This window comes from Chanodichthys erythropterus, chromosome 14 (assembly GCF_024489055.1).
Source record: "Chanodichthys erythropterus isolate Z2021 chromosome 14, ASM2448905v1, whole genome shotgun sequence".
NCBI classification, from domain to species: domain Eukaryota; kingdom Metazoa; phylum Chordata; class Actinopteri; order Cypriniformes; family Xenocyprididae; genus Chanodichthys; species Chanodichthys erythropterus.
In genome coordinates this window covers 29,020,100-29,092,188 of record NC_090234.1, presented here as the reverse complement: position 1 = coordinate 29,092,188, position 72,089 = coordinate 29,020,100, and the positions used below count along the sequence as shown (strand labels likewise).

At 39.8% G+C, this 72,089-nt stretch overlaps 1 protein-coding gene across 1 annotated transcript; it reads left to right on the top strand.

Annotated features, from left to right (window-relative positions):
* Positions 1-29,513: 29,513 nt before the first annotated feature.
* Positions 29,514-70,269, top strand: klf7b (Kruppel like factor 7b). The gene is made up of 4 exons (XM_067408653.1): positions 29,514-29,967; positions 57,934-58,543; positions 63,254-63,377; positions 68,610-70,269. Exons 1-4 carry the CDS (start codon positions 29,866-29,868, stop codon positions 68,659-68,661), a joined length of 888 nt encoding a protein of 295 aa, XP_067264754.1. The 5' UTR covers positions 29,514-29,865; the 3' UTR covers positions 68,662-70,269.
* Positions 70,270-72,089: the final 1,820 nt, after the last annotated feature.

Genomic DNA, 72,089 nt, shown 5'->3' with positions numbered 1-72,089 from the left:
GCAGGACTTTTTCTTTTGTTGAACACAAAAAGAAATGTTTACAATTAATATTAAACTGCCATACATTTTCCATAATTCAATGGAAGTGAAGTGGGAAAAATGATGTTAAAGGGATAGTTCACCCAAAAATGAAAATTATTCCATGATTTACTCACCCTCAAGCCATCCTAGGTGTATATGGCTATCTTCATTCAGACGAACACAATAGGAGTTATTAAAAAATATCCTTGCTCTTCCAAGCTTTATAATGGTATGGCGCTCCTGATTTTGAAGTCCAAAAAAGTGCATCCATCCAAATAATCCATATGACTCCAGGGGCTTAATAAAGGCCTTCTGAAGCAAAGCGATGGGTTTTTGTAAAAAAATAAATAAATAAATAAACTAAATAAACTATATATATAAACAATATATATATATATATATATATATATATATATATATATATATATATATATATATATATATATACATATACAGTGTCCTCCACAAATATTGGCACCCTTAGTAAATATGAGCAAAGGTGGCTGTGAAAATAAATCTGCATTGTTTATCTTTTTGATCTTTCTTTCAAAAAAAAAAAAAAATCATGAAATTCTAACCTTTCATTTAAGTAAAACAATTGAAAATGGAAAAAGCTCATTATGAAATAAATGTTTTTCTTTTGTTCATGTTGGCCACAATTATTGGCACCCAATTATTGAAATGTCCTTGTAACAAAGTTCGTAAATATGGGAAGAAGGAGGCGGGAACCGGCGAACATTCAACAAAACTTTAATCTCAAAATAAACAAACAAAACGAAAGTAATGCCGGCAGACCCTCGCGGACGTCTGCCGGCCACACAAACACAATAAAACATAAAATAATATCCAGGCCTGGTCCTCTCTCATCCTTCACTGATGTCGCTCCTCCTTTTATGCCTCCGGAGCTCCTCCGTGAGAGACTCGAGGCCGGCACGCCTCGCAGGTGACGCTCATTATCACTCGCGTCACCGGCCTCGCGCCGTTCCCTCACGGCTCTCGCCCGCCCTGCTCGTCACATACCCCCAACGCCCCTCGCAGGCCGGGGGGTACCTCCGAGACTGCGCTTTACTCCCCCCCGGGGCCTGTCTCGGCGGCCGCAGCACCTGGGGGTAAGGACAGACGAGACGAGAGAAAGGAGACGGAAGCAAGGGGAGCGACAGGACGAGAGAGGGGAGAGAGGAGAAAAAAAAAAAAATGCTGGGTCCGGCTCCCAGACACACTGCCGCTCGGTCCTCAGCCTGCCAAGAGGCTCTTCTTCGCGGTGCCATGCGGTGGCACTGGACGCTCGGTGGACGGCCCGATCCTCGACCGCCTCCTGGCGGCCGGCGATGGCTCCTCCGACTGAGGGCAGCCGGCAGCGAGTCCCCCGTCCCCTGCTCCTCCCCTTCATGGCGGACGGCAGCAGGCTCCGGCCCACGGCAGACGGTGGCGACTCCTCCGCTCCCTCCAGGTCCAGGACGGCAGCCACCCCACCTCGTCCCAGGAGCACGGCATCCGGGTCTCCGTCCCACCTTTCACAAGGCTCCAGCACCACCGCCTCGGGCAGCCTTTCGCGGTCTTCACTTCCGCGCTGCCCGAACTCCGCAGCACCGCGATCCCCCTCAGCAGCGAGGGCTCTCCGACAGCATGTCCCTCCTTCCTCCCGGGTTTCGGCACCAATGTAACAAAGTTCGTAAATATGGGAAGACGGAGGCGGGAACCGGCGAACATTCAACAAAAATCTCAAAATAAACAAACAAAACGAAAGTAATGCCGGCAGACCCTCGCGGACGTCTGCCGGCCACACAAACACAATAAAACATAAAATAATATCCAGGCCTGGTCCTCTCTCGTCCTTCACTGATGTCGCTCCCCCTTTTATGCCTCCGGAGCTCCTCCGTGAGAGACTCGAGGCCGGCACGCCTCGCAGGTAACGCTCATTATCACTCGCGTCACCGGCCTCGCGCCGTTCCCTCACGGCTCTCGCCCGGCCTGCTCGTCACAGTCCTTTTCCCAAGATAACAGCTCTGAGTCTTCTTCTATAATGCCTGATGAGTTTGGAGAGTTATCAGAGACCATTCTTCCATACAGAATCTCTCCAGATCCTTCGGATTCCAGCTCCATGTTGGTGCTTCTTCTCTTCAGTTCACTCCACTCATTTTCTTTAGGTTTCAGGTCAGGGAACAGGGATGGCCATGGCAGAAGCTTCATTTCATGCTCAGTGACACATTTTTGTGTTGGTTTTGATGTTTGTTTTGGATCATTGTCCCGACGGATGATCCAACCACAGCCCATTATTGGATTTCTAGCAGAAGTGGTCAAGTTTTGATTTTTGATCTGTTAGTATTTGATAGAATCCATGATGCCATGTATCTGAACAAGATATCCAGGACCTCCAGCAGAAAAATAGGCTCACAGCATTAAAGATCCAGCAGTATACTTAACCGTGGGCATGGGGTACTTTTTATCCATGTGTGCACCAAACCCATCTGGTGGGTTTGCTGCCAAAAAGCTATTTTTTTTTTGTTTTGTTTGTTTCATCTTACCACAGAAGCTGGTCCCATTTGAAGTTCCAGTCTTGTCTGACAACTGAATATGCTGGAGTTTGTTTTTGGATGTGCAAAGACGGATTTTTCTTGAAACCCTCCCGAACAACTTGTGGGGATGTAGGTGCTGTTTGGTCATTTTTTTAGGCTTTCTGAGACTCAAGACTCAACAAATTTCTGCAATTCTCCAGTCTTTGGCCACTCAAACTTTCCTCCTCACCGCACATTATGACGATTTAGACACACATCCTCCTCCAGGCAGATTTGTAACATCTTTAGTTGAAACTTCTTAATTATTTCCCTGATGGTGGAAATGGGGATTTTCAATGCGTTAGCTTTTTTCTTATGCCCATTTTCTATTTTGTGAAGCTCAACAATCTTTTGCTGCACATCAGAACCATATTATTTGTTTTTTCTCATTATGATGAATGATTAAGGGAATTTCGCCTTTGTGTTTCCTCATGTTTATACTCCTGTGGAACAGGAAGTCATGGCTGCACAATTTCATGCTCCTAGTCACCCTGGTGTGCTAAAGAATGTAAATGTGAATGGGAATATTATACTTCAGAGATATTTTACTCAGAAGAATTTCTAGGGATGCCAATAATTGTGGCAAACATGTATTGGAGAAAAACATTTATTTCATAATGAGCTTTTCCCCCCATTTTCAATTCTTTTCCTTCAATGAAAGGTTAGAATTTTGTGAATTTTTTGAATGAAAGATCAAAAAGATAAACAATGCAGATTTTTTTCACACCTTTGCTCATATTTACTAAGGGTGCCAACATTTGTGGAGGGCACTGTATATATAGGGATTTATATTATAGGCCTGGGAGGCGATTAAAATTATTAATCTAATTAATTACATGATGTGGCGATTACTTAATCTAATTAATCGCAAATTTATCGTACATCAAATTTGGCTGAGAAACTATCCCACAAAGATAATTTGAAGTAATTTTTTATTTTTTTTGTAAAGAATTAATAGACATTGGAATAAGTAGATTAAGAAAGAAATATTTTATTTGATTCAACAGAATTTATTACACAAACATTTGGACCATGAGGTTGAGTAAATGAAGACCGAATTTTAATTTTGGGGTGTACTATATGTTGATTATTTTTATCAATATGAAAATATGAAATTGAAAGTGAACATAGTTTTATGAATTGTTTTCTTAGAGAAGTTAATTTAATGAAGGCTACCAAGAAAGCTAGGTTACTAAGTCAATTAATTTAATTCACAATATGTGCACATTTACTATTATTTATGTGGGGGGCGACGCGTCAAACAGGCACAAAGCGACGCGTCACACAGGTATGACAGATGTATCACTTTTATTTTGTTTTTCATTTTTTATTAAAAATATTCACAAACTTGTTAACCATAGCCTATCATGAACTATATAGGCGCTCAGCACCCAGGGAAAAATATGAGATATTCTCCATTCATTTTAACCAATAAAAAACGACTGCAGCTTTCAGACACAAACTTCTTTTGATTTTTTATAGTTCACTTGAGGCAGTTATTATGGCATTTTTTAACGACGCATGATGATGTAATACATTATAGCGAGAGCGCATCGATGTAATGTGCAGAACGAATCCACAAAACTCTCAAATATAGTGTCCTCATGCCTCTACTCTGGCACCAACTGACAGAAACATAATTCGGCACATAATATTTGAATGCGATTGTTGTTTAAATCATATCAGTTGATCTATAACGCGTGATGGGTGCAGCCAAAGCACGACCAACACAGCCAAAGCGCGAAAGCACGTTTGAATTTAGCAGTGAACGTTCTGATCTTACCGGTGTTGTTGTACGCTTCAAAGGGTTTTGCTTAACTTCAAGAAGGCCTTTATTAATCCATGTGGATATCATTTATGATTGATAGATGCACTTTTTGGTCTTCAAAATCAGGAGGGCCATTCACTATGATTATAAAGCTTGGAAGAGCCATGATATATATATATTTTTTAATATAACTCTGTTTGTCTGAAAGAAGATAGTCATATACACCTAGGATGGCTTTGAGGGTGAGAAAATCATGGGATAATTGACATTTTTGGGTGAACTATTCCTTTAAGGTCCAAAAATGTCAAATAAGCACCATAAAAGCACCCAAAAAGTAGGCCATATGACACATGCATCTATCTAGTGTGAGTATTTATAAAGTCTTATAAAGTATAGTAAATGATGACCTATTATTTTTGAGTGAACTACCCCTATAAAAAAAAAAAAAAAAATTATATATATATATTCTCAAATGTCTTTTGTTTTGAAAGGTTCTTCATGCTAAGCTAAAAGACAAAGCTGTTACCATTTTCTCATCATTTTGATCCAAACCTGTATGTATGATTCGGAGCCCCACACATGACATGCAAGGGAAAAAAAGTAAATTGTGCCCACGATTTACTAATTCACTCCCTTGATTTACTAAAATGTGCGCACAATTTACTATTTTGTTTGCTCAATTTGCTAAATCATGCGTACCATGTACTATTTAATTCCCTCGATTTATAAATTCATTCCCTTGATTTTCCCTTGATACATCTTGTGAACAGTTTTGGTTACAATTTACTTCCATTTTGGGTGGAGGGGGAATTACCACAGGCACCATATCTTCTTTTATATTCCACAGAAGAAAGTAAGTCATACAGATTTAAAACAACAAACAACGAGAGAGTGAGTAAATGATGATAGAATATAGATTTTTGGGTGAACTACCCTTTTAAACACGAGTTTGCAGTGATCTCTTATCTAGATATGGTCTATCACTCATCTCTCTGTAATAATTTAAAGGTAGAACGTATGGAGGTTTTGCCCTCTGGAGACTACGCTTATTCATATTCTCGTGCCATCCCTGAAGTACGCCTTGAGCAGGAAGTCACTGGATCCATCAGCCCAGCGTTAATTACAGCTGCCCCGCCACCCAACTCCCAACAGAACGGCAGCAAAATAATTACCACAGGCACCATGATTCCTCCAGTCCATCGCATTAAAGCGATACCTGAGACTCCATTGGTCTCCAAGCCATCCAATCACTCCTCTTCAAAACCTTCCCTTTGGATGGGGAAGAGGGATGGGACTTGGCAGCGCCTCAAGTGATGTTACCATTGCTTGCGCCAAATGGTTGTGTAATTAAATTTCCCATTTTGCTCAAATAGCAAGGACAGCCTCCTCCCAGCTCCATTTGAGGCACTAATGTATGTTTTATACTGAATATGCATCCCTAGCCCATTATTGTTGATGGACACACATTCCTTTTGTTTTCTAAGTGGCTGTAGGCACATTCAGGCTCCTCTTATCAGCAGTGATTGCCATTTAATATCCACATGATGGATAGGGAACATTAGCATAGATCCACACCCTCCCTTTTAGCATGATCATGAGGTATGGATGCAATAAGAGACACATATCACAGATCTTGGACAAGAAGTCTCCATTGTGAAAAAGACAGTGGCATCGTGCAGAGGCTCTTGAGGCAAATACCTCCATGAAGTCCATCTGTAAAAGGAGCTCCAGTGGAACACTTGCATCTGTACTAATCCAGCTTTGGCTGAGCGGCATTTTACAGTCATTGTTTTTCGTCTGCCCCCGTTCACAGAGGTTGTCAAGTGTATTGGGTTTCATCATACGAATCGGGCAGATTACAGGGAACACCAATTCTGTGGCACACTTGAAAAGGATTATGGCTTTAGGAGCGTGTGGTAGGGGGCTCTGGTGGCTCCTTGGATTCGATGGGACTTGCTAATCCCTTTAAATCAGTTCTGTTAATCCCTCTTCCACTCTCCTAGCCACTGCATCTGCACTAACACACACAGTCTTCCTTTGTACCCCCAGTGGTTGTCTAAGTGCAGCATTATTTGGTTCCCTAATTATCTCATTTTACCATCCTCCATTAGCACTACACTAAGGGAAGCACTGCCAAACCTCAACAACAAGTGTTGACAGCACAGCATCAGATTGCATTTGAGCTCATCAATATATGCACATGGTGGGACCCTCATGGACATTAGAAAGGGGAAAACACATTAAGAATTAGTTAGATTTGCTTGCTAATTTGCTAACAGCTTTTTCCGTATTGCAACCACAACATATCTATTATACCAGCTGTTATTACTTAAATTCTTCCCTGTTGCAAGTTGAGTCACTGCACTCTATAATTCATATCATTATCAGATCATTTTTTCATATGTAAGCAAAATATAGACATTATAAATGAAATTAACAAAATTAAAACTAATTTAAATCAGAATCAAATTGAATTGAGAGCTTTGGAATTGGAGTCGAAATTGTAAATCTGCATCACTACCCAACAGTACTGTGTATGTATTCATCACATAATAATAATAATAGTAATAATAATAATAATCATGACATTTTAAAATACAAAACCTACTGTTTGTTCTTCATCAACAACAAAAAATAAATAATTACTAGGTACAGCAAGCCCAATATACTGACTCACAATCTGCATGTTTCTTGGTTTTGAAGGCAGTTCTTGCACAGAGATAAAGTCTGATGACCCTCAAACCCTTTCCCAGAGGCATGCATTTATGCATTAAGTCATATCCAGAAGCATCATGTGCTTCATGAGCCTGGACAACTTGATGAATTTGCAAGAAAACATCTGTTTGCCGAGCTGTGAACAAAAAAGTTGAAACAGTCACACCATTTTCGTGCTAATGGAATCCCTTGGCCCAGCGGGCTCACTCAATGGAGCTCTTCCCACTCATTACACTGCTGGACCGAAGATAAACTGTGTACATGGCCGCAGATCATTAGGCCTCAGATGGCTTCTTGTGATGGCAAGAAAGATCCAGAAAATTCAATAGGCAAAAAAAAAAAAAAAAAAAATCAAGTACACTGAAGGTAAAGTTCAGTAATTTAAGGTAAAAAGTTGTCTACTGTAAGATTCTTATTATTGAAGTAAAAACAGTGACCAATATTGCACTACAAATATCAGGATGGTGTACTTAAACCAAAAGTGTGGAATATTGGAAACTATGCACTCAGCAGCAATAGCTTTTCCTATGTAGCAGAAAGGGAGGGGCTAAGTGCTAGTGCCAACCCATCATGAGCGTTTGAATCATCATTTCCTTTCTGAAATGTGAACACTCTAGTCAGGGGGCCTGTCTGTGGATAAGTATTTAACAGCCCATAATCCTTAATGTATACATCTATCAATAAGTAATCTAAACTAAGTCACACTTGCCAAAATTCAGTCTCTGAGCATGAAATAAACCACTACTTATTTATATATGGGGTCCAATATAAATTACCTGAAATTGAGAGTTTAAAGGGTTAGTTCACCCAAAAGTTAAATTTCTGTCATTAATTACTCACCCTCATGTCGTTCCACACCCGTAATATCTTAGTTTATCTTCGGAACACAAATTAAGATATTATTGATGAAATCCGAGAACTGTCTGACTCCATAGACAGCAATTTAACCACTGATTTCAAGAAAGGTACTAAAGACATTGTTAAAATAGTCTACGTGACTGCAGTAGTTCAACCTTAATTTTATTAAGCCACGAGAATACTGTTTACTGCATGTCAGAATGCCGACTCATTATTAGCTGGCTCCCGCTGAGGTAGAAGGTATACTGAGCCTGTGTTCTGACGTAGAACCTGGAAGCGCTAAATGTAAACACTATTCTCTTCGCTTCATTAAATGAAGTTTGAATCACTGCTGTCACGTGGACTATTTTAACGATGCCTTTAGTACCTTTCTGGACCTTGAAAGTGGTGTTTAAATTACTGTCTATGCAGAAGACAATATCTAAAAATATCTTAAAGGTGCCCTAGAAATTTTTTTAAAATGATAAGATGTAATATAAGTCTAAGGTGTCCCCTGCACGTGTCTGTGAAGTTTCAGCTCAAAATACCCCATAGATTTTTTTAAATTAATTTTTTTAACTGCCTATTTTGGGGCATAATTAGAAACGAGCCGATTTCAGGTTGCGGCCCCTTTAAATCACGTGCACTCCGCCCCCTCCCGAGCTCTCCACTCTATCACAGCATAAACAAAGTTTACACAGCTAATATAACCCTCAAAATGGATCTTTACAAAGTGTTCGTCATGCATACTGAATGCATGCGTCGGATTATGTGAGTATAGTATTTATTTGGGTGTTTACATTTGATATTGAATGAGTTTGAGGCTATGCTCTGTGGCTAACTGGCTAACACTACACTGTTGGAGAGATTTATAAAGAATGAAGTTGTGTTTATGCATTATACAGACTGCAAGTGTTTAATAATGAAAATAACGATGGGTCTTGTCTCCGTGAATGCAGTAAGAAACTATGGTAACTTTAACCACATTTAACAGTACATTAGCAACATGCTAATGAAACATTTAGAAAGACAGTTTACAAATATCACTAGAAATATCATGTTATCATGGATCATGTCAGTTATTATCACTCCATCTGCCATTTTTCGCTGTTTTCCTTGCTTGCTTACCTAGTCTGATTATTCAGCTGTGCACATCCAGACGTTCTGCCCTTGTGTAATACTAACTGCCCTTGTGTAATGCCTCAATCATGGGCTGGCATATGCAAATATTGGGGGCGTACACCCCGACTGTTCCGTAACAGTCGGTGTTATGTTGAGATTCGCCTGTTTTCCGGAGGTCTTTTAAACAAATGAGATTTATATAAGAAGGAGGAAACAATGGAGTTTGAAACTCACTGTATGTCATTTCCATGTACTGAACTCTTGTTATTTAACTATGCCAATATAAATTAATTTTTTAATTCTAGGGCACCTTTAATTTGTGTTCAGAAGATGAACGAAGGACTTAACGGTGTGGAATGACATGAGGGTGAGTAATTAATAAATTTCATTTTTGGGTGAACCCTTTAATTTTTAAAAATACACCAATTCAAGCAGTAAATACTATATACTAAGCATTAAAAATAATTAGAATGTAAAATAATAAAAGAATCATTTTACAGCCATAAATACATAATGGCTTATTTAGATACTGATCAGTAATATCTTATGAAGGTGATAAATATATAGTTCAGGCCAAATTAATTTCAATATACAGTACAATACATTATCATTCTGCTCACTGCATATTACACAAAGAAAAAAAATCATGCTATGCAACAAAAACAACATAATAGCATATATGTGACATATGTGATAACAGCATATATGTGTAGGTCATGCATGTTTTTATGCATCAGTATCATGTAAGAGCAGCACAAGTGTTGAATGCTGGGCACTCAATATAAATGTTAGGCACTGCGTGAACAAAATTACCCACTGAGTTCAGTACAGGTTACCAGCTGCATCAGCAGCACTTACTATTCGCCTTTTCATCTGCTCATGTCAGTCGTGATTAACCTCCGCCAAATAGGTCTAATTACCACAAATTTCCATGGCTACACAGAGGCGCTTTTAATTTAAGACAGGGTCAGATGGGACATTGAAGTGGCTCAAAGCACGACTCAATGCTAGCTCAATGCTAGCAGTAAGGTCTCACAGTATAAGTCTAAAGAAAATGTATTCCAGTCAATGACTTTGAATTTTGACAAATTCTGTTTTGCATTCTAGGATGACATATCTTTGTCTTTGGGAGCAAAATGACATGTGGAGGAGAGGAAATGCAGAGATTAAGCCAATAAATAATTCACATTATATTATCAAAATGCAGAAATCCTTCCAAATTGAAGAATAAATAACAGAGGGGCTAATCACATATTAGATTGCAATCTCACAGATCCCGTAAATAGTGGGGAGAAGAGCAACGCATCCTCATGCGTGTCCCTCTTGCACAGTTATTCATTATAAGCCTGTCACCTAATCATCTCTCATCAAGCTCTAAATCACTGCAAACACTGTGTATGGAAATCAGTGAGGCCACTTTATTACCAGGCCACTACAATACTCCAATATCAGAGCCACAGCTCAAGCCCCCACAGAAACACATACATTAGCACTATTCGGACAGTAATTCTCAGGGAGACATCTGTAAAAGAAAATTTGCATGGCTCTACTGTGATAAAACGCAATCGGATGACAATTAATCCACAGGGTACGAGGGAGTTGTCTTATGAACTGGAAATTTGTTTCTGATGTAGTCAGCCACACGGCCATGTTTAACATGGAGGCGAGTCAGACATTTCTGACTTGGAGAGCAATAAAATCACAGACTAATTCATTTAAATGCTGAAATTACCTTACATCCCCATGTGCAACAATACTCATTCAAATAGGGCTTGAAATTCACTTTCTACCTTTCTTAAACACAAAATACAGTAAAATACAGCCCTAAAATATAAATATGACCTGATGTTTTCATTCATCTATATGGATTTAGCAGAATTTAAACAACATGGAACCCAGTTGGGACTGCTAATAGAAAACGAAGGCCCAGATGTACAAAAAGTCAGCAGGGGGCTTTATCTAAATGAATAAACTCTCTGCTTGGGGGAGAGAGTGAAGGGGGTGAACGCAGAGCAAGGAGCCACTAAATGATCAGAACGAATGGCAACCCTTCCACGCAAGAACTACGATGATCTTTTTCCTTTCTTCCCCCTCTCTCTCTCTCTTTTTCCAGGGGATCTGTTTATCCAGGCAGGGTGGCTTTGAACCCTGGAGCCTTTGTAGTTCTAAAGCTTGCGGTGGCATCTGCTAATGTCAATGCTAATGAAATGAGCACCGTTCCCCTGCCTGTCGACACACTTTAAAAGAACAGCACAAAAAACAGGGGGGCACACAGGGAGCACAATTTTATTTTTGGGCAAGATCTGTGCATTTATTTATGAATGCATCCATACACAAGAGAAAACAAGGACCAAAAAAAACAGGCAAAAAGTACCACAAGAGTTGCCAAGTCTGGGACTGGTGCAGAAACCGCTTCAATTGACAGCACCACATTAGCACAGAAGCTAGGAGATGTGCGTCCCATGGGAGCGTACTGGAAAGCCTTTTTTCCTGAACACGGCTGCAAGGAACAAAATGATGAAATAAAGAATTAAAGAAATAAGCCTGGCTTTTGCTTTCATCCAAGAGCGGCTCAGAAGAGGGCCACATGTGACGCACACTTGCTAGGCCGTCTGGCTCTGAGGTGAAGTCCACTAAACGATTTTGTGGACCAGTAAGAACAAAGGTACAAGAGAGTCAAGCAGTGTCAGCAAAGCTTGTCATATGATCTCCTGCAGAATGGAGAGACAACAGTTCCCACTTGAGAATCATTATTTTTGTCATGCATTTGAAGCACTTTTCTTTGGATTGGAACAAAGCAAGGGCAATGAAACCCCACTCCCTCACCCCACAGGAGAAAGAAGCCTTTTGATTAAGCCTCCTTTCACCCAATCACACCTTGTTTCAGTTCTCGAGCACATCCGCTCTGCGTTGCTCTGAATTAGCAGCTGCCGCTAACTGGCTCTCATTTAGCAATTAGCACCAGTTTGCACAATGAAACTAACGGCAGGTCTCCCTCCCTAAAAATATAAACACATCAAAAGCGATTCAATTAGCTTGCCCACAAAACACAAATGGGAGATCATAGCATTAGGCAAATTAGAATGCGATGAAGGAGCAAAACAACACGCTGGAACATGTTAATTAGAAACTTTCAGGCATAACAGATATGGAGAGAGATGGAATTGACCTGAAAGGGGAGGATAATACCAGGCGATTAGATGCTATCTCTGATGCAAACACCAATAAGTCTACCCATTCTAGTGACTTAGTGAGGTTTGGTTAATTGATTGTTTATTATGATATGCATGTGTTAATCATTGAAAAACAAGAGAATTTGGTTTTGAGAACTGCAAATTAAAACCAGAAGACATCTGACATGGTCCTATTTTCCTACAATGCACAACTTGCTTAACCTTTTTATTCTACATACCTATTTTAAAATAATGTGGCATGTTGATGGAACAACATTTCTGACAACCAATTAGATTTGATGGTTACTGTATGGGCTTTTACACCAGTCCTTTAATTTAAGACTCTAATCTGCCCCAACACACCAGCCTGGACACTTCTAGTAATCTGGAAGACTTTGATTAGCTGGTTCAGGTATGTTTAATTAGGGTTGGAGTTAAACTCTTCAGAAAGTTGGTCCTCCAGGAGCAGGATAGGTCTTGGTTTAAGTGTTAGGTTAACATTAGGGTTTGGGTTATAGGTTAAAGATATATAGGGATTGGGTTAGAACTTATTACTTTTACAGGACTGATGTTCCAGGGCATACAAAACATGCTGACCATAGAACATTCTTTACTCTGCAAAATCAGGGCATGCTGAAGTGTTGATTTGGATGGTTTGCATCAGTCTGTCTTACAGCAATGTAATGAGTCAACCTTACTTAATCTTGTTTGAGAAAAACAGATCCACATTGTAAATGGCACCTAGGAAACATCCATTTATCGCCTTTAAACGACAATGCAAGAGTATTTTTCCTGAGAAGCAGCAGTAATGCATGAGAACCATTGTGCATGGAAGGAAACAAGCTCAGATTAACGCGGATGAGCAAAAGCGGATCTTTATCTGCCTCGTTTGTGCTGCTCCAGAGGCACTCAGCTGGACTGCAGTGGTTATCGATGTGTGCAGCAGCATTTGGTCGATACCTGAAGCAGTGCTCTGGCTGAGATCTCTACCGACTCATGTAACACCTATGTTCTGGGTGGGTGCAAGTCATGGTAGTCATTAAACAACAAGAGCTTTAAATCTAGTCTTGACTGTATACGTTGATCTGACCTTTAATTTTATAATTTGACCAAATGTAACTTGAACTTAAAGTCACTGTGAACCGGAAGTTGCAACTGACTTTACTTCAGCGCTGTGACTTATTTCCAAGTGAAACGGAATATTGAATAGAGGACAGGGTTTTATTTTAGCGCACCTCCTCTCCATCCCTCGCTCGTAGCAGACTGACGGTTGGAGAGTGGTTAAGGATATTCAACCCAAGCCATCAAACTGACGTCATCAGAGAAGGAATTCCATTTATTGCAAATTTTGATGAAAGATTACCATGACCATTACCAATTTTTTTTCTGTATTAACAGATTAATTGTTCACCACAAGACTAGTAATATTCACTAAAAGTAAATAGGGTCAATTTTGATTTCATGAATACTTTAAAGGGTTCAGAAAAATAAATCAAATGCAAAGTCAAAATTCTTAACCATTATGTGAAAATAGCATTCTGTGATCTTTGAAAATGTTGTTTTCCGTAGATCTCCACTCACTCATTCCTTCTCTATTTCTTTTGTCCACCTGGCTCTAAGTACCTCAGTGCTCTAGGGTGAAAAACAAAGGTGCGATGACAAATTAAAGTTGAATCAAATCCAAACTGACAGTGGTTTTGTCTCTGATCAACGGGTGAGATTGAGTGTGATGGTGAAGAGTTACCTGTGGGCTGACAGTCAAAAATGATATTGATGGACTGCTCCTTTGATCTGGGCTGCTTCTGGGCCAGGGCTCCGGCAGCTTTTAAAGGTTCTCTACCAGTTATTGAGGTCGATACCTGGCAGCTAACATGCTGTGTGTTGTTGCCATGGCTCCCTTATTGAAAGACCAATCCTTACGCTATTGACCCCAGTAACCTCAGTATAGTACCAACGTTACCCATATTAGAATGGGAAATGCTATCTTCTGTTTGGATGAACCAAAAAAGAAAAAAAATCACAAATGAGAAATTTTCAATGAGAATCAATGAGTAGAGCAAATAATGCTTAATATCCAGAAAAAGACCACAGTAATCTTACATGTCTCCACTAGAGTTTCATAAGGAAATCTCTACAATTTCGTACATTTGCCTCAAACACTTCTCATCAAATTCTTCCAAGACCAAATTATCTGAGGTATTCAATCAAAGTTCTAAGTTCTAATTTGGCTTCACACCAAAGGTCCAAACAATCATAACTTCATAATCAGGAACCAATATGTTTTGTGGTTAGGAAATTAAAGCTGCAGTCCGCAATTTTTCCTCTTTGTTGCAATCTCTGTTTGAAACATGCGATTGCAGTCATATGCGGAACAGTTATCTGTACGTGCGTTGTGCCTCGGCACAGCTCGTCAGCGCGGATGAATCTAATGTTTGCTGTCAGTCACCGCACCGGTGTGGATACTGCACTTCAGAATCACATATTCTATGTCTTGAAAGTATGACCAATATAAGAATTTTCACTGGAAAATATCACCTGAACAAGTAAGTAACATGTCTGCCACTTTTGTTCTGACCAACTGAGGAAAAAAGCATTAGGCCTACAATAAATCGCTCTGCCAATGATGATTAAATCTAATGATTGCTTAGCTCGGATCATGCCAAACTGTGCAAATTATTATTACTGTTATATTGTTTTCAAATTGTTATTGTTAACAACATCAGCATTGCGTGACTGTGTATTTAGTGTGTATTAGCGTTACCTGTAGATTTCTGTAGCCACTCCACAGTCCAAAGTCTTTTGCTTTTTGACTATGGGTGAATCTCCAATTGTCACTGATGATTGTCATTTGGATCTTTCTGGACTACAATCCGCCATCAAAATGATAAGTTTAATTATTTCAGCTGCTGTGAGAAAAGGCTATAAATGATCCGCTACCAGCAGCATCCTCACATGATATAACTGACTAGCATCTCGACGGGACTCCTTCCTTTCTGTTTACGGACATGATGTAATGACGCACAGAGGAAATGCTGCATGCTCAAATTTCCTGTGGAAATCCGCCATGTCGCTCTTATTATAAAACATTATTACAAGCTTACTGTTGTGAATCGAGACAAGATAATGAGTTTTGAACGCTGGCTGGTTATGTACTTGCTCAAAAATTGATTTTGGAGAATCTTTAACCAAAAAAGGTTGCGGACTGCAGGTTTAAACAAAACACATTCCAGGAAAATTAATTGTTGAAGTGATTACAGGGCACTGAATATTAATTGTAGGGGCGATTTCAGCAGTTGGGTGGGGAGTTCTCAATCAATTTTCAGTTTGCCAGACACAATACCAATCATTGTATTCTCCAAGACTGGGTGAAGGACACGATTATTTTATGTGATTCTACTATGTAATCGAAATGCTGCATCAAACATTAAAGGATTAGTTCATTTTAAAATTAAAATTACCCCAAGCTTTACTCAACCTCAAGCCATCCATGGTGTATATGACTTTCTTCTTTCAGACAAATACAGTCAGAGTTATAATAAAAAACACTCTGATGCTCCAAAGCTTTAGAATGGCAGTGCACAGAAACCACGTGTTTGAAGCTCAAAAAAGTGCATCCATCCATCATAAACGTAACCCACACGTCTCCAGGGGGTTAAATAAAATATAAAACAATTCATTTGAATTAGGTTTCATCATTTATAACCTAACAAGATTTTTTTTTTATTTGTTTGAGTGTGTTTGTGATACATTTCACACAATCCAAATCTAATATACTCTAATATTTTAAGCAATTTTCAGAGAAACATCTGAGACAGCATTTAACTGAGCGATCGGTTAATTAAAAAGAGCAACAAAATCTTTCTCTGGGGAAAATATGTACAAGTTAAAAATGATAAAATGAGATACATTCTGTATATGCTTTAAAGTCAAATTGTCTTGGTTTTGCAATTGACAAAATGTTTCTTAGAGCCCTTATTTTACCTCAATCATGAATGCACAGGTGTGTGTTTTCTTTCTTCGTGATTACTCTTACAAGACAGGTCACATTAGCATCAAATTCACATTCAAATGAAAAGAGGTTAGAGGAGAAATGGTCAAACTTCCAATCTTATCTATCTCTATCTGTCCTTCCCCTCCCTCCGTTCCTGTTTAATGCACTGTAAATGCATGCCCTTCTTGGCCCCCTGTGTGTACTCCATTGCCGTTTTTTCTACGTTCTTTCCTCTCTTTTTCTGCTGTTTATTCTTTTTCTTGGCACAAGAAACACCAACACAGCACTAATACTGACCCCGCTGAGAACGCACTTTCTGACTGTCTCTTTCTCACACTTTCTCTTCCCCCTCTTTCTTTCTTTCTCTCTCCATTTTTCTCAACTTCACCCTAAACCAGCCGGTGTTTTGCGATCTCGTCTAGGTTGTAGCCTGTGACCTTCGCTCTTACCCCTGGGGAGCAGTGAAAATGACTGGCTCCCAAATCCCTCCAGCTGAGAATCAGTGAGTGTATCTATAATGCTCTGATGAACTCCTCCTATGAATGATTTGTAGCCCTCTCTCCATCAGTAAATATAGGTCTTATCGACCCACACACACCCCGTCTGCACGGCTATTTGCTCAAAGACTCCCCCCGCTCTGCTCACATTAGAAATACATTTGAGTTTCTGGTTTCTGATGAAGAACAAGAGTGATCAGATTGGCCACTCTCATGAAGCCTGATCTCATTAGTATTCATAATGTTTGCACATATATTTTTGTACATTTGTATAAACAATGAAATGTACAATACTGTCAGCATCTTTGTAAATGTATTTATGTATACACATCTTAGGAAAACTAATAAAAAACACTTCAAATACAAAGTACAAAGACACTAATTTCAGTTGCATCATTGCATGGATAAGCTTTAAAATTAAAAGACTGAGTAATGATTAAATTGATTTCTTTTCTTGATTTCTTCGAGCATTTTCTTTTATTTTAACATTTTTAAGTTTAAACTAAGGAAAATACATTTTATATAATATTGATTAAATACAAAAAACCTATTAATTCTATAAAATCTTCTACAAACCTACAAGGATTCTTAAAGCAATAGTTCACCCAAAAAATTGCTGTTAATTTACACACCCTAAGGTCATCCAAGATGTAGGTGACTTTTCTTCAGTAGAACAGTAAAGAAGATTTTTTAGATGAAACCGAGGTCCTCTGTGATTCAAATAATGGAAGTCAATGGGTGCCATCAGTTTGAGATAAAAAAAAAAAAAAAACATGCAGACAAAACAAAATTAATACTCGCGGCTCCTGACGATACATTGAGGTCTTAAAAAGCAAAATGATCAGAACTGAACATTATATACAACATTTTTACCTCTAATCCACAGCCTTGGCAAACGGTCCTGAGCGAGTTCACGACAGTTTGGAGAGCAAGCTTCCTGTGTGTGATGATTCCTTAGTTTGTTTACAACAGCGAGAAAATACGCATATGTTGTATTGTTCATCAAAGCGGTACTTACTTGTGCTTATATGGATGCCACAACCTATATACATAAAATAAGATTACGTTAGCTTGCACTATCTCAGTCGGGAAGATTCACAGATTCCCAACGTTTGAGCTCATATGTCATTATGCGAGAGGAAACTTGTGCTCCAGACTGCCGTGAATGCACTCAGTACCGTTTGTCAAGGCTGTGGATTACAGGTAATAATGTTGTAAATAATTTTCAGTTTCTGATTGTTTCGCTTCTTACGACCTAGCCACGATATTAATTTTGTTATGTCTGCATATGTTTTTTGTTTTTTTTTATCTCAAACTGACGGCACACATTGACTTCCATTATAATGAATCACAGAGGACCACGGTTTCAGCTAAAAATTTTCTTTACTATTCTGCCGAAGAAAAAATTTCAACTACATCTTGGAAGGCCTATGGGTGAGTAAATTAACAGCAAATTTTCATTTTTGGGTGAACTATCCCTTTAAGCATATCTATCCCTAAACTAGCTTATATGTCAGATGATTACGTTATAGATATTTTCAAAACGTTTGTAACGTACATGTGTTAGAACCATTTATGTACAAATATCTGATTACTAATGAGATTACTGGCTTTATATTAAAGAAAGGTGGCCTGCATATAGCCTGCCATGCCTTAAGGTAAATGCACTGAATATTGTGTTTTGTTCTCCAGTGCTCAATGATATATAAAGAAAATGGCAATGCAGCCATTTGTTTTCCAGGTGTACAATTATCGACAGAGTAGACTTTAGGTTTAGGGGTTTGTCAAATTGTCAGGCAATTATCAGGACTCTTTCTCCAATGGACAACATAGTGAAAATGTCAAGCTGATGTGCTGATGGTCTCATTTGACATCAGTAATCAGTATTTAGAAGGGTGTTGAACACATCCCTGTATCCTCCCTCTATTAGTGAAGCTTTAAAACAGTCCATGATCACTGCAGAAACCTGCTAGGAAGCCCTCCCGCAGCCCCGGACATACCACACACAACCCCTGCTGTTATACACCAAAAACACACAGAAAAAAATGCTAGAGACAAATATACAGCCTAGCAGCTAGAGCAAACCACACAGGCTCAGTTGCTAATGAGAGACGAGCGTGCTAGAGCTACATGCAAAGTTTTCCCAAGGCAATTGGGACTTCCTACTGCAACACTTCAGCATCCTTCTCCATCAAAAAATACAACGCAGGGCACAGTACAGCATCACCACCACCACCAAGCAACAAACCCACAAAACTAAATTCAATCATTGGCGCAGAGCTTGTTTCCCAGCGTGAGCCCCGCGTCCAATTATGAATTCATTTATTTGCGATTTATTTTATGACAAACATGCACAGCGCTCTGAACGTAATGGTGCACGAGTCTGTCTTGTGGTGAACGCCTTGCTGAGTGACTGAAAAGAAGCAAAGCGTGATGGGATTGCTCCAACCTCTAATGGGAGTTTGGGGATGCTGGGTGAGTTAATGCTGCGGGCTAATCCTGGAAAAATCGCTAAAAAAACAGTCAAAAGAAACAAAAATGGCTTTACTGCAATGAGATTTCAAGGCTGAAAATAGACTGAATAACCATGACTAATAAGGGCCTGGTTAATGCTTCGTATAATCTCGCCAAATTAATACGTTAGACACAATTGGCACGTAATTAATTCCTGTGAGTACACCCAACAAGAAGATTTATTTTCAAATGTCAATCATGCTGTAAAACCCACCCCACCAGAGGGATTACACTACATGGCCACATAATTCTAATTATATGGTTATGTGAAATTACATGGTTATATTGACCATATACACCATGTATGTATAAACAGCCATTACCTGGGCTGTAAAAATCACCGCTGACAAGGGCCGATCATCAAAATGAAGGTCATTCTAATAGATGAACAGTCTGCCCGTATCTTTCGTTTTTATGACTTCATAAAGAACGTGTCTCAATGGGACCATCAGCATCCCGTCTATCTCACAGTACGATCTCTCGCCCTGTTTCTCCGAAGTGCCAGGCCGTGTGTCCGTGGTGGCGTGGTGGCTCAGCGTCTGGCTTGGAGTCAAGAGTCAAGGTTGGGGAGAGGATAGAGGCAAGGGGGACGAATGACCGGCTCTGAGGGGGGAGGGCTTTGATCAGGGAGCAGATTTAAGCTGGAGTGACAGTCCACCAGTGCACAGCTTTGTTCTGGCCCCAGCTCAAACGCCATCCGACTGCAAGCACAGGGTGCCAACGCAGGGCATGTGTGCGTGTGTACCAGTGTACCCAGACGACATGCTCCCACACGCTACCACTGACACACACACAAACACAAACATCTGTTGGTAAACAAGCACAAACAGTCAAGGCAAACAGAAACAGACTGAAAAATCTATACATACAAATATGATCATTCAATGTGTTTTCATACACAAGAGTTTGAGAACCTACTTAGAAACTGTAACTTGCAAATCTTAATTTAAAGTAGTTCACTACAATCAAACTAAAATGTAGTTTGATGTTACTGAAAAAGGATCAACATGGAAGTTATTTAAAGAGATTCACCCAAAAATTTATATTCTGTTATCACCTGTATGACTTACTTTCTTCTGCAGATCAAAAAAGACAATTTCGATACAATGAAAGTCAGTGTTGTTCAATAATGTTTAGGACCCGTTTGACTTTGTCATTGTATAAGGTTTGGAAGAACATGATGGTGTTTAAATAATGACAGAATTTTTATTTTAGGGTAAATTCTCTAGCACAAAAAAAGGCACTTAATGGGATGGCTCACCCAAAAATGAAAATTCTGTCATCATTTACTCCCCCTCAAGTTGTTCCAAACCTGTATACATTTATTTTTTCTGCTGTACACAAAGGAAAATATTTGGAAGAACGTTTGTGACCAAGCAGATCTTGCCCCCCGTTGACTACCATAATATTTTTTTCCTACTATGGTAATCATAGGGGGCAAGATCTGCTTGGTTACAAACATTCTTCCAAATATCTTCCTTTATGTACAGCAGAAAAAATAAATTTATACAGATTTGGAACAACTTGAAGGTGAGTAAATGATGATAAAACTTTTATTTTTGGGTGAAACATCCCTTTAAAATGAATCTCAACAGTACTTGAGAGAGAGAGAAAGAGAGCACATTCTGCAGTACACTTGTTTGTATGTGTGCATTACAATGTCACATACAAAACAGCAATCTAACATTTAAGCTACACTTCAACGATAACTGACAATGAAAACTTGTGTAGCTGCTCCATTAACAAACTATTTTCAAAGCTCCTGAGCTGCCACATGAATTTTCCTTCTTATCGACACCACCTTAAAGAAAATTGGAAATGTTCAAGACACAAATGCATCTCTGAGGAGTGTTTTAAGAGGTTCACAAACACACAGAAGTGAGAAGACACTTAATGCTTGCACATTCCCAGGACATTAGCCCTTCCTTTTAATTCTATGTAAATACCAGTCATAACAGCTACCATTATTATCACTATTCAGCCAAACGCGTCTCCCCGCATGCTATTTGCACTGCAGTGCCTCTATGACACTGGCTTATGCATCTTTTCTTTATTAAAATCTCAGTGTAGAATTAGCAAGAGAATATGCTTAACCTCATATACCTTCCACAGTAGAAGGATATATTGCCTCTTCTCTATTATTAATAAAATCACAAGCACATGGGGGCTGGGGTGTAATATCAGTGGCTGTAGGCTGGATGAGCACTATATTGCTTTAAAGAATGTTTATGTGTGTATTTGAGGCAAGTGTCAGGTCTCATATCTAGAGGCTCAGCGCAGTCCTCATTGGTAACAGCACAAAAGTGAGGGGGGGTAGTTATGACTGCTTTGAACAGCCTAAATCCCACCTCACTCTCCCTGAACAAAACACATGATGACGATGGCAAGACTCTGGTTCTCTATGGCTGCAAATTATGAGGTCTGACCCTCCTAATTAAAGCATGGACCCCCCCCCAAAGGAAGTAAAAACAAAAAGGTGGGAGGAAGGTCTTTATATAAGTACATGCTTAAACATGGTTTTTAAACTTTTCAATAAACAGAAAAGTTGAAGATTTGTGTTCGCCTGAGGTAACCATAGCAACAGCAGGCTGCTTGAGCACCTTAGGATCATTATTGGACTAAACCGTGACAAAACTATAAACACTGTCAGAATTTTTCATTAGCAACTATCACATAACATTTAAAGAAAACCCACACATTTAAAGGAATATTTCACCCTAAAAATCCAGTTTTTTACTCACCTTCATGTATGACTTTCTTCTGCAGAAAATGAAAAATGATATATATATATATATTTTTTTTTTTTTTTAAATGTGTTTTTTGTCCTTAAAGTGAAAGTCACTGGGGTCCAGTGTTGTTTTTGATCACAAATGACTTTCACTGTATGAATCAAAATCATTCTTTGGAGTAAATTAAGACAGCATTTTTATTTTAGGGTGAACTATCCCTTTAAAATGGTTAGCCAACATGCTAGGAGATGATTTAAATGAACCTAAACAGAAATTTCCTATAAAAATTTTCTTTAAAAAGTCGACCACCCTGAAAGTCATTGTTAAATTTGCACACAGGGCTCTCCATCATATCGCCTATGGATAGTGTGGGCAGTTGGGATGTGGGGGTCTGCAGAGATGCTACCAGCGCTGCTCCTGGAGCCTTCTTTAAATATTTACACTCAGCAGAGCAGAGATAAGGCACTGAGACGATGCGATGGAGAAGGCAGCAACCTCCACATGGTAAAGCGAACATGCATAGGGAGGCAATTCGCCGTCAGTGTGTTACTGTGTGTTTTTATCTTGATTCTCACACAGTAAGATTGAGTAAGAGAGACTGATCAGGATAAAAGGTGTGAGATAGAAAGCGCGAGAAAGAGGAGAGGTGAGAGACAGAGAGAAAGACAACATAGACGCGTTCAGTGACAAAGATGGAGTTAGTATAGCAATATGGGGGGATAAAAGAGGGAGAGATAAAAGTGAGATTAGATGCAAAAGAACAAATACCAAAAAAAAAAAAAAAAAAGCTTCTAGATGAGCAGTTTGAATGTGATTAAGGGCTTGATATAAAAGGAAAAAGGAGGAGAATGTTTGAGGGGACAGTGTGAGGGAGTTCTAAATGTGTCAAATGGATGGATGTGATGCCGGGCTGTGTGGCCCACTCTCCTCTCCCCCATAATGCCGTGAGCATGGCGAGCACTGCCGGGTCAGCCTCATAGCATACTAATGAGATTACAGCCCAGTGTGCCACATCAATAGAGCTGCACTGAATCCCCCTCACTCCGTAAATGCTAAACCAGAACACAGCTAGATGCTCCAGTGCGCTCTCTCTGTGTCGGATCCATTTGGAGGAATTCCAGACTACATTTGTATGGTCCCATTTTCCTAGTATAAGAAAAGACGACAGTAATGTTCAACAGGATTGTTTGGCCAATAATTCAGGTAATAAACACAAGTTTCTGGAAGACATGCACTCATTTTTTAATTTGCGACTGGATTTACGCAATACCTCAAGGTTTCCTAGGCTCTCCCGCACGCAGTCAGAGACAACGGGATGAAAGCGAAAAGATAAATGTATTCTCTTTATCATCCAAAGTATTATTCCTTGTGCTAAATTAATCATTCTGTTCTCAAGCGGTCTGAATCTGAAAACCTTCTTTTCAAAGAGGACCTTTTTTGTGCCATAGCAGACCCCCCTCAAAAAACCTGATAATGATATTGAGGGACCGGGCAATTCTCTTCATTTCTCATCTTCTCCTCTAGCTCCTTCCATCCAAAGCCACATAAAAGGTGTTCTCTCATGCAAGAGCAAAAGGTGCTATAGGTCAGGGTCATTTTGGTGTACTCGCCTAGAAAAGGAAGCGAGGCTGAATGAGACAAAACAACAGGGGCTGAGAGAAGGGGAATCTCAGCACGTCTACAAGAGGGCCAGTCTAATGCGAGTGGACGTTTTCATCTCTGTGGCAGAGCTCCAGTCCAACCTAATTGGGACAATTCCCACTAGTGATATAATTTCATTCCTACCTCAGTGTGACTCCTATGATCTCATGCTGCAACCTCTTACTTCTCCTCTGATTCCCCTTCCCGCACTCTGCCACGTAGGCGACCAATGCACTGCCAATTGGAGTTTGATCTATAACCGAAAGAAAGTCCGGCGTCTCGCATAAAATCAGCAATGACAAATTAATGTGCTCGTAAAACATTGCATGGCTTATGAAATACAACTTTTGGTATCGTCTTATCTTGGTAAACTTGTGTTGTCACAACTGAGCAAGCAGGATTCATCATAACTAAAAATGAGTCTGTTTGCCTTCCTGTTTCATCTCACTAACATTTATGTTATGCAGCGAGCAACTTCACTGTGTTGTGAGCTTGCAGCCGTAAGCGCCCGCTGTGCAAGAACACTTAAAAGGATGTCAGAAAGTCGAGTGTGATCACAGGTCACAGATGAGAGGGTGGAGGGCTGTGATGTAAGTGCTGGAGGCTGGGTGGGATGTCGTTGATGAGGGGTACTGGGTGAAGAGCGCCCCGGGGTCGGCTGGTAGGGGTCGCTCTGGGAGTTGGACCGGCTGAGCAGACAGGAGTGGCGCCAGGCTCTCCCCTGTGAGTGTGTGGAGCAGCGGGGTGCAGTAATGGTACAACCCTGTAGCTGCTAGGATCTGTGAGAATCCTAGTGACACGAGGGACCGCAGGGGAGGAGAGTCAGCCCTATGTGTTTATGCAAACAGATCAGTTGCCATGACTATCCAAGCAGCGGCAGATTCACATGATGTCACCTTGACGGCGAGGGAAAAACAATAACACTGAAACTAGGCTAATTTAGGACCATGCACAGCAGGATTAACAACATAACACCCACAAATCAGAGACACTGGTGATGTCTTGATCAGTGCTGGCCAGGCAGGGGCCAGCAACCAGTCTGGGGTGGCACAGAAATCTTTATTTTTTTTTCAACATAAAAATTACTATAAAGTACTGGACTGTTTCAGTGCCTACAACACACCAGAATACAATTGATTTGTACTTAATTGTAATGTAGATAGTGGTGGAATGACCAAATGAACTGTTTAAAAGAACAGTCTACTTTAAAAATACAATTCTAACATTGTTTGCTCACCATCATGTTGACTTTTTCTTTCCTTCTCTCTTTTATGTTCCAAGAATGTTCATGTTGCTCTTTTCCATACAACAAAGGCATACAGTAACCAGGGGCTGCCTAGATACAAAAAAGCACCATAAAAGTAATCCATATGACGAGTGTGTAGCATTCCAAGTCTTCTGAAGCCAGAAGATTGCTCTTAAATTATTTAAGGCTTAGCAATAACCTTGTTCATTGATCTTGTACATGCATTTTAATGCTTTGCAACCTTAAACGTTTGGTTTTCTACATTATTGTTGCAGATTCTGCCTGCAAATTCATCATGATCATAATGTAATCTAGATGGTCAACATAAATTAGGTTTTGCCAAAATTGCTTTAAAAACTTGTAATATTCTAGAATGCATCAGTTTGATTGTGATGAAAATCAGTTATGTTTCCATATGCCATTTTCCAACAACAGTGCATTTCTGAAATGATGCAGTTAGGCTACATTATAGCTGTGTAATTTTCAGCTTTCTTTTGCAAAGAAACAAAAATATATTTGTGATGAAAAAATAAAATAAAACTTAACATTTAACAACGAGAAATCTAATACAGCAAAAATACAACAAAAAAATGTGTTCCGTATATTTCTTAATTAATTCATTACATTATTGCTCTATAATGGGCCGGTCAACATTGCCACAGTAAGTAAAAACTGTGGGGGAAAATAAAGAGTATTTTCTGGGAATAGTTAAAGAGCAGTGTGAGCATTCTTTTGTGTTATACATAAGAAAGAAATCATACAGGATTAGAACAATAAGATTTTTTTTTTTTTTTTTTACAAAATTCCCATTTCAGTATAAACCATCCCTTTTCATTTCTGAGTGTATGAAGTCAAGAAGAATAATTTCTTATGCGTAGACACAGCTGCATGTAATATCATGCATCTTACATGTAGTTGTGTCTAAGCATAACAAATTATTCCCCTGTTGACGTCATACAGCCTTTAAAATTGAACACTTCAGACTTAACAGTAAATGTGTGAGGTAGGAACTGGGGCAGCCTGAGTGTGTTTTGTTCTGTGTCCATGGCCCAGTTTGGAAGGTGCAGGGTTTGCCCCGGTCAGAGCTAGGCTCAGTGGGAACCAGCTGTTTCAGACTTGGTGAAACAGCGGGTTAGCCATAGGAGGGAGTGATGAGCCAGTCATCAGGGCTTACCCTGCCCAGCTGTGCCACCGAGCCTGGCAGACTCACACCTGCCCTTAACCCACCGCGCAATAACACCAAAGCACACACCTGCCTTTTCTTTCCAGCATCCTTGGTCCCTCGGTAATGCACTCTGGCCAATGAGGAAGAGGCAGGACTCAGCCATGTCCCCTCGGCATCTGTAGCTCAGGAAATCATATGCACTTCGACATTCAGCTGCAAATCTTTCAGTGTATATTTTTGATAGAGACAGGCTAGCATGTCTTGTGGAGCAGCTTCCACCCCTCCATCCAACCCCCACTCTGGCTAATTCTCTCTGGCAGGGAGACCTGTAAAAATCAATAGGGAAAATGTCCTGAAACAGTCAATCTAGCAACCATCTGCCCCAGTACTCCACTGAGACAAAGACCAATGTCCCCTGGGAAAGTGACGGAAGAGACAGACAGCACAACGCACATACAAACTCAATTACTCACTGCAACTAAAACACTTTCGCATTGCAAAGTCAGGCTTACACTTTTCTACTGCCTGTCACTAATTTTAACTGAAGTAGTGTTTACAATTATCTAAACATTTGGTGTTTTTGCCGTTTCAAATTTCATGCATTTTTCTTACGAACGGTAGCAAACAAGAGCAGAATTAAGTTAAATTTTATGTGAACAATAAACCTGTATTGGTTGCTGTTATGCTATCAGAACTTAAGCTACTGAATGTAGCATTTGCTTTGTTCATCAAACATGTAATTAAATTATTCTTTATCATGGCATTTTTCTCTCAGTCAGTCCAGATTTTAGTAATTTAATTGCCACATGTTACTAATTAATTTTAAAAAGAAACTGTTTGATTTCCAATGTGATGATGGCGGCTTATTGTAAAACAAAAAAGCAAAGTCAGTACTATTGATTCATTACCTTCAAAACACACAAAAAATACCAGAAAAACAACATGCCAAAAATATGTGGTTTATTATAGACGACTACTGAAAGAAAATTAGATGAGTTTTCAGTGGGACACACGACTTGTATCTCTCTCTCTCTCTCTCTCTCTCTCTCTCTCTATATATATATATATGTGTGTATTTTATATAACATGCAAAAAAATAAATAAATAGGTAAACACTAAGCTTTTAATTGTCTTAACCACAAATTATTGGTCAGCACAATTAGCATAATTTAAGAAAATGCACTACTTGAAAAGCAATTGCTGTCTCAGAAAAACACCAAATACAAAAAGACAAAGTTTTTGGCAGAATATGGGAAGTGGTGTGTGGGGTGATAAACTATAATAAAACATGAGTTGCATGGTGAAGCTCCACACTGGTGTCTTTGAAAATATGGTCTCTTTGAAAATAAGTCACTGAATGCTTTGGAGTACAGAAGAACATTGCAAAATGGCTTGTTTCCCACAAATGAAAAGCTGTTAGAGGAATCATCAGATGTTATTTTTCAACAAGACAATGCTTCTGTCCAAACAGTAAATATACATATATACATATATACATATACATATATACATATATACATATATATATATACATATATACATATATACATATATATATATATATACATATATACATATATACATATATATATACACATATATACATATATATATATACACATATATACATATATATATATATACACATATATACATACACATATATATATATACACATATATACACATATATATATACACATATATACATATATATATATATACACATATATACATATATATATATATACACATATATACATATATATATATACATATATACATATATATATACATATATACATATATACATATACATATACATACATATACATATACATATATACATATACATATATACATATACATACATATACATATATACATATACATACATATATATATATACATATACATACATATATATATATACATATACATACATATATATATATATACATATACATACATATATATATATACATATACATACATATATATATATACATATACATACATATATATATATACATATACATACATATATATATATATACATATACATACATATATATATATATATACATACATATATATATATATATATATATATATATATATATATATATATATATATATATATATATATATATATATATATATATATATATATATATATATATATATATATATATATATATATATATATATATATATATATATATATATATATATATATATATATATATATATATATATATATATATATATATATATATATAGTATTGTATATAATCCGATTGTATATAAAGTTCTGACAGAATTATACATCACAAGTCTGTTCATAGTTATATATTTAAATATATGGCTTTATTCAGTCGACTTGATGGTTTGCTGGGTTTCACAATAATTGTCAAAATCTAGGATTCATCTATTAAAGACAGAAGTGTAAATAAGACTTCAGTGGGCAAAATAAATTTTACAAAACAACAAAATAGGAGAATTAGTCTCCATGTTCTTCATGTTGTCAATTTAAAATGGTTTATCCATATTTCACAATAAATTAAGGATAATATACAGTCACCCATTATAAGGAAAAAAAGGCCAGACAGCTGATCAAGAGACGGACGGACAGACAGACAGAGAGATAGATAGATAGAGAGATAGATAGTGGTCACTTATACAGGTTTGTCATGGGCACAGTCATTATTCAGAAATGAGTAGCTAATGTATTCATTGTATATGAATTTCAGGAACTAACTGCTTATAGAAGTGTTTCTGGCTTGACCACATGTGTGAAAAACATAATGATAAGTCAATTACCTTTTACACAACAATAACCAGATCAGTACTGCAAATCAATGCCATCAATTGCTGAAATAGTTGCAATTATAGATGCTCTTTGTGGTAATTTGTGCCATCAGAAGAGCTAAAACTCTCATTTCAAAGTGCTAAGCCTCTTATTTCAGAATTCAAATATTTATAAAGTATCCCTGATCTTGTCTGTGAACCTCTTAATCCTAGTGATTGTGAAACATCTGAGAGGATCTTCACAGACTTTTTTTTTCTTTTCAGCACTTGCCTGTGCCTCAATATTACATCACAACATCAATCTAATTTTCTGAACTACTGTTTCTAACTTTATCGGCAGCCCTGTGGTGTAAGTTACCCGTAATGTATAATTTCCAACTGATATGACTTCAGAAAGTCGTCGAATTGCCTCACGTTACAACTGCAACTTCTACTTCTGTTTGTTGCGTTCTCCCCGGCCGTATGAGCGACGCCAGCGAGCTGCCGCTGCTATATAGCACTCTAAAAATAGCTCACCTTTCACTGCCTTCTACGGCCCGATTGACAAGTGTCATGAGCCAATCGCGCTACATTATTCAAATTCTACTCCTCCTCTTTGGCCATTTTAGCACCGCCTTACTTGGACGCCAGTGAGATCATCATCCCTATTTACCGTATATGGTCACGCACGGAATTGATTGACAACAAACCACGCCCCCTCAGTTCCCTTGGCTTCCTCTCGCTCGCGAGACAGCGAGCCCAGCAACTTGCCTTGGTGATCCACGGCATTCAAGATAAAGGCTACCTGGAATTTATAGCGCAAAAGAGACAGAGGCAATGCGGAAATAGGTGGACAGTTCATGTCACCAATTTTGCATCCCACTCCAGGCTGAGGATCTGAGAGTTCGCGGGGATTGCAATTAAGTGACAAGAATTATTTTTTATTTTTTCTCCTTCCTTTTTCTCATAGCGCTTAAATTACTAGATTTAAACTACACTTCACGGAGGATTTGAAATATTCTTTTGCGTTTGACAGTGGGCTGAGAAGAAAACAAATTATACCCGAGGGTCAAAGCAACACTTTTTTCTTGTGAGCATCAACATGGACGTGTTGGCGAATTACAGTATTTTTCAGGAACTTCAGCTGGTGCACGACACGGGCTACTTCTCGGCGATGCCGTCGCTGGAGGAGAACTGGCAGCAGGTGAGAGTTTGCACGTAACTATTTGGACTGTTAGTTCGCATAAATAAGCCGTGCGTATGTGCGCACATGTATCTAATGGAAACACTCACAACTTTACAGTGCACGCTTTTGTCCAAACACGCTGCTTCCTTGTACAAGTTATTACGGGTATTGGGTTCTAGTGATGAAAGCGCTGTTTTGCTGCTTTCATACTAAAGCGTGGCTTGAACTCCGGTCTGTTTTATTTAGCCAAACGAAAGTGATTATTAGTCAGAATAATAACCTATAATATGCTTTAAGGAATGAGACGCATATTTAGTACACTTCTCTGTCGTATATTCAAAGCAAAATAGATGTCAATGACAGAATGAGACACGAGATGATTCATGTGCATTATCGTCTACTTCTGACTGGAACTGACTGAATGGCGTTTTGTTAAGGCGCACGTAATGTGGCCAGAGAAAAGAAGGGCTTGGCTAACAATAAGCGACTTGTTATTAAATAATGCATTCGTCTGTCAGATAACTTCGTGTTTTTTAGCCCGACGATATCAAGAGCAGTTCCCGATAGTCATGTATTATGTATTACCTCCGCCGCGAGGGTGCGCGCGTGAGTGGATGTGAGGAGAATGCATCCAAATCACCCACTCCTGAGAGCTGGTGTGCATCTGTATGACAATTTGCTGACTCTTGAAGGGGTAGAGGTTATCAATGATAATAGTGGTGTTTTACATTTTTTTGAAATCCCACTGGAAAATCTAGAGGTGATGCATATACATGCCATTTGAACATATCTGTCATAGTTATGTTTTTAAGTGACAAGGTCTTTATGTGATCAATGCAAATCAGCTGCGTTGTGTTGATGGTGTTCTTAGGCAATAATTGTTTTAGCAGCCAAATACAGTAATAATAGCACCAACATTTGGAAGTTTTGTAAATTAGAAGGCAGCGATTTAATGACAAGATTTATGATTCGAGGTAAGAAGGAATTCTGGTAATCAATGTGGCGGAGGACGCCTCTGCACGCATCCACCGGCTGTCTTCAGCTCATTGCAATTCCATGTGCTCAACTGCAGGGAAATGCAGAGAGTGGTTATTTATTGCTGGTGTGTGGACTTGAAACATATCTACCCCCACCAGCAATTCAACCAGCACTTCTAACACAAATATTTTCTGGTAGCAAATGCAAATACAGACAGATTGGCATGAGTATAGAAGGAAAATGCAGGTCTGGCAATCTCATCTCTTAGATTAGTCATGCAGGAAGACAGACAGGTCTGGTTAATCTGCTAATTCTGGCATTAATTAACTTAAAGCATCATGGTCATATCAAACAATGGCCTGTGTGCCTTGTGTCAATTTTTATATATATAATTAGTTTACTCTCACTGCTTTATGAAGTAAAACAAATAGACAGAGCTAAGATTATCTTGCTGGCCTAATGATAACTCAGAAAAAAAACAAGCTCATGTTGTGAACCTGCAGATGTGTTCACTGGAAAAGACAGTTTAGAGACAGCAGGGAGAGTATCAGCTCACATCAGAAGAGGAGGGGAACAACCACATGGAATCATAAAAAATGAAAGTTGATTCTGAATGCAAGAAAATGAGCATGAGGAGAAAAAAGGCCTAGCTTTGTAGATAGGCTTTTTTCCTTGAGTAACATCATAGTGAAAGTTTAATTCTTTTACAAGTTGAGATAGTTTTAAAGTGTAGCCCTAGATCTGCCAGTGCAAGGTAAACAGCACCCTTTGAGAGGGAGACAAGATGGATAGCTGTGTTCAGCCCCTTGCGAGTGGAGCATGAATCAGAACTTAATGGATGCGATATGGGTGAATTGAGTTTCAGAGCTCAGGCTTCAACCAGGGATGGGGCAAAGGGGCTACGGAGGGGAGAGTGACAGAGGTGATGTGTTTGGGGATGACGAGAGGTTGTCCACCGAATGTGATGAAGTCCTGACGTGCACTGCATCCATTCCCCATGAGGGACGCTGGCTGCTGGCACAGTCTCCCCCAACTTGAACAAAGACACTATCTTTCACTGTCAAGTAGAGACACAGAAGAGAGAGAAAAAAACACAGAGGGAAAAGATAGAGCAGGCAGCTCGCTGTAATCACAGCTCGCCAACCTTTCTTGGGGTAGAGAAGGGAGGAATTATTTCAGCGATGACCCGTAAGCAAGGTTAATTCAAAGAGCGGCTGTTTGTGCAACAAGAGAGCCCCTGTTGGCTCTCACCCCCTCCCTAAGCAGTGCCACCCAGTTTGACTCTCAGAGCTCCACACTGGAGGCTGGAAGAGCAGGTGGAGTGGCCTGGGGAATGAGGCAGAGGCAGTAAACACCACCATTAGAGGCAGTCAAGGCAGCCTGGCCAATTAGTAAGGATCACCTAAGAGACTGGTTGGGGGGCTGAGTCTGTTTGTCTGCATCCATCCATCTGTCCTCCATCAGCTAGCACACCACGTGGGCCTTTGTTGGTGTGTCCTCCTCTGACAAGCAGGCCTTTTTTTGGGTCACATCGAAAATGGGTCACTCTCTGTCTCTTTGTCTACAAAGTCTGGCAGACCTGTCCTTACTGAACTCTTCTCCTCGTCGTCAAGTGTTTTGTTCGGAAAGTTTTCACTGCCACCAGTAATTCCAAATGACCATTCAAATTTCTAAAGCAGGGATTGATTGTTGCGCACCCATCCCAAACCTAGGACTATTACTGTAAGTGTTGCAGTCGGAAACCCATGAGACCTGGTTGTCCTGATAATCCCAGCAAAACCTAAGACCTACTCTTTTTTTCCCCTGTTCTATCAATAGCTTTCATGCTAAAGGTTGAAAAAAGGAATCTGAGAAGTGGTGAACTTCTCAAAGCTCACTGGCAGCTGGAGGCCAGACGACTGACCCACAGAAACGCATCACAGTCAGTAGAACTGGAACACGTCTGAGCAGGGTCATGTAAGCCCCTGAGAGAAGCTGCAGGAAGCAGCTATCTGAGACGAAGGCAGTGCAGCGCTCATACGTTGAGACCGGTCTGTCCCAGAGAAGCCCAGTTTGACAAGATAATGAATCGCACTGCATGCATATTCTGTGTTGTGAGTTTTTGCATTTCACAGCCCAGTAAGTTTTCGAAACAAAGATGGTTTAGTCGGTGGATGGGGGTTGAGAAAGAGGCTGTGTATCTACATGATAACATTAAAAAATGGATTTCAATTGAGTCGGGCTACATCAGTGCTCCTGTGAAGGTTCCATACCTGACTGCAGGAGCATAACATCCTTGCCCCTACACTTTCTTGCTTTTGTTTCCCCCTGCAACCCATGGTGCAGGCAGCTGGTCTGCTTTAGCTTCCATCAATGCTTTTTATCACGTTTCTTCTCTGTCCACATTGAGTTCGCGCCAACTGAAGGCATTCAAGCTTTCTCTGGGCAGTGAACACTGAAATGTGCATTATGTAATACCCTAAGGAACACAGCTGCTTTCTCACAGTGTATCTTCTGACATCACAGAGGAATCTCAAGCCCCTTTTCTGGTCTCTTCCTGCAATTGGTAAAGCTCCAGGACTCCAAAGTAATGGGAAAACACATTACCTTGTTGACGGCACCAGAGAAAGCTCCCTTGAAGCTGTAGAGCGAGTGGTAACATTGCAATGTCTTCAGAGACTGAGATACTGTACTAAGCTCCTACTTATCTACTGGGAGACTTGCAGGTTTAGGCAAAGAAGGATCCCTGTGCTGCATTTTAGATTCAGCAACCTAAATTTTATCAGTGGTGATGTCCTCACTTGTTGACCTTACTCTGGGGGAAACACCTTGGCATTCAACCTCAAACCTGTTCTACCGGCCCCTCTTTGAAGTGTTAACAGGTCTATCAGTACATGCTGATGCTCAGGCATGCGTTGAAATATAAGGACTCCCACGTCAAGATAAATAAGCCATCACAAAGTTATCTTAAGCAGATATGCAGTGCATCTGTGGAGGCTTGGCTACTCTGACACCTCCCTTCCCCTCCTACAGTTTTGACCTCAGTGGCCCCTGCTGAACCAGTCAACAAGCTCCATTAGTCATTATGTTGGCGGTACATACTTTGTGACCCACAATGGAAAGTGCCTGTCACTTTGTGTGATCCTATTGCTGATATGAACTTTTTATAACTTAATTGATCTCGTCAGCTGTTTGGTTTCCACTGGATTATCGACTGGCCCATATAATGGAAGGGATCAGCGGGCAGACTGCACTCATAAGTCACCACTGTGTTGGTATTAGTGTGACATCATAAACCAACCCATTGTTCTGGGCATTTCCTGTACACTGCCCTTGCCAGTGACTAGACAGGTCACAATCAAGCACTGTCTGGGTTTATTATACAGTTTGAATCACTGTCAAGTCATCATCTGAGATTACAAAAAAAGCTGTCTATTTTTTTTCCCGCCTACCTATATCTCCCTCTCTTATCGAAATGCACTTTGAAAGTTCAGTGTCAGAAAAAAGCAATCCTTTTTTTGAAAAGGTGGACTAACAGACCTGCATAATACAATTGTAGCTCAGCTTCATTCCAGTATATACTGGTTAATCCGACTACAATTGGCATCAGATTTGTGCACTTGCTCCAAAGGTGCAGGTGACATGCAACGTGTACCCTTAAAATATTTTGGTTACACTGTGTCATGTATACTTGGACAAATAGATGAACTACATAACTACTATTCAACTACACAAAAACCCACTCTAGCTCAAATATAACTGCACATATAAACATTCTTAGTGACTACTGCAAAAGCGGAGTTCCCAGACACAGCAGATCACTCAGCCCCTAGACAGCTGACAGTAATTAGGCAGTAGTGAGTTGCAGCAGAGACTTTCATGTACAGGGCTGAACTAGGTCTCTCTTTGAAGTGGGGACCTTTCAGTCATGTTCTCCTTTTACGTTTGAGTAAAGTTCATACTATGCTTTAGCTTCTGAGGCAACCTAGCAATTTCATGTTGAATTCCATCTCTTTGTTAAAAAAGCTGTAACCACAAGCTTGCTAACAGGTCTGGGCAAACTAATAAGCAACAAGGCTGTGGAAATTATAGGGAAAAAATCTGTACTATTATTCTGTGATTTTGAGTTACTACATTAAAGTGAAACGGCTTTCACAAGATCATTAGCATTTGAAGCGCAGCCCTAGCTTACCTTCATATACACGGTGTGCTCTGTTTACCAAATATCGTTCACCATGAAATCTGCCAATTGCTCTATAATTTATTCTCCGCACTAGAGGTAGATCAAAGATGGCATCAAACTGGCAGTTGGTAGGTTTTTGAACAGTCAAACATAGGTTTGGTGAAATGATAAACTGGGGGATAATTAGCATCTCCAGAGAACACAACCTTCAACAAAGTCATGGGCTGAAAAAAAAAAAAATGATAAAAGTATATAATAATGTCATCAGTTAAAAAATATTCCATGTCTCTAAAAAATTTAAGAAAGGGGAACATTATGGGATGTGTTTCCATTAAAAAGACTTGTAATGTGCAATGTCACAAGAGAAGAAACTGCAGCATTTTTTGTAAACACATATAATGGTATGATATAAACCACAGAAGCGTATAGAAGGCATGTAGTATGCAAACACAATCAGACACATAAAATAGCTGAGGAAATAAATATGAAAACAACAGACTACTATTTTAAGCTTGGGGAGCTGAATATTTAGCTTCTGACTACATTTCAAGGAAGCACTGTAGTTTCCTTAAGTTGGAGCCAAATATATCCCTCAGCAGTCTCCACAAACCAGTGCATTAATGATGAGATCATGTAAATGAATGTTATGAGAAACGCTGATTTGCTGAGTAATATACTGATTATGTTAAGCAGCCTATCCGTTTCCAGTAACCACTGGAAGTGATCTCACTCTTGATCTGGGCACGCAAGCTCTGAGGCACTAATGGGCCATGCTTATCTTCACTGAGGGTGTATGTTGTTTGTCTAACAGAGTGTCACCTAAAATACGTAGCTTAGGGCACAAGGAAATGTGTGGTCGCATATGCTGCCTAAGGAACTGCAGATGATTCACAGCATGGAGGTTGATTCACAGATTCCACAGATGCTTTCCAGATCTTTCTGCAGGAAACATTTGCACAGAACCAATAGTTTCTGGGGTTAAAGTTTATGATTATTTGACCCAATAGTAGTGCTTGCTATACTGAATTTACCTACTGTCATCCATGCATTCAACATGCTAATTATCCCCACGCCTGCAAGTGATTGCTGATAGAGGTAGTCTTGTTATGGTACGGATCAAGAGCTTTTCAGGGGCCATGATTAAGGAGCTGTTGGATGGTGGGGACGGTGAGGGTCATTTGTCTGCTGTCTCTCGAGAGTCTATCAGTCCATGGAGACGAGAAGCAGTACTAGGATGGACAGAGAGAGAAAAAGACAGAGAAAGATGAGTGTTTGGAATGCATCTTTATGCATGAGGCCTGTCGTCCCCCATGGTCTCGATGGAGAGGCAGTTTAGCCACTCAAGGATTTGATTAACAGGCTGAGAGGAACCAGCCATTTTTCTCTAAGTGCAAGTGCACACACAGGCATACAAACTCCGACTAACAGCCTGATGATATCTCTCACACCACTCTGGAAAAAAAAAAAAAACCAAGGAGATTGGAAATCAATACTTTCCCATTGCAAATGGTACCTCAATGCTGTTTGAGACTGCAGCACATAGTTACATAAGCCAGGAGGGCATTTGATATGAATAATAAATATGATATTTTGTGTATTCCAAACCAGCTATAAGTAGCCCTGCAGAATGTCAAGATAAAAATAAAGAAATGGAGAGAGGAAAGAGCAAGAGAGCAAGGCAGAGGAGGAAAGTAAAGGATGTCTTATGTTTATTCAAGTGCTCCTGACGTGAGACGCAGCACTGATGGTCCTCCACTCTTTCTAGCCTCTTTTGGCCTTCTGGAATTTCCCTGCACTGACAATGTCCAGATGGGAAAAGTGTATAAGGCCAACCCAAGACTCCTGCCAAACTGTCTAATGTTCATATTGTGCAGTTAGCTAATGACAAATTCGTTTTTATGACAAAAATACACATAGAACCAAAAAGCACATTATGCTCAAAAACAACTGACAATAATTGAAAAAAAAGTTAGTCAGTGCAAACAAATCTTGTCACGTCACCTTGTTTGACATCACAGTGCTAAAATGTACACAACCTACTTTCTCGTGTACACATCACAGTTCTTTGTATCCAGATATCTTTCCATTGATATCAAATTGTCATTTTTTCCATGCAGATGTTGTAGCAACACTACTGGTTAATCCGATTCATATATGCATTTCCTCTAGAGGAATTTGGAGTCTTTTGTCTAGTGGAGATTGTGATTTTAGATTAGGTTTCAGAGTGGCAGGAAGCTCAGGTCTGAATCACCCAACACCTGTTGTCAAGCTGCCAAACAGGAGTGGTGAGCTCATTGTTTGTTTTGGTGTTGGTGACATGGTCACAATAAAGACAGGTCACAAGACCCATTAAAACACTAGGACCGACAACAGGTACTTTTCCACTAGGTTTAGCGTGCCTTTAGGGAATGTTTTGTGACCTTGAAACAACTTGAGGTAAAAATTTGTGAATTGGCTTGATAATGAGATGTACGTTTACTAAAGTACAAAAGAACGAAATTGGGGTTTGAGAGATTTTGATAAATATTATATTTTGATTAATAACAATACATATGTAGTTTTGATCAATCATTCTGCTGTAGTATCACAGTGCTGTAATCATACTGCATACTTACCAGCTGATACTTGACAGGCCTTTCGCAGATCTGTGGAAGCAGCATCTAAAACACCACAATAGTAACATTTAGAAGTTTTAAAATCCAATTCAAAGCACATTGATACCTTTTAATAAAATATGTATGAATTTGGAACAATGTAGTCCATGATAAAACTCTCATCTGTGTAGAAGCACTTGTCTGGTATGATTATAGCTATGATTCTCAAAACTGCTAAATCCAGTGTTTCTGAAAGGAAATCAAGCTCAAGACTATAAGGGGAAACAAAATAATAATTCCAGAAAAATGCTCTTTTGTGCACAGAAATAAAAGTATAATAAAATGTAGTAGACACATCCTCATGGCCGCTGTGGGCTATGCAATAATCTTATAGACGCAAAGAGACATTAAAGTTGCAATCAGACATTTGAAATGAAACATGGAAAAATATCAATTTGAATAAATAAATGTTAATAGTTTAAATTTCTTGAGGGCACAGAGGGACACTGTAGCCTATCATTCCCAGTTTGACTTTTTAATTCGGACTGAACTATATTGTTTCTGTATTGAGTTATAGAAAACAGAAAATACCATTAAAAAGAAAATTTCCATTGAAAAGTCAATGGAAAGTTCCTACCGTGGTAGAAAAACAAACATCTGGGTTTAAGTGCATATTTGCATATAGTCTCTCTCTGTTGGTCACATGATCTAGCTTCACTCCAGCCTCCTTTTGTGCCAGTCCAGTTTCGCTATACTTGCTCATTTCCACTAGCTCATTCTTTTCCTCCTCTCGTTCATTCTCTCTCGCCCTCTTACCCATTTTGACCCTGTCTGCCATTGACCTTTTAAAGCACATTCACTGATTACCAGACATTTTGCATGATGCGGTCTGTTCAAATGTGAAAATCCCAACAAGATCTTATGCATATCTAGATACATAGAGTTGTATGTTGCAAAATAGAAGGCATGTCAATTCATAGAACGAACATCATATTATGCAATTGAGATATTTTATGCAAAATAATTAATAGTATTAAAATAGTAAAGCAGTAAAGCCTTGTGATGCTATCTGTTCATGTGGAGGTCAAAGCAGGTGGATGCCACTTATGTTGAGAAGTGTGCAGGCAGTGCAGGCAGGATTGGCGTACATCATCCTCGCAGAGCCCTCCACCTAACTAACAGCTCTGCACAGTAATTACATGGGGAGAAAATAAAAAGGGCAGATGCCCCCCTGGCACCGGGCACACAACCGGTGTGTGTCCAACCTGGCGGTGTGGAAGAGCATACTGCTCCAGCGAGCAGAGAAGCTTGACGTAAATTCACTAGAGAGTTGACTTTGAGCACAGTTCAGAAGGCAGGACCGCCCCATCAAGCACACACAAAGAATGTTTGTGGTTCTGCTCTTCGAAAGCGAGTTTCTAAGTGTGCTGTTACCACTTCCTCTCTTTTCATTGCCAATTCAGTGGAGGAAACCAAGCCCTTGTTTACTGATGGGATTCTCCACTATAACCCCCCCCCACACACACACACACACACACACACACACACACACACACACACACACACACACACACACACACACACACACACACACACACACACACACACACACACACACACACACAAACCTCCCTTTCCTTCCCCTTGCCCCAAAAGTCGCTCCCTCCACATGGACAACTGCCAACATCCTCTCCATTCATCAACCCAACAGACGTACTGTTACAGTTACACTGGTTGCAGCCCCTTGTGATGGTTGCTAAGCTGGTGCAAGTGCCATATTGTGTAAGCTTTATTTTAAGCCTTTTATTTTAGGCAGGCCAGACCCTCTGTAAATTGTGCCAGGTGCCATACTGTATACCTGATATAGCTCTGGCTAAGGATCTGCAGGCTCTGCTTGTGTCTCCTTGAGGCGGCTCTGAGCTGCTCTGCTGTGAGACCCACCTGTTCACCATTGCTGGCATGCTCCAATTTTCTACCAAACTCAAACAAAGCTGAATCCAAATAAAGCTGAGTAATTTTAAAACATAGTTGTTAGATTAATTTAATAAGAAATAAAGTCAAATTGTGAGATTATAAAGTTGTAATTGTGAAATATAAAATCGCAGTGTGAGAAATAAAGTAAGGACATAAATAAGTCGCAATTAGTATAAACAATATTACTGCTTTTTTATTGTATTTTTAGTCAAATAAATTATCAAATAAGAAAAAAAAACTCACTGACCCCAAACATTTGAACGGTAGCATTACATCCGAATTAGGATACTATGCAGTCCATATTGTTATGTATTAATTAAATACTCTTTAAATTCACTAAATCGATTTATTGCAAAATATATATACTTATTACATAGCTTCCCAATTGCTCTTATAATTTCTTATATTTCTCATCTCATCAAGTAATGTGTTTAGGAATCTTTTAATGTCTTAATTTGGAGCTGCCCTAACAATCACAATAACCTCCTCACCATGTCCACATTAAACTCAAATGTACTTTCGTCCTGAACGTTGTGCAATGCGAGTCCTGCTGAGTGGTTTTGGGGAAGGAGACAGAACGGCTCTTAGTCCTTCCAGTTTGTTATGGCTCAGTTAAATGGGTCATGTGCTGAGGACCAGCGACCTTGGAGCATTTGTCCTGCTCATTGAGACATTCAGCCTTCTACCTTTGTTTTGCACAGAGAGACCCACTTTCGACCATTTGCTGCAAAGTCCTAATCATCGTAACATAATTTCTACAAAAATGCCTATAATTAACCATTCTTTTTAGTGTTTTTGGTGGAGTTAGCAAGTTATTTTAGCACCGTTTTCTCAAAGCACCTGGATGCTATGACAACGAAGTGCAAAAATGACAGCAATTGTGAGGTGTTTGCAGTCAAGAACGTAAAGTCTGCCTTCTCTGAAGGGGAGTCTGAGCCAGTGTACAGCTATGTGGGTCGGCTGCTATTTTAATCTGTAATGTTGCCGGGAATACCTGAGGGAACAGCCCGGCTCTGTTGGAATGGGGACTTGTCTGTGTGCAAGTGCCAGTGTTTGTGTGCATGCAAAGGTATGGCAAGTTGCAGCGTGCAAATCAGAAAGGTTGTTTAAAGATTTGTGTTAGTATGAGAGATGCCTACTGGGCACCTCTTGTACCCTCTTAGGTTCAGTGGAGCAGGCGGCGTATAAGTGTGCTTTTAAGCATGGGCCACTGCACCAGGCAAACCCAGCAGAGACTAGCCAGTATCTGCACACACGTGAACACATCACGCTGGCACTCCCGCTCTTACGGTACCCTCCCCCTCAGGCGATCCCTTAGACAGGCCAGCAGCTCAACTGTACATTTTGAGTGCCTGTGACTCATCTCTTGCGCTACAATATTCAGGATGAGATCACCCACTTTGTCAAATGCAAAGTGCTAAATGCACCCGACTGGACTGTAGATTCCAGTTAAATGATGAGGTAATGCCAGAGATCCATCATGGAGTCAGTACCTAGTCCTAGCAATGATGCTGTCATTGCGTTCGTGACCTTGTGATTATCAGCAAAGGTTTGGGGAATTTTGGCAAGGTGTTGCTGAAGCTCCCGTACGGGGCTCCCTGCAGTGCAGCAGGTGTGGCGGCAGCAGGAGCACCTGCCGTTCAGCCGTCCCACCCCGTCTGCAAGCCCGGTAAGCTTCAAAGTGTGGCAGTCCCAGAGAGAAAAACTCAGAGTTCACAGTAAAGTGAAACTCTGGATGCCCACATACGCCATTGCACACTTGGCAAAGGTCTCCCTCTCTGCAGCTTCCATTGTAGTCAGGAATTAATAGACTGCAAAGGCATTCATCAAGTCCCAGTTAGGTTTCCTTTTATGTCACTGTAGCAGTCTTGTCAGATGTTGGTAATTGGGTTCAAAGTGCCATCACAGTAAAAGGCTGTGTGGGAGTGAGTCAGATGGGGCGGGCCCTCGCCGTCTCAGGTGACCTCACTCTCGGCCCAGCTGCTCCAGAGTGCAGGGAGTAGGGAGGGAGGAGGTGGGGGATGAGGTCATTCTTTTTCTGGGAGTGTGTGGGCTGGATTTGCGTAGGTGTCTTTGTGTGCGTCTCTGCACGCATGAACGATAGACACTGGAAGAGATAAGGCTGGAGATTTCAGAGCCTACTTTTTGTGATATTGAAACAAAAAGAGAAAGAAACAAAATGCTAAATGAACCTGGTATCGGTCTGATATCGGTCAGCAACAGATATAACTTAAAACACTTGCCAAGTCTTTGTATTCATGTTGGTTTCCTATTTTCGTTTTACATCTAATATAAAGGTAAATAGTGTGTATGTGTTATATTCATGAATATCATGAATTATTAATTCATAAATATAATTACATTTTGGGTGAGTCAAAGCTAATTATATTTTACAACCTGAACTAATCGCCTTAAAATGTCAAATTATCTGATATTTTTTATTATTTTTATTATTATTATTAAACTTTTTTTTATGCAGAAAATATACCAAAATTAATTTTAAAACAAAAATCAAAAACATGCTTATAGAAGAGGACAAAAAATGAGTGTGACATCATTGACCCATATGCTCACACTGCAAAAGGTGCACTACAAAGAAAATAAATAAATACATAAATAGATAAAGACTAGTTTCACCCACACAGAGGGATTTCATAAAGACATTGTTTCATTGCAAAAAGAAAGAAAGAAAGGAAAAAAAACACCGCCATCCCCTGGTTTCATTCCTCACAAAAAAAGCTTTTATGCATCAGTTCATGATCAAATGCTCCCTCCCACCTCACTCCATTTATGGCTGACTGGCAGAGTGGCAGGGCTTTGTGTCTGTTGTTAGAGAGATGAGCCGGGCTGATAGCCACGTGGAGAAAACAGGACAGCCTGCAAGGATTGAGACGTCACAACACTGTGGCGGCTTGCCATTGCATATTCCAAGCATGCACGGTAGCGCTATCAGATCATAGGAGGTATCGGTGAAACCGACATCTGATTCGAGGTGTCTATGATCGATGCCAGCATTTTAAAAGTTAAGAGAGGCTATTGTTTCATTGTAAATTCTCCCGTACATGTCAGTAATGAGACCTCTAGATGGAAAGGACAATTTCTCTGCTAGCATGTAACAAAGTCACAGAAGGCTCTCTGAGAGATTGCTTTTGCGATTTTTATTGCAGTCATCAAAGCTTTAACTCTCTACTCATGACAGACGACATCCTCATCACTCCAGCTTACATACTTCGGAAGCAACCAGCAAATAGCAATACTGTGATTTTTGTAAACATCCCCAGAGATGGGCTTTCAAAAATAGGATTTGTGTTTACCTTCCTCGTGCATGAAAGCAGGAGGAAGAGAGACTAGAAAAGAGCAAAGGAGTTTGTTGTCCCATAAAATACCAGTTGTGCAGAGTCTGTGTAATTACCACACTGCAGGATAATTATAAAGAGGACAGATGCAGGGATGAAAAAGCCATTTACGTGCACTTAAGTGAGCGATGGCAATTAACTGGGATGCCTATCCCGGTACTGAGAAATTGGGCTGGAAATCCTCGCAGTCAGTTATCACACAAACCAGAAACGACCGGCCTTCTCCTATCTCTTGGAGGTGAGCCTCGAAAACAGGCTCGAGCAAGTTGTTTAATTTTTTAAGCGGCTTTGCTAATCTGCATTCTTCATTTTGTTTTGGACCCTTTCGTGCGTGAAAAATCCCTGCAGCACAAAGACTGGTGGGGGCAGCTGCCGGGTTGGGAGGGGTCTTGAATTCCTGTTATCATAACTGCCTTTGTCCATCACTGCAGCCAGATCCAGGGGCTAAGTTGGAGATCGGACAGGTTACCATATCCATTCCCCTCAGGGTAGCGTGCCCGCACTTGTCCACACGGACCAAGCCAGAAAATTTGTCCTAGCCGATCTTTTTATGTGTGCTTATCAGCAGGATTGCAGCCAGAGGATGGAGGCCCAGTGGGGTTACATAACTTCTCTCTTCTCCAGTCATAGCATCTGCAGCAAGGCATGGACCCCTGCATCCCATCTATGCAATTTCCTTTTCATTTCCTTTCAGCTGGCTAGCAGATCAGTTGTGCGTGCTACTCGCATCGGACAGGAAGCTCAGATAGATGTAGTGGTTCCTCTCTGCGAGGGCTGCTTGTAGAGCCTGCAGCTTACATCCTGTGGTTTATTACAAAGAATCGCCCAGGGTTATATATAGCATGAGGTTACAGTGACAACCAAGCATGGTCAAACATATGGGTTTAACAGACTGATGCACCCAAATGAAAATTCTTGGCCAAAAATGAAAATTCTGGATACATTGGGCTGAAACAAGAAACTGAAAATGGCAAATTATTTATAAATTATTTATAAATACAAAATAAAATAAATAAAAATACAAAAGTGACATTAAAGACTTACATGGTTACAAAAGATTATTTAAAAAAGAATAATAAAAATTTCAAATAAATGTTCTTTCAAATTGAACTGTCTAGTCATTAAGGAATGCTGGAAAACATATCAAGTTTCCACAAAAATATAAAGCAGTCTTCTTATTTGTCTTCAGTAAACTTGAGAGATTTTTAGGCTAGTATACATTTTTTTAATGATACTGAAATTGGTGATAAGAATTATGAAATTTCAATGGTATGAAAAATTTTGATATCATAAAAATCTTATTTAAAGCAAAAATAACTATATTGTGATATAAAATTACTCATATCGTGATATAAGATTTTGGTCATATGGCCCACCCCTAATTCCTAGATACATACATTAAATATGTTTATACAAGGGCAATGCAATATGACACTGAATAAGGCCTGTTTTTAGTAGCACTGCTTTTTTCTTCTTCTTTTTTAAACTTACCAAAGACATTTATCAGTCCATTTATCAGACAGTCCCCACCACTGAATCTGGTCAATGAATAAGACTGGGCGCTTCACTTCTCCCCTGCTGTTCCTTGACTAGATGTGAATTTCCCATGGTGTTATGCCACACTGCAGAGCATAGAATGCAGGGAAGCCTGACTGATAGTCCCTACACTGGGATAGACGTAATGAGAGCACCTGCTGGGTCCCTGGCTGAGGCTCTGTCCTGCAGAGACAGACAGACAATGTTAGAGAGCTGACACAGTGAACCTGAAGTCATTGCAATCTGAAGTCATGTGTTCTATTGCTTTGCAGTGACATAACTGAGAATGAGAAAAACACAACTCTTTCACACCAGTGCCAAAGTCATCACACAAGGGTAATTTTAATTGTCTCTCCATGTGGCTTCCCACTTGTAATGCACAGCACAGAAGTGCAGATGTGTGAGGTAGATCCAAAAGATAGATCTCAAAACAAGAATATCTGATCCAATAACAGCCTTAAATCCAAACAAGAAGTTTTATTTTTAAAATGAGGACAGTAGGAGCTCATTTGCAAGAATTTGAGTGAAATATCTTCAACTTAATGGGCACAAACATTTATAGTGTTTGAAATACGTTCCTGCGTTTGTCGCCACAACAAAGATAGGAGACATTCTTGGTGAAATAAAGAGACCTCTTTATGTCTCCTAGGGGTATAGACCTTTACCGGTGCCTGATAATGGGACTGCAGCTGAAATTGACTCCCTTGGAGAACTTGGCCTATTAGTCATGTCTGTTGCCTGTTACAGTATGGTATGTAACCGGAGATCTCTATACAATACCCAGAGGGCCATGCATCTTATGAAACAAAACGCCCTCCAACTCAGCCCCCACTTCCAGCTCGCTCCTTGACGGCCAGCTCTCTTTTGTTTCCTCTTGTTCTCTTTTGTCTCCAAGTGTTGTATCCCCCCCGCACCCATGTGGCATTCTCTTTGCATTGAGTAATGAAGATTAGCCTGGCATCAGTCACAATAGAGACCCCCCCCCCCCCCAACCCATCACTAGTATCCCTTACTTAGACTCCCCAATCTTATAACAAGCTGTTAACCCCATTTAAAAATGTCCCCTTTCAATCGGCTTGTGACGGGGAATAATCCAGCCCGAGCGATTTAATGAAAATCGCTGTATCCTGATTAGATTACCCCAGTGCCGCCAGCCAGTGGCCATTAGCCGACCCCGTACACAGATAAACAGCAGCCCCGCTCCACAAATCCAGTTAAAGGAAGACGGAGAGAGGTTTTCTGAGGCTCAGCTCGCCTCTTACCAGCCTGCAGTCTTACTGCCTTTGTCAGTGGGATTATCCCCTATTTGGCACATCTATGGTAAGGGCTCATTCATGTCCTGTACCCACTCTATCCATTATTGCGCTTGTCTCATTGCTGAATCATTACACTGAGCATGATCTTCTACGGCATATCTGTAAGGAAGATAAGATTTAAGTTTTATGTGATTTGTAAAGAGCTTTTATATTGGTAAATCGTAAGGATGCATTGATATTGAAATTTTGACCAACGAGATAGAAGGATGTATATTTATTATTATTATTATTTTCTGTTAATTATGGCCTAAATCACTTAATGCCCAATTTATACATATATTTAAAAAAAAAAAAAACTTTTTGAGATCTGCTATAGAAAAACATATAGTTTGAATTGGATAAAGCTCTGCAATCCAACATGTTCACTGTATCTAACACCAACATGAGTTCTTTATGTCCAACATACAGTCTGGTTATGGTTAAACAAGAATCCAGAATCTTTAAAATACTTCAGCTTGGTTATTTAACCAAATCGTACTTTGTCATCTCACAGACTTCACATTGTTGTACATAGCACAAAAGCATCTTCTGTGAACCCCTCCCCAATGTAAATTCACCAGGTGTTCTTCACGAGTTTTATGAAGAGTTAATAGTGACTTTGTTCATTTGGGAACATGATCAAGGTCGCATTATGTCCTCTACAATCCTGTGCTGATGAAGTTATTGAGAGAAGTCATAGTGCCTTTTCAGTTCCTTCACAGCTTCTTTGTCCCTTTTGTGACCTCTGTTACTGAAGTTCCACAATACTTTAAAAGCTAAAGCAGTGTTTGTGTACACAGAAATAGCTCTCAGCAGCCCCATACAGCACACCCAAAGGCTGATTGGCAACCAAGCCGCCTCTTCCATCTTTAAATGGAGGTATTCATTAGCTGCAGCTGCACCATGTCAGGCTTAAAGTCTCCTTGTGCGGATGGATGCAGATGGAGAAGACAGCAGACACTGTCTTTGACTGTCAATCCTAAATTATTGAAAGTCTCCTATCAAGTAAAAGCTTTGAGACGTGGCACTGAAGGCTGGCTTGGAAGAATCTAGCCTAAAAGTTTTTCAAAACAACTAAAACAGAGAAGCATCCCAATAATGAGAACGAGTTGATGATAACCATGTCCTGGCCCTTTAGCTAGAATGCAGTTTCAAATGCAATTATTTAGTTAGCTGATGCTCAAAGTGGGTATGCACTGGACAACTAGCTTGCTAATCTTTGGTGCCAAGTGTGTCATAATGCTCTCAATAACACTTCTTTGCTTGTAGTAGCATCCATCTGTGAAGTAATCCTGCCTCTAAGGGTACAGTGCACAGATAATGCTTGGTTGTTATCTTGCATGATTAGCATTGCTCTTTGTTCCGCATTACATGCATGCTCACTCAACGTATTGTGGAGAAATGGGCCATGTGTCTGTAGAGAAAAGGCTCAGTGATATTAACAGTTGTTTTGATGGAGTGGATGGCCACGGCTGAGTATTTCCTGTTCCTGACCTCCTGAGTGTTCTTGTCATAATAAAGCTGTCTCAGTTATGTCGTGAACCTGATCAGGGCCCTAATGTTCCGCCAAGAGCTGTCAACGAGGATAAACTCGTCCACAGCTATGGCTAATGAATGCTTTTTTTTATCCCTCCACTCCCTCACTTGGTGAAGAATCTGCCAAATATTTTTATTAGCTTGTATTTTCTCACCAAAGATGGTAAGGTAACTTCTAGCAACAATATAAGATGACTAAAAACCTTGCTATTCAGTGCAAAGAAATTTACCTAAATTTTTGGCCAGCAGACATGTTCACAAGTCTCTGATGCAGAGTCCAAGTCTATTCTTAAGTGTTTTATGTCATGTCAAGTCAATTCCCAGATCCAAGCATTAACTTGGGATTTTGCAGTTGGGAAAACCATATACCGTTCAAAAGTTTGGGGTCAAAAAAATATATATATTTAAAAAAAATTATATATATATATATATATATATATATATATATATATATTATATATATAATTTTTTTTTGTTTGTTCAGCAAGGACACATTAAATTAATCGAAAGTGACAAAAAAAAGATATAATGTTACAAAAAAAAATTATGTCAGACAAATGCTGATCCTTTGCATTGCTGCAAAAAAAGTTAATGAAAAATATTAAGCAGCACAACTGTTTTCAAGATTAATAGTAAGAAATGTTTCTTGAGCATCAGATCAGCATCATTTAACGATTTCTGAAGAACCATATGGCACTGAAGACTGGAGCAATGACTGCTGAAAATTCAGCCTTGCCATCAGTGGAAAAAAAGTACATTTTAAAATACATTAAAATATGAAAGAGTTATTTTAAATTGTAACAGCATTTGGCATTTATTGCTGTTTTTACTGTATTTATGATTTAAAAAAAAAAAACTTGCTGAACTTGGTGAGCATAAGAGACTTTATACACACTACCATTCAAAAGTTTGGGGTTTAATGTTTTTATTGTAGCAAACATAAAAGCAAAAAGTAAATGCTCAACCAATAAATAACTAAATAAGCCCATCTGTTAATTGTTTACAGTGGTATGAATCATGCTTTTTGATTATCAGTATTGCTCCTTGATTGTTGTTGTTTTTTTTGTTTTTTTTTAGTCTCTAATTCAAGTCGAATCTAAAATAATTTTGGAGATGTGTGTCCGAGTTGCCATCTCTGTTGTCCAGTTACTTAGACATTCTACACTTCGCCAGACTCTGGTCTCACTGTTCTGTCCCTCACTTGATAATGAAAACAGGAAAATGTGTCTTTCTGATACAGGCAGCACACACAATAACGTCCCAAACCAGTGTCCTGCTGTCTTTTCACATTTCAAAACCCAACAATGTGGCTGCTATGGAAACAGCTGCCAAGCCTGTTGTGCTCATCTCTGGCTGAGTTCCTGTCTGTCTGTTTCCTCTCATTTCCCAGAGGAGCTGGTCTATGTTTACCAGCCAAAGAGAGAGACAGGAGCAGGAACAGCACTGGAGAGGCCCTCTCTGTCACAAGGTGCAGCTGCAAAAGCAAGAAGTAAAGCTAGGAAGCAAAATGGAGGGCAGGGAAAGGATGAGGATTTCAAAACAAATTTGCAAATCGCATTACACGGTCAACATGTAATTAGCTTTGTGTGCGAGTGTAAATATTGACACACAGTAATGAGTACATGGAGTTTACACTAATCTGAAACCCAAAGCCAAGCTTAGCCTTTCTAGAGAGCTCTCTGTACGACCATTATGCTCAACGGGATCATCCTTACATTGTATTTGCATGGTGCTTTTTATGGTCTTCGAGAAGAGGGACATTACAAACACTTAGATGCGGTCTTGTGTCAAGTATCTGATTTCTCAGTGGAGTCACGTAATATTGTTTCTGAACAGATGTGAACATGCTGAGACAAGAAAAAAAAAAGACTCAACGGGAGCGACGAACAGAAGCCACATCAGGAGAACAGCTCCAGACATTACCTTCATCAATATATAATAAACCAAGATTGGAAACATGATAGAAATGAGCCAGACAAATGAACAGATCATTGAGTAGCACAGATACCGCGTTTTGTTCTGGGTCAAAGAAGAAGAGCTATAAAGTCAAAGAACTATAAAGCGATGATCTTGATACTCCTGGTTCCAGATGACAGTATTAGTACAAGTATGCTTGCCTTCTTAAAATAGAACTTTGGCCAGGCTGATCCTGTCAAATTTGTTGTGTCTAAATAATGGCAGATACAAAATACTCTGGGCACTGGGACCGGGCCAGTGATTCAATTACTCTAAGTACACATTTGAGCAAGGTCAAGTTCGGCACACAGATATTCAAGACATAATGGTTTAAACTGCAGCCAATGTCTTCATATTAAGCAGTAGCAGTTATTACATAACAGAGCACTCACTTTTTCACAGGTTTGGCAGACATAAAGGCCACTAGACATAAAGGAAAAAAAATATTAAGCATCTGTCTATAGCAGTGAACCCAGCTGGTAATGCATACACACACAGGCTATGTTTCCACCCAAGCTGCAAATTTCAAGGGTTAGTTCCCCCCAAAAATGAAATTTCCGTCATTAATTACTCACCCTCATGTCGTTTCAAACCCATAAGACTTTCCTTCATCTTTAGAATGCAAATTAAGATGTTTCTGTTGAAATCCAAGAGGTTTTTTATCCCCAATAGAAAGCAATGTAATTACCGTCATTCAAGGTCCAGAAAAGTACTAACGACATTGACGCATCTGTCGCTGTGAATTATTCGCCTATTATTGGCTAGCTCCAGCCTCACAAGCATCACATGCTTGTGTCATGGTGCTCACGTGAACAGTTTCGTCAGTACTTAGCCGGCGTTTGGGCGTAAACACGGAAGCACTGAACTGTGTTCACGGTGTCAAATGCGTACAAGAGAAGAAATTATTGAATAAAGTCGCTATTTTTGTTGTTTATGCGCACAAAAAGTATTCTCATTGCTACATAAAATTAAGGTTGAACCACTGTAGTTATGTTGACTATTTTAACAATGTCTTTAGTACTTTTCTGGACCTTGAATGACAGTAATTACATTGCTTTCTATTGAGGATTAAAAAAAAACCTCTTGGATTTCATCAGAAATATCTTAATTAATGTTCCGAAGATGAACAAAGGTCTTACGGGTTTGGAATGACATGAGGGTGAGTAATTAATGACAGAAATTTCATTTTTGGGTGAACTAACCCTTTAATTTATAAGAAAATTTTAAATAAATTAAACATAATTTGGAACAGGCAGCATTTCCATTGCTTGTGTTGTGTGGAACAAATATTAAAATATTATCATATTATTTTTTTCTAATTGAATTAAAAATGCAATACTGAAAACATTTGAATGCAACAAGTGAATTTAGGCATCATTACATTATAATGCACTGTATGAAAATGGATATTCATTTTGAGATTTGCTAAAGATTATATTTAACCATTTAGATTAACCGTTAGATGTATTCAAAGGTCATCTACGAGTAAAAAAGGGCAAATGAACATGCACAATTAAAAAATAAATATCCAGTATGGGCAGATACAGATAAATTATAATTAAAAAAAAATCAGTTGATATATGATATGGTACTGGTACTCATGCATTCCTATGCTCTGACGAGCTTCATGTTTGCTAGCGTTCTGTGACAGATGCCTTATGTCTGGAAGCAACAGCGTCCCATACAGTTCTGGGAGGTAATAGTAGTCAATCATCTGACTTTTTTTTTTTTATGCACATTTAAGCATTTATTCAGTAAATGTGCTTATAGCATTATTTATGTTGTCCTATCAAATACACAATATCTATCCACCTTAAACGAGTGTACGAGTATTTATTTATATTTATCTATTTATCTTGGTGATTCCATCCAGCATTTTAATGAATATTCATGGAAAAAAATCCCTGCTACTGAAGCCAGGTTTTACTCAGCATAGCTACAGCATTGAAATGTTCACTGTAAGGTATAATTTAAAATTAGGATGTACAATTTGAAATGCCATAATGAAGAACTACACTGCTATTATATAAATGCCACTTGTTTGTAATCAAGTTGTGTTGTTTCTAAAAGAGCGACCCTGTGTAGTGCAGAGGTGGTTTTGAACAACTTGATGACAAGCCTGTGTAGATACATTTGCAGCGTAAGCCTACCGAATCTGGCTTTTTGTTTGTGCAGAATGCCTCCCTGACAAGCCATGCAAGTTACATTTGCAGATATACACAAGGGATTTAAATATCATCTGGTTCCCAGGCAACCACAACAATAATGAAACCTATATGTAAATGCATGACACAAAACCAAGTCTTTTTCTCCAGAGAAATCTGGGGCAGAGGTTCTTCCGTTAAAGAGCTGCTCAGTAAATCTGGCCCTGGAAATGTTCAGGCAGTTGGGTTGCCAGAGCCTCAGGCTTATTTGCTGTGGCCCATTCGTCACCGAGTGTCCAGTTTTGCCAACTCGCTAATAGGACACCATCCTCAGTGAGTAATTGGCCCTTTTTTATTTTTTGCCATCATACCGCAGCTCTGCTCATTTTAATTTCACCACGGCATGAGCTGCATTGTTTTCTCCTGGGGTTTTTGGGTCTCTTTTGGCAGAAACGGGATATTAGAGATCTTTAAAATGGATCATTCTTAACATGTTACCAGCGTTCTCCCAATGACAGATAGTCAGCTCCAATCTATATAACCCATCTCAGTCTACTCTTCAGCTATGCAGCAAAAGCAGCAGTGGAGAAATCGGTGGCAGGTGGCCATTAGCACATCACTGAAGAATGACAAATGGTTTAGCCATGGCATTCAAGCATCATACTTCTCACCAAAATGACACAATTTTCAAGATCGCTCTCTGCTGCACAAACAAACAGATAAGCTGAAAGTATGTGATTTTACATGTGTAAATACACCCTCAAACTACTGGCTGACTGGCAGAAATTCTCAGCCTGCTATAAGTAAAACGTTTCTCTTGTATCCTCTATCTTACATCTTTTTCCTCAGCAAACAAATGCTGCACACTGGAGGACAGGGACCCTGACTTGACAAACGACCTGCGATGAGCTTCCATCCACTGCAACAGTGGCCAAGGGCCAAGGGAAACGGGATTAAATTATCCACCCAAATTAAAAGAGCATATCTGTCTTGTCCCTGCTAACAGCTGTTAGCATTTATCTCCCACATGTGTCAGTGCCATTCATTCATTTTATAATCTGCGTTTATCAGACTGACTAGGCCGAAGTGGGGCAGAGGGGACCAAGGAGAGGCGCCCGGGCGCTAATTGCCTTGCCATGCTCGGGAACGTCTGTGTGTGTGTGTGTGTGTGTGTGTTTGTGTGTTCCAGAGGACCCCACCGTTTTGGCAAAAAGGGGGAGGTGGAAGTGTAAGAGGGGGTAGGGAGAGATGACACAGGTGCAGAGACAGGAAAAAAAGAGGGCTATTACACAGCGGGAGAGTCTGCAAAAAGTCACTCCATCACAGACCGCTGATTAAAATTTCATAGGAGGGGGCCAGGGGGCGAGTCTGCTGTAGGTAGTAGTAAAACAGTAGAAGTGGATGAAGGCCAGTAGAAGTAGTTGGATTTCCTTTATTTGTTTAGTGTTATGGGTCAATGACATACAAGTAACTATAATAAAAGAAAAAGAAAAAAATAATGTTTAAAACAAATGTGCAGTTTTAGAAATGTACTCTTTGCATTATGTTGGTTTCATATGATTTAAAATAAATAAATAAAACACTCTTATAGTATATATCTTATATAGTAGTTTCAAATGCCATGTTCTGTAACCACCAAGTAAAAATATTTTTCCTTATACCTGGAATACTTGTGAATGCGCAAATATTAATTATTTAATAAAATATATATATTTTTAAAAAACATTAATATGAATTATGGTATTAATTGTGGTAAAAACTTTTTACAAATATCACAAATTAATTCATAAATATTTGCACAAGTTTTTAGGGAGTCGCCCCCCACATGACATTTTACAAACTGAATTACAGTAACTTTGCCTTTGCCTCCATAAAAAAATGTATATTTGTATATTTGACTAAATTAATATAGTTATATATTATATATAATTATATATATATATATTATATATCATGTCATTGACCCATATCCCAATGTTTTCTCTTGTTGTACTTCTTGGCGAGCAGCATACGACTATTTTCTGCAGGTGTCGGGTGCAATTGCTAGCCACACAAATTGTTTGTTGTCCAAATGTTGCAGTTTAGTGAGAGTGACGGGTTGTGGAAAGGCTAGGGCTACATTTTCAGATGCAATCGTGTCTCTGTAGACTCCTAACAAGTTGCTGACATCTCTTTTGTGAGAGTGTGGTTGCGATGGAAGCGGCCGTTTATTGACTGTACTTGCTTTGATGGGAAGAATCACGAGCGAGATCAAAAGGAGGTGCGGCAGCCGCTCAGGATCGTACCACACTGATGTTTACTTTTCACATAAGGGCTCTTCTATTGGTTATTAACTGCTTTACTGAGATTCTTTTTCATGCTTTGGCCCTTTTGTTAGGATGTCTGCTTGTAAGAGATTGTAGTCATTGGCTTTATGGCCACTTATCAATTGGCCATCCTCAATACACACACGCACACTGAGGTCTGCAGTAAATCACAAACTCTGCACAGCCCCATGCTGTAACTGTATTGTCTAAATGTCAGGAGTCCAAGAGCGGGGGTGCAGGGGGATGGGACGATGACAGTAGATGAAGTGAAGAGATTCAAGCTTCACTCTAGTGTGTGTGTTTGACAGCTGTTTTCTTCCACACTCACTTCCCCCTCCCTGGACCCCTGTCAGCCTCCCCTCCATTATTCACCCCAACACTCCAGCACCAGGACAGCAGTGACAGCTCCCCTCCCTGAGCTCAGCCAGCGAGGTGCAGGAACCAAACAGAGAGAGCAGTTGAAAAGGCACGCAAGATCCGTGAAATCCTATCCATGACGGTGAGGGCCTCAGATGACTCTGATGTCCACCCTGCTGTGATGATGGTTTATATGTCATCGGGACAGATAGGATATGCCTCTGACTGCAAATTTGCAGGCGGCTTGGTATCTCTCTCGGTGCATGGATAGACAGATCCTGGAGGGAGGTCCTTATGGGCTATAGAGTTTCGAAACACTTCCTGAGGTTGATGGTGAGTGTGTGTCACTTGGCACAAGTTGTCTCCGAGGGTTCCCAGGTAATTGTTGTGTCATTACAGAGGTTATCATGCAGCAGCCATGGCGCATCCCTAAAAAAAAAATACTTGAAATAATATAGATAAATGAATGCGGTGTGCAAACAGGCCAAAAGCCCTTCAATACATGAAGGACGCATATTCAGTCTAGCTAAGGTATGGTTATGGTCATAAAAGTGCTAATGGCCATAGTGGAATCACAGCACCCTGGTAAATTATGAACACTGCAGGGGACGGAATGATGGCATATAGACAGATTTCATCGCAAGATCATTGACAATGCTTGTGCTTTATTGAACAAAACATTGCGAGAGCTTAGGACAGGTTTTGCTGGAAGGAACAACTGGTCTGCTCATATTTCTGCCTGACATACAATCTTTAAAAATGTTAGGTGCTTCAAAGAACCCTTTTCTCGGTTTCCATTTGACTATACATGGTTCTTGAGCTGACTATAATTACAAAACAAAAATAAAAAACAAGTTATTGATGTTTCATTATATTATTGATGTTTCAGCATATTGGTGGAAAAGGGGAACAAATTAAGCTCTTCTGGGTTCTTTGAAGCACCAGTAGAACCATAGAACCTGTTTAGGTTCTCCTGTTCCTATTGAAAAAGCATCTTAAACCAGCCTAAGTTGGTTTGCTGGTCCCCTAGCCATGTCAAACCAGCCTACTGGCTGGTTTAAAAGGGATTTGGGACAATTTTCAGCTGGTCAGCTTTGAAGACCAGCTTGGTGACTTGCTAAACTAGCTGAAAACCAACCAGCTAAGAACATGCTTGGGCTGTTTTAAGATTAAGATTGCTTTTCCAGCAGGTATGAAAAGCATTACACTCTAAAAACCCTTTTTGGAATAAAGCAGCAGCACTTCATACGGTCCTAAAAAATGTTAAATAAATGTATAAATATGGCACTTTTAACTCAAGTGTTGTTCTTGTAACTACATCTTACACACATACAAGCACACAGACGCACACATACACACTTAGGCTTCCCATCAGCAAATTAACTGAATAAAGAGCCTCTCTTTGCTGGGTCGTTTGAGTGGCTAATTAGTCATCAGCGCATGCTGTGTAGGGAGAGAGAGAGAGAGAGAGAGGAGCGCAGAAGAGAGATCGGTTTTGCATCAAGAGGTAGAACTTCAAACGACATCTGATGAAAGCCAAAATGCTTAATTAAAATCTATTTGTATGAGCGAAAAATCATCATAATTTCAACCTCAAAAATAGAGAGGGTGCGAAAAAAAAAGTCTGTTTTGTTAGATGCGGGTGGAGATATAAACACATTAGTTTAGATAATGTGCCGACTTTATTATCCAAGCAGGGAGCGGAGACAGCGAGAGGAACTGACTCTGAGATTGGCGATAATTTCCCCTTTGTGTCTAACTTGGACTGCATCCACATTTGCTAATAACAGTTTTGCGATTCTCCCCCTCGCCTCTCTTTGCCTGCTCTTTGTCTGACATTGGCTCTTAGCGCTGCATGCGAACCCCCTGGCACTGCATTTATAATAGATGGAGCTCAGTGCGCAAGGGGCTTTCTACACTAGCAGCCAGTCCAGAAGAGTCAATTCACCTCATCTACATTTTCTTTTTCTTGTTCATGTGGTTGCTCAGATGTGTGTGAAAATATAGTGTGCTTATGCCAAGTTCTTTCAACCCTCTGCCATCTCTTAATGGCATGTTGCTTTAAGCTGCATTACATAAAGAATTTATCCATATGCTGCTCTGTGCTTATCAATGCAGATTGGGTATGTCTTTAGAGGATCTATTAAAGTAATAAGACCTACAAAATGCACAAGAATGGAATAATTTCAGAGATGCATGATCCCTCTTGGTTGCTAAATTTCCCGTTCGCTAAAACATGGCTAAAAAAATCTTCAGTGCATGGATAATTCATGCACTTTCCAGGTAGTGCTCAGAATCATAAATGAACGCAGAGCTGACGGGCAGAGCTTGCAGTGGTGAATTGTAGCTGCTGCAGTGGACTGGGTTTCAGTTATTTTAGTCTTCGTTGAAGGCTGTGCTGTATTGCATAACATGAGTCAAATTGTAGCTACAGTATTAGTGCCTTTCTTTCTGTGTCACCAGTGAGGTCAGAGAAAGTACACAGGAACCATTTGGCTTCAAGTAAATTGAATGGTCAGTGTTTCACTTAAGCAGTAGCTGGGATTAGAAATGTATCCAATACTGTTTCTTACACTTTTCTGTGTTTAGTCTGAAATAATAACCTCAAAGAAATCCCGGTATGCACAGTGGTTTTCAAACTTTTTGATGTTGATATATTTTCATGTATTAATATATTTTCCATGTATAAAAACCCATGTATGCTGTTAGAAAAATATTAAGAGTGATAACACTCAAGACAAAATTAAATAATTGTTTTTTATATTGTCATTGTATTAAAGCAAACTGTACAAATCTTATCTTGAAAATATTGAAATTGACCATTTAAAAAAAACAAAAAAAACATTTAGCTTAAATAAGTCTTTTAAATTAATAATAATTAACTTTGAAAAATACACATTGTAAAATATTTTTCTCAGTTTTTTGCAGATTCCCTAATAGCCCCCAAACCCTAGTTTGAAAACCCCCTGTATGCGTATGCATATTTCAATTAAGCTGCACTTTTTAGTCTATTTTACTTATCAGCAAACAACAGATGCTAGGAAATGCCTTCATTTTGGACAAATTATTTAAGTCTGAGCTAAAGGAAATTACATAAGTTAAGATAGAGCATGTACAGCAACTGTAATTTAAAGCTGACATGAAGTAAAGAGCTGGAAGGTTTACTCTACTGCCATTTGACTGCCAAAGTGCTTTTACCGCAACACACTGAACAGAATTCTCTAATATCCAAACTGGCCACTGTGACTGGGGAACAATAATGTTAAACCACTGAAAAAGAAACTGCTGAGTGAGCAGTCAGTGAGCCATGATAGTGCCGTCTTTCTCTTCCGTCCTCCCTCTGTCTGCCAAAGTATTCATCAGAGGAAAAACCAGAGTGAGGGGAAAGGTATCTTAAGTAATAAGATGGTCATTTCTCGCTCAATAAGCACCGTACGAAATAACCTACGCTACATAGATAAATACTATTCCCTCAACCACAGCGAGTGTAATAAAAATTCCACGGATGTTCAGCTTCTCTCCCAGAAAATCTTGCCCCCCAGCTGCACTCAAAAATTTTTCTGTGCAAAAGTCCCTATGTAGCAGATGTAGTCGTTTACAATTTCCACAGTGCGACCAACTGAACCAACACAAACTGGAAACATGTTGACAAGCCACATTTTTCACTGTGAAATGTTCAGCTGTAACTGCATTTATTAGATGATTAGCTTTCCCTTCATAAACGTCACTGGACTTGAGAGTATTCTAAGTATTACTGTCTCATTTTTATGCATTTCTGTTTCTCCTGCAGACATGTCTGGAACTGGAAAGGTACCTACAGACGGAGCCCAAAAGGCTTTCGGAACTCTTCGACGAGGAACTTGACTGCCTCCTTACGCCTGCCTTCATGAAGGGAGACAGCGACGAGGACCTGATGGACCCTCTGCTGCCCAATTTATCGGATGAGCCCAGCCCCCCACCTCTGCTGGTATCCCTTCCCAAAAACCTCCATGCCCCAGCCAACACCAAGAGTACTGACGCAGGGCTAAAAGAAGCCAGCGGAGGAGTTAATCCCGCCCAGCTAAACGCAGTCACTTCCCTCACGCCACCTTCCTCCCCGGAATTGGGACGCCATCTTGTCAAGCCCACGCAGACTCTTACCGCCACAGCTGATGGCACTCTTACGCTGAAACTGGTGGCCAAGAAAGTCGGACTTGGGGCAGCAAAGTTAGTGGCGACGCATTCGCTACCTTCGCCACCAAATCGTGGTGCACAGAGCGATGGAGAAGGAGGCCTGGGAACAGTTGGCGGAGGAGACATCCCAGAGAACAAAAAGAGGGTCCATCGTTGCCAGTTTAATGGCTGTAGGAAGGTTTACACAAAAAGCTCCCACCTAAAGGCACACCAGAGGACACATACAGGTGATTAATTGCACCAATAACATCATATCATATATGTTTTAGCATTTAATACCACATATAGCATTTAGCTTTCCTGGAGAGAGGCTTCTGGTATTGAAAGTCTAATTCTGCATGTAACAAGATAGTTTCAGAGTTCAGAAAATCTTCTTTGCCAAGGTTCTGATACTATAGAAGGGCCATAAGAGATCTTGTGAAGCTAGATTTTTGCAGCACAGCCCCAAAGCAAATTATCTGGTTTTCTCTCTCCTGCACCTTAATCTCAGACTAAAATGAGCCTAGCCGCACCATTCAAAACCTGCCAGTGCAGTCAGTAATTGCAAGATGATTGATAGACTGACTGAGCTGAATCTTGTTTCCAGGCTAATTCGAGCTTGCACGCTCTAGTGCCGTAGTTTCTGCCCTCTCGCTGAACCTGAGAGTGTTTTGCACTCTGCTGTGGCCCCGAAACCTACTGTGACAGTGGCCTCAATGCAGCGTATCTGGCCCCTGTGGCCAGCTGTTGACTCGACAGGTTCCTGTGAGAGCTAGTAGTGCTAATCGCTTTTGGGCTGATTCTAGCGTATCAATGCTGCTTTCGCTTTTGAAGATCGGTGGAAATAAGCAATAAGCATGAAAAAGTGGAAAATAAAAACCCTGAAGGAACATTTTGGCTTGCTGGATCATCACATTATGTATTTATTACAAGACTGATTTATTATTTTTTTAATTACCTTAATCCTGTTCTTTCGGTTATCATTTCCATAGATTACTAAAATGGAGATTAAAATTACAACAGGATTTAAGAGAAACTTACGTGCTACAGGACTCTATGCTAATATGTTTGTTTAGAAGCACTCATGACCCTGAAAAGTAAATGAAAAATGTCTACAGAATTCAGAAAATGTTGTACGTTTTTTTCAGTTTCAATACTTTAAGCTAACCTGAGAGATGGCAATAAACAACAGCAGACTTGACTGATGCCCATATGAATAACATTTGTCTTGAAAAAAATAAAACATAAGGATAAAAATAGGATGCTTAACAGATTAGAAGTTCATGAACATTCATATCATAATATATATCATATCATATGAAATATATATATAATATATATGAATGTTCATTTATACATACATACACACACATCACACAGTAGGCTTACCTTATTGGCTAAAAGACAGATGTTGTTAAGCATGCCTTAATCACTTGGTGAAATAAATCTTATGGCTGGATTTGACTGGACACCCCCAAAGGGCTACCTAGAAACATCTGCATGACCAAATTATTACACTCAGAAATAATTTCACATTATGACTCACATAATTCTGGTGAGAAATGGATCTCTGATTTGGCATACAAGGCATACATATAAGGTTAAATGCATTATGGAGCTTTTATTTTGTTTTAATTGCATTAGGGAGTTTTATTAATGTATATACATCTAATACATCTGATTGTGTGTCAGAAGTAAAGTAATTTTTCACATTCACGCAATCATTTACACTCATAAATGCAGCCGTGGAGCCCTGTGGTAATGACATGGTCCTGCTTTGCTTTGTCAACAGTGTTTGCTGAAGTTAATAACACATCCCTGAATGGGATTTGGATGATAAAAATGGGTTAGAATCTGAGAGCTCATTTTGAAATGCAACATGAGCCACAGGAGGGGACAAAATGAATGGATGATAATTGGGCCCTACCTCTCAAATCTAAACTTCGGAGACAATAATAGCTTACCAGCACTCTGTCCTGAGGAAATGTAATTAACCGCACCATACACACCTAGGACACTGGTGCGAGGGAAGGAGGTTCGGTTTTGGAGGGGGTCCGTTGCTAGGAGACCATATCAAAAGACTGTAATAGGTTGATTATTTGCAGCTCTAGATACCAATTGAAGCTCCAATATGCCAAATCAATCCCACCTTTTCCCATCCCTCTTTGGGTACAGTTGGGGTTGCCAGGCAACTACATCATGCATATCTAAAGCAAGCAATAATTGGTTGGTATTGCGGAGTGTCCATAGGTTGCACACCGACTGAATGGCTCTTTCTCTTTCTCTTCTCTCCTTTAAACACTCTCTCTCCCTCTCTCGGCTGGTTGCTAGGCGACTCCATCATGCATCCATGACTCTCCAAGTTATAATTGGCCTGCGTTATGGTTGCCGTGGTTGCAGGTCCAAGCCTGCCTCGCTGCTGTCAGACAGCAAGAGAGGCAACGAAATAAAGAGGGGGAGGAAGGGGGCTACGGCATAAGGATGGAGCAAGCGCAAGGGGGTCTTTGGCCAATTATTGTGAGTGTAGTGCGAAACGTTTGCCGTCTCACACCTGCGGCCCCGCCACTCTCCAAATGACAGAGAGATGCTCTTCCTGCACACTTGTAGCAGTCACAGACACAAGAGCAGACATGGCAATATTTTCTCCAACTGATTTTATAAATTGAAGGAGCTCAAGGACAGGCAAACATAATAAAATAAACCTCAAGGCACTTTGACCTGCTGTTTGTCTGTGCGCGTCTTGCCTGGCAGAGAAAGATGAGAGATGTCAAAGAAGGCCCGCTGCTTGTTTGCAATATTCCCAGAGGTGAACTAGTGAAAAAAGGCCAAGTACATTGTATTACATTTAAAAATCCTCTTCTATTTGTTATCAAAAGCCAAAAAATGTCTATGGGGAAAGGAAAGAGGTACTGGTCAGGCATCTTACGTGGAATCGTTTTCCTCGTCACTACTGCTTGTGTCATTCTTTACTTTATGTTGCATCATAAGAGACTTCCAGGACAGTCTGAGCAACGTAGTGGTAAACCCGACATTATGTCATCCTTTACTTCATCTTGCATCATAAAGCTAAAAAACGAGACCGGATAAATAGATGAACAGACTTTGATTTTATAACAGTGATATGTGTGCTCATAACCACTGCATGCATTTTTTGGGATATGAAATATTGCGAAAGCGAATACCTTCCATTTTCCGCACATCTTATTGGATCTTATTTTCCTTACAAAAGAAAAAAGAAAATAACTGTAATCATTTCCATTCCTCTCTATGATTTTCTTCGTCAGTATCCAGAGTCAGTCGTGGAGGTCTAGGCACATCCTTGCTGAAAGACTAGCATAAATTTCTATGCTGGTCCAAACTAGTTTAAACTTGTTGGTATGGTCTTTCAAGTAAGGCAGGTTTAGTAGGACTGTTAATTAAATAAATGAATGATTAGTCATTATCAATAATCAAAAATCAATAATCTACCCATCCATCTGGCCTTCCATACATACATACATCTGTTCATCTATCCACCAGTCTATCCAACTATCCATCTAGTCTGCCTATATACACCTTTAACTATCTATCCAAGACCACTATAGTAGCATACTACAACCACCACAGAAATGCCAAAGGAACCATTTAGAAAACCTTAGAAACTGCCTAGCAATGCTAGGCTATTTGTGACTGTAAAAACACACACATACACACACACACACACACACACAAATAACTTTCAGACAAAGCTTTGTCAAGCCAAACATCAGTATCATGTCTTGACAAACTTTACTATTTTAACTATTTTAAAGTTGCCATGAAATCAAAATGGAAGTTTTTTGGCTTTTAGTATGAATTTGTTAGCCTTACTGTTATCTATAAGCTAGTGTGGTCCAAAACAATGGGGGGAAAAAATTGCATTTAAAAGATATAAGCTTTAAAATCTTAGTCTCCCAATTCCACCAATACGAATCAACGATTTTGATATCACCCTGCACTTCAGCTTCTCATCAAATTTTCTGTCCAATCAAATGGTCTTTAGAATCTAAAGTGCCCCACCCCCCTATTTGGTGGTCAACTGAGTTTAGAAGTGTGGTCAGAATCAACTTAGTCAACAACTATTTCCAATGGAGAAACTTCCATTTTAATGGAGCTTTACTCTAGATGGGAAGATTGGTGCACTGCACACAGCATTTGCTGGAGTAGCTGGCAGCTCTTTTACTGTGAATATGGCATTGTTTCCCATTAAGTGTCATTAAGACCCCAATTATCATTACCACCTCCAGATCTGAATCAGTGCCATCAACACCCTCCCCATTCCCACCCAGGCCCCAGGCTGAAGCCAGTTCTTTTCCCCAGGAACACTGCCACTGTGCCGGGACCCTCGCTTCGGGTGTTGAAACCCCCCTTCCTCCCTCACTCATGGCCATATTTTAAATCTGAGGCATAAAAGTACAGCATGTGGAACAATTGGTATCTCCTTTCCCATCTGTTTAACTTCAATTGAATTTCAGAGCTCAATGGGAGGGTGGAGAACATTTAACACAAATGGCTTCATTTTGGATACTTGACTTTGGGTTATGAATTCATTCTGTTATGGTGACTGAGCACATTTAGGCAGCCCCTCTTCAATTTAAGAAAAGGTGGAAAATGACCCTTTGATCGAATCAATTTTTGTGAAAATTATATCCTCCGTATGTTGCCTGAGAAGGCAACATTTTTCACATTTTGACTATTGAGAATACAGGAGGTTTGCATTACAGACATGTGATTGGTTGACTGGGAGAGAAAGCAAGCAATCTGATTGGATGGCTGGGATGTGTGATTGAGAGAAACGGTAATGAATGATGTTCATAACGGAACTGCTGACGGTGCTCACAGTGGCACAGTGGCTGTTTCGCTCCAGAGGTGCACCATCTGTGTACAGGTGTGTGTGAATGGTGAAGCATGGATTAAATTATGTGTGTTTGTGCATGCAGGTGAGAAGCCTTACAAATGCTCCTGGGAAGGCTGTGAATGGCGTTTTGCACGAAGCGACGAACTGACGAGGCACTACCGCAAACACACTGGTGCCAAACCTTTCAAGTGCAACCACTGCGACAGGTAAGAGACACTGCAAAACCTGCAAAGCTAGCTCACAAAAAATGTATGAGCACATTTAACCCTTTTTAATTCTTTAACACCTCTACACATTCAAAAACACTAGTCCACAGTCCTCAAGTGCCCATAAACAAATTCCTCTAGTTATGAGACCACAAGACCAAACTCTCCCTTCACTCTTGTTTTCTCGAATTTTCTCTGATGGCATGCACATAGCACTACTACATCGGACTTGGAAGTTAGTACAGTCCCAGTTCCCTGCTGAATAACTCATTCAGAGTCTGGTCCTGTGATACCCATTACCGAATTACTGTGAATATCTCATTCTCACATCCTGTTCCACTTTCCTCCATCCTCCCATTGGTACAGCATATGCCCACAATGTGGCTTGAGTGTCGGGAGAAAGAGAAGTTAAAGGCATGGGTGTGCATTCCATGGTAAGAAAGTTATATAACACTAATATAAAAGAGCTGGGGAGGGCACAGGAGGAAATGGATGCACGTAGAGCTCTAACGGAAAGACAAAGCATATTTGATGATTTTCTTTTTTCTTTTTTTTACTGCAAATATTGAAATATCAGCATACTGTAAGTTTTTGTTTTAGGGCGTGTATAGAGTAACAGTAAGTCACACTTTGCATTCTATTATGGATGCACTGATATTGAAATTCTGATCGATACAATAAACCTACAATTATTTTGATGTTATTGCAGATAACAGAAAAATTAGCAATATTAATTTATTTATGAAAAAATATTAATTTATTTAGTATAAAGAAAAAAACACTAAAAGCGAAAAATCAACCATTTGAATTTGGCATCACAATTTTAATGTGCAGTATGAAAAAAATGGATATTAATTTAGATTTGTTAAAGATTACATTTAACAGTGATATTAAATTATTAGCATTTTTAAAGATTAATTTTAAATTAGAGTAAAAATAGAGATAATGAGCATGCACAATTAAATATAGGCTGATAATCTCCAATATCTGCTGATAACTGATATAGTACCAATATATTGTGCATTTCTACATACTTCCCACTTTTTAAATGCATAATTAGAATTAGTGTGTCCCAAATAATTATACATTTAAAACAGGTGTACTTGCCTAGATGGTTCCCCAAGCTGAAAGCCACAGTTTACGGCAGCCATAACTTTTTCCCAACCAATGGCAGACAACAGAGTGTCCAAGAAACACATTTTAATAGTACATTTTGTAATTTTGTGTAGTTATGCTAGTGGCACAGAAAGTACACACTCATAAATGCACACTTCGTAGTAATGAACTACAATAAATGTAGCTAGATGTAAAATGCAAATGGAAACCGTATACAACAAAGTTTTCTGTGGACTAAATACTGACTTTGCAATCACCAGCAAAGTCCTATGCTTTGACTACATATAAGTATGCAAATTGAGATTCTTACTAATTATTTAAAACAATGTTCCCACACATTTTGACCACTGAATGTTCATGATTTTGCCAAGAATTTTCAATGAATTGCTCAGGGTTGCGATTGCACTCACAAAGAGCAATTAAGCGGAGCATAAATATGCTTATATTTAAACAGTCTGCATGTTTAACTTAGTTAAACACTAAGTCAGGGAGAAATTCATAGAAATTTCTAGTCTGGAAATCACAACTTCCCTCATGACTGTGTGAACCCTGTTTAAATCTTATGGGCTATATTTTAGCATGAGCACACACACGTTATGCAGAGGCAGCGTAGTGAACGTGTGTTGTCAATGGTGATAAAGAGGTGAAGAGACACAGAAACAGCAGAGAAAAAGGGAGATTTGCATTAGCATGGGGAGAAAGAATGATAGCCTGTCAGGTGACAGTATTAAGAAGCTGTCACTCGTGCCTGGCATGCGGGCAGCAATTACACAGTGGAGGCCGCGTGCCCACTGAGCCAGCTCCAGGTGGAAGCACAATTAGACACGGCTCCCTGTCTCGCCGTCGGCATCAAACCAACCTTGCCGCAGCCTTTTGAAAGTTGTCCATTGAACATTTTTCTGCTGTTCCATCACAATGAAGCTCCACTGTTCCCAGCGGACAAGTTGCGGCTGGGACGGCCTCTGTTCTGCAGACTGCTGCCGACACCTGAACAGCGCCGTTCTCCCTCAGGCGCAGCCAAGCACATGAACTCTCTAGGGGAAGGCATGGGGAAATCTGTGTCCCTACACTCATTACTCAATGTTTGGCAGCTATTGCATGACAAAAGGAGGAGGAGCTAGATTGGATAAGCAAATCTACATTGACAATTCTTTCTCCCTGTCAGGTAATAAACAAGGGAATCTTCTGAATTTGGAGTCTAGCCTAAGCAATTTAGTTCTGCTGCAGAATCCCACACACAGATCCCCATCATTCCCTGGAAAGCATTTATAAATTGAGCCCTCCTGTTTCTCGCTTTTAATACTAAACCTTGAAGAACCTCTTGGGGAAGCACATCCATTTTTGGTTGTGCACTGCATTATGGGTGAATATAGAATGAAAAAACTAGTGTGAACAGTGATGCTGCTGGGATGTGAAAGAGTTACCCTTATTATTACCCTTGACTGGGAGAACAATCAAGAGTAATGTGTAGCAATGGCTGGAGACTGTATTGAAATTGTCCGATGGCAGGAAGGATGCCTAGTTGAATCTGGATGGAATAAGCCAGGGGCTAAAGGTGATTCAGAGTGCATGCCGTTGAAAAGATGTGCAAAACTGCCCATTATGGTCTTTAATTTTGGAACTGTCCTCTTCTCTGGCAATGCCTCCAGTCAGTTCAGGATGAGACCTGTTACAGAGCTGATCTTCCTTATCAGTTTGCCGAATGAACTGTCAAAACCTTTAAAACTGTCTAGGTGTCATTGCAGTTGAGTTGAATAGCTAGCTACTGCTTTTTATTCAATTGTATTTAAATGTCCATGTGTTATTAAACTAAGGCAGCTGCAGACATGTGGCAATGCCATTAGAGAGTAGAATAGAATAGAATAATCAATACATAATACAGCATTTCTTCCATGATTTATGGTATAGTGTCAGACATGTGTATCAGTCTTAAGTTACAGAGATGGTTACTCTGAGGCAACCTCAAGTCCACAACAGTGATTTAAGAATTAAATTTAAATATTAATCAAAAACTAGTGCTGACTAAAATTACTGATACCAAACTAAACTAAAAAAAAACTATAGGTAAATTTTAGGGTATTTCTCAGCTAGGTGTAATTACACAAACGTGTTACCATCACAATGGGTTATGAGTAGCTACAGTCAAGGGCAGTCTAACAGTAAATACAGTCAGCCAACACATACACAGTCATACTGTCTCACAGTCACACATACACACAAGTGTATTGGGCATCATTAATCCTGCCTAATCAAGCACAGCCCCCTGTCGGGTGTTGAGAGGGGTTGAGTGAGAGGTGGGGGGAGGGGTTATGAGATCTAAGGGTGTGCCAGCTGGTGTAGCAGCCACTTACAGTGAGTCACAGGACCATCTGTCCAGTCGCTCTACCCTACCTCCACACACTCACACACACACACACACACACACATACACACACCCACAAAACCTTATTTACACCTAGATAAATAAAAAACAAAAAAATAACCAAGTGTAATATACAGTGTCTTCCTGCTCTGCAAAAAAAAATCACATACCTAAAGTGAAATGTACATCTGTCATTCACATAATGCAAATCCACTGCCAGATGATGATTGGTCAATACTGCAGTCCAGCTGTGTTAAACTAAACAGTATAAGAAATAAAGAAAACTGTTACTGAGGTGCTGGTAGTGGTTAGGTATAAATGTGCTTAATTGTCGCAATGCAAAAGTAACCACTCACATTTTCATTGGCCTTTGATCTAAATACTTTTCCCCAATTAAAAAAAAATAAATAATCCTAAAAAAATACAACTAAACCAACAAAGAGACAAATCACAATATTACACATTTTGTGGTTTTGGTTTTTATGAGGGAATGAACTACAATCCCGTGAAGAACTGTGTATGGCAAAAACAATGGTACATTATATAAAAAATGTATTTGTAGTCCAATTGTTGGCTCTGCCTCTTCCAGATTCATGGGTAGTGTGCTTCAATTTTTCACCTGGACAATGTCAAGTAATTGTAATATTTCAGCGGTTTTTATTTAACCTTATGGTATGTCTGTCTTAAAAGGTTTCTATGTAATCATTTTTATCAAACATATGGGATTGTTACTTCTAAAACCCAGCTGTTGCCTTCGATAGACATTAAGTCCCCCACTGGGCATACAAGTATTACTAGTCATTGGAAATAAGCTTGAAAGATTTTCCTTGAAGAGCCATACAAAGAAAGAGAGAAAATATTAAGAGAATGATGGTAAATTTGTTCAATGTTCAGAACAGAATTCTGCGAAGCAACTGGGGAAAACCAGAAACCGTCCGACTGATATATAATGTAGAGAAACCTTAAGATGACTCATTTGAAAACCAGCTGTGTATACCTGTATATATACACACCCTCCACCCACACCATTTTACATCTTGGCTGCTTCCCATCCAAAAAGCAACAGAGGAGTTAACACTCTGGCTCTCGACTAATTAATAATGGATACAGCCAGAGGCAAATTGAAATTATAATTCTCCACTCCTTTCCAACTCTCCAAGTTTTTATTCATTCCAGTTAAGATTCACTTTCAACACTTTTTTGGCTGTAATACAGTAATCCTCATAGCCATATAAATGTAAAGTAGAAATGGCATCACAACACTGTATTTTCTAAGCACTGTTATGTATTACTCCTACCAGCAGCGGTTACATGTGAGCTTAATTGATGATGACATAAAAAAGCCCATGGCCCACTACAAAAAACAACCGCTATGACTCAAGTGCTACATACCTAATGAAGCCACACAGTTTAAACAATACCATATCACCTCCAGCCAAACAGGGTTGCTGTGATTTGTGGTCATACTCCCAAAAAATTATTTCTTGCGCAAGGCTCAGCACAGGCTTTGCTGCTAACTGCATTGGCAAGATACGCATTCAAAACGATCTGTCACCAGTTTTAGAGCAAAAAGCTGGCTATGCTTAAAAATTCATTTTTTTCCCAAATGCCAAATGTTGTTTTCTCTGTTCCATCTGCAAAGCTGCCACACATCTTCCAAGAAACTTAGACTGTGGTCCTCTTTAGCACAATCATCACTCTCTTTCCTTAAGTGATTCCAAGCTAACTCTCTCTCTCTCTTTCTCTATTTACAGATGTTTTTCCCGGTCTGATCACTTGGCTCTGCACATGAAGCGACATATCTAAGGCCAAGGGAGACGGGAGAGAGAGAGAGTGAGAGAAAAAGAGTGAGAATGAAGAGAAGAACATGTGTGCACTGCCCATTCGGGAACATTCACAACAGACTTTGGGTGCACACAAGGGGTCTGGCCGCAAACGTCACCAGTAGGAACATGCGAGGCAGCGTGGGCAAGCGTTGTTGGATTCTACACCCTCTCAAGACAGTCCAAAAGCCTTTTCATCAGCGATTAGCTATGCCTTACCGAGCATTAGCTTGGAGGTCAGACACTGCCAAACACCACCTTTTTTTTCCCCCTCATTCTCTTTTTGTACAGTAAATCACCAATAGCATGGGACGGTAGACTAAACGCTACATGTACAAAACCGAAACGCACATGTCATTCATCACTTAACATAATGGTTCTACTAGAGAATCAACGTTCATTGTACATTCTGGAACTTCCTTCTTTTTCTTTTTCCAAGGACACATCACAATAACCAACCTGCAGCTATGTCGTATACAGCAAGCAACCAAACACAGAAAACAACATTGCCAATACGTTCTGAGGAGTGACCAATGGAAGTAGCGGCCAAACGCAATGCACGGCCCCCGAAGCAGTCTCTGCGTGGGGAAAATGAAAAACAAAAAATACGGCAACGCTCAGGATGTGTGCTGATTTCTCGTACTCTTCGCTCAGGAGCGAACTCTTCTCTGCTCTTCATGCCCGTCAACTCACGGGCGACCGAAATGATGCGCAGCGACACTTTCTTGCCTTTGTTGTTTTGTTGTTTTTTTGTTTTTAAAAAGACTGTTAAAAAGATGGTTTGTTTTCCTTCTGAGCTGAAATGTCTTAAACTTCTGAAAAGTGAAAACTTTGCGAACACAAGCATTAATGTGCACATACGGGCAACAGGAGGGAACTGTGAGCCCTTCTCAGTATGCACAAGGTTCAGTGGCTGCTATCTGGCACTGAAATGAAACGTTTGAAGCATAAGATGGGAATAGAAAGACGGGGACTGCTGGCTTTGTATGAAAGGACAGAAGTCTTCTATTTTTCATTTTGCTTTGCTCAGACTTGATCCGGGAAAAGCGAACCAGAGCGTGTCGGCATGGACCTTGTGTGATGCTCTTGACACTGGAAAGAGTTCTTTTGCTTTGTGTTGATGCTGGCACCCATGTAAGAACGTAGTAGTCCGGTGCACTGGAGGAGACCAACAGAGGAGACGTTATGGCGGGGAGGGACAGTTGGCAGGATGTTTGACTCTCAGATTAGAGCACCTGCTGGGATAGGGATCCAAAAGAACTCAGTGGCATCAGCCCAGACAAACTTTGCCTGTTTCGTATCCATTGTCTGCACTGATTTTTTCAATGTTCTCTGTGCTTTTTTTCATACAGTCAAAAAATAAAAACTCAAAAACAAAACAAAAAAATCATAAAAACAAAAAACAACTTGGAGGGAAAAAAAGCAGAAAACAAAACAAAAAAAAATACATTAAAAAACTCTTTAACACAGACACACACACCACAATGCAGACAGAATGGTTTCTTTGCTCTTGGCTTTTTCCTGAGAAAAACTCGAAGAAAAAAAGTAGAACAATAATTACCAAGTTAATGAACAGCATTAAAACAAAACACTGCATGGCAGCCTCTTTCAGACGGATACACGCACTTGCACACATACATGCGCAGCTTGCCTCTCAGCATTATTTGTTTTGCACCGAAATCTTCACAGCAGGGTTTTAGCAATTGTTGTTTTGTAGGATTGCGTTCCATCCAGACGTCAGACGTTAAATCGAGAACTTGTTGATACACTTGAGTAAATTATGCTAAACCAAGCCTAGGTCTAGCTCTGTGTTAACAATCAGCTTCCAAATAGCGGGTACAAAAAATATTTCATCGTTCCCAAGATTGTGAAGCCTGCCGTGGCGTCGCAATCAAGGCGTTTCCCTGCCGGCCCTCCTCTTCTGCATTGATTTAATGGCTGTAAGGGTGGAGGGGAGATTGAAAGCCATTACGATTCAGCGGTAACATGTTCGTAGTCATCACAGACTCTACTAAACGATCCCAGAGTATCCCTCAGGGGACCGCCAGAGCTTAACGTTCGATACCGAAACTTTCAGTGCAGAACTGCCTAAGAGTGAAGGGTTGGTGCCTTTCTCTTGGTTTTAGGCCTGCTGAAGGCAGCTCCTCTATCACACATACACAGATTCACACACACAGTCACTTTTGTTTAACCACAACTACACGTTTGATTTCAGTTGCCGTTTTCAATTGATTTCCTTTTATTTCCAAGTCATTTTCTCCATTGAAATGCAAAGTCATGCCAAAATTTTACACAATATAGGGGATGAATCAGTGCATCTCCATTAATGTACAATCAGTTGTGGTTTGTGGCACTTTTTCCGTGAGAAGCGGCTCGTATATGTGACGATTGTATGTATGAGTTTCTGTAAAGCAAGCAAGCAAGCAGGATGTATTGCTATAGTGTCATAATAACATTGTCTAATGTCCCACAATTGGGGCAACTATAGACAGTGTACATCATTCTACATGTTACATCAATTTTAAAGCTTTGAAAGGGTTCAATTTCCACTTTACTCTCCTGTTTTTGCTCCATGACAAAACGACAATTCCGCTTATTCCTTTACTCACCATATGGGATATAACAGCAGGAATGCAGAGACCAAAAAAAAGCGTCATATCTTTTTCTTTGACACCGACAAACAATGAAGCCAGTCTTCAAATTACCACTGAAGATAAACATATAAATATTGTCTGTTTAAACACAATGCGAAGCAACGTTAAATGCAAAATTACAAACGAAAATCCTTTCTTTTGCCAACATGCTCCAGACGTTACTAAATGAATATGTAATAGGCCAATCAGACTCATTAGCAGGCAACATGCCATACATATCCCATCACATATCAAGTGCCATTTAAAACCCCCGATCTCTCACTCTCGGAACGACAGCAGCAGGCCAGTCAATTGCACAGGCGTCTGATACATACTTTGCCCAAAGATTTACACATTTGCAAATAAACTGCTGGGTGTTGAAAGAGAGAAGGAAGAATTTTGTGTTCGATTTTATTCTCACAGTATCTCTTCTACCCTTCACCAGCTTCCCATGATTCGTTCTTTAACGTCTAGGTGGCCATTGGCTTGGTGTCGAGTACGTGTGCTTGTAAAATATGGTTTGAATGCGAAGTTGAGGATGAGTTTAGAACCTAGCCTTGAAAATTCAAACAGCGAATTAGTCGCATCGGTTCTAGTGCTTCTATAGTCAATGCAGGTCACGCATGTCTTTAGAAATCAACATCCAGGCGATCGTCTTTAAAACGATCGTTCACGTAATTCCTAACACGATTTTAGCTGTACAGAAGTCCACCTTATCTACCACGAGTTATCTGTATGACTTCAAAACGAAGATAATGCTGTGGCTGAGTGTTTTCAT

What these genes read in the sequence shown, in the direction of transcription:
- klf7b (XM_067408653.1), top strand. Translation starts at nt 29,866, where the DNA reads ATGGACGTGTTGGCGAATTACAGTATTTTTCAGGAACTTCAGCTGGTG. An exon ending in TGGAGGAGAACTGGCAGCAG is followed by an intron (nt 29,968 to 57,933) that starts GTGAGAGTTTGC and finishes TTTCTCCTGCAG; the next exon opens with ACATGTCTGGAACTGGAAAG. An exon ending in ACACCAGAGGACACATACAG is followed by an intron (nt 58,544 to 63,253) that starts GTGATTAATTGC and finishes TTGTGCATGCAG; the next exon opens with GTGAGAAGCCTTACAAATGC.